At 36.3% G+C, this 72,089-nt stretch overlaps 5 protein-coding genes and 1 non-coding gene across 9 annotated transcripts; 2 read left to right on the top strand and 4 right to left on the bottom strand.

Moving 5' to 3' along the window:
- Nucleotides 1-4,210: 4,210 nt before the first annotated feature.
- Nucleotides 4,211-5,512, bottom strand: LOC141699636 (uncharacterized). The gene is made up of 2 exons (XM_074503506.1): nt 4,531-5,512; nt 4,211-4,422 (listed from the first exon to the last, which is right to left on the bottom strand). Exons 1-2 carry the CDS (start codon nt 5,510-5,512, stop codon nt 4,211-4,213), a joined length of 1,194 nt encoding a protein of 397 aa, XP_074359607.1.
- Nucleotides 5,513-18,326: 12,814 nt separating this feature from the next.
- Nucleotides 18,327-22,725, top strand: LOC141708321 (uncharacterized). The gene is made up of 12 exons (XM_074511886.1): nt 18,327-18,618; nt 19,010-19,226; nt 19,314-19,375; nt 20,252-20,516; nt 20,708-20,769; nt 20,853-20,906; nt 21,222-21,327; nt 21,625-21,671; nt 21,795-21,821; nt 21,913-21,988; nt 22,094-22,224; nt 22,316-22,725. The coding sequence occupies exons 1-12, from the start codon at nt 18,568-18,570 to the stop codon at nt 22,412-22,414; spliced, it is 1,197 nt and encodes a 398-aa protein (XP_074367987.1). The 5' UTR covers nt 18,327-18,567; the 3' UTR covers nt 22,415-22,725.
- A 402-nt stretch (nt 22,726-23,127) lies between these two features.
- LOC141708320 (uncharacterized) lies at nt 23,128-38,157 on the bottom strand. 3 transcript variants are annotated; one of them, XM_074511883.1, is made up of 22 exons: nt 38,006-38,157; nt 34,126-34,636; nt 33,899-34,024; nt 32,790-32,957; nt 32,619-32,702; nt 32,263-32,313; nt 31,594-31,650; nt 31,443-31,525; nt 31,166-31,289; nt 31,028-31,087; nt 30,671-30,901; nt 29,896-29,976; nt 29,645-29,792; nt 29,091-29,218; nt 27,573-27,620; nt 27,230-27,360; nt 27,048-27,130; nt 26,488-26,591; nt 26,035-26,105; nt 25,086-25,384; nt 24,560-24,753; nt 23,128-23,534 (listed from the first exon to the last, which is right to left on the bottom strand). In XM_074511883.1, the coding sequence occupies exons 2-21, from the start codon at nt 34,438-34,440 to the stop codon at nt 24,596-24,598; spliced, it is 2,550 nt and encodes an 849-aa protein (XP_074367984.1). In that variant the 5' UTR covers nt 34,441-34,636; nt 38,006-38,157; the 3' UTR covers nt 23,128-23,534; nt 24,560-24,595. The 3 variants fall into 3 exon arrangements, with proteins under 3 accessions (XP_074367984.1, XP_074367985.1, XP_074367986.1); XM_074511884.1 differs by having other exon boundaries at nt 23,128-23,521; XM_074511885.1 differs by lacking the exon at nt 29,896-29,976.
- Nucleotides 38,158-48,835: 10,678 nt separating this feature from the next.
- Nucleotides 48,836-48,942, bottom strand: LOC141710145 (small nucleolar RNA R71). The gene has a single exon (XR_012570679.1). It is a non-coding gene; the product is annotated as a small nucleolar RNA R71 (small nucleolar RNA).
- A 2,682-nt stretch (nt 48,943-51,624) lies between these two features.
- On the top strand, nt 51,625-53,542 carry LOC141708318 (UNC93-like protein 1). The gene is made up of 2 exons (XM_074511880.1): nt 51,625-52,955; nt 53,060-53,542. Exons 1-2 carry the CDS (start codon nt 51,790-51,792, stop codon nt 53,322-53,324), a joined length of 1,431 nt encoding a protein of 476 aa, XP_074367981.1. The 5' UTR covers nt 51,625-51,789; the 3' UTR covers nt 53,325-53,542.
- Nucleotides 53,543-54,656: 1,114 nt separating this feature from the next.
- On the bottom strand, nt 54,657-55,415 carry LOC141708319 (uncharacterized). 2 transcript variants are annotated; one of them, XM_074511881.1, is made up of 2 exons: nt 55,187-55,415; nt 54,657-55,035 (listed from the first exon to the last, which is right to left on the bottom strand). In XM_074511881.1, exons 1-2 carry the CDS (start codon nt 55,292-55,294, stop codon nt 54,790-54,792), a joined length of 354 nt encoding a protein of 117 aa, XP_074367982.1. In that variant the 5' UTR covers nt 55,295-55,415; the 3' UTR covers nt 54,657-54,789. The 2 variants fall into 2 exon arrangements, with proteins under 2 accessions (XP_074367982.1, XP_074367983.1); XM_074511882.1 differs by having other exon boundaries at nt 54,657-55,032; nt 55,187-55,414.
- Nucleotides 55,416-72,089: the final 16,674 nt, after the last annotated feature.

The raw sequence follows: 72,089 nt of genomic DNA, 5'->3' as shown, positions 1-72,089 counted from the left end.
TTGATATGTGGTTCGCTTGAATCCGATGTACGCTAAGACGGTCCATTCCTTAGGAGTCCAGTATTCGGTTGACAAGTAAATCCGACAGGTTCTCCTCTACATGTAGAAAATGGTGAAATTGCACTACTGCGACTGATCATCGTAAGTGGTCTTCCTGGCGCGGCAAACTCCCGTAATGAGTTCATCATCCAATTGGATATTTCTGCAACACTAACCGGAGCATTTCGATCGAAAGGCTACGAATGGGTGGTTGCCGAAGCATTGACAGGGTCAAACACTTATAATGATGTTTCCATCGAATGAAGAATCTCGTAACTTCATTTCCTTTAAAAAAAATATTTCAAAGATTGAATCTATTCAAGTCTTAACTTGTGGTCTCATCTATGGGACGAACTTTTGAAACTTATTATACTTTGAACAGTGGTAGTTCAAGTAGTTTTCTAAAAATGGTATAAGTATAATGAAGTAATTGGTAACTTCATCTTCCTTTAAGCTTATATCCAGTAAGTAATTACCTTACACTTGATAAAGGATTCTAGTAAGTTATCCACTTAGATACTTGCATTATTGTTTACACTATATATTATCTTGCGAGCTGTAATGCTCACTCTTGCTTCATTTATTCATCACACAACAACAGTTAGGAAAGATGGCCAGACTCAAGCAAACCCAGCGCAAGCGCGTGGGAAGCGTCCCGCGTCTTCCCGTTGATGTCGTAGCTACTATAGCTGCAGAGGTAGATCTATTTGTAGATCAGACATTCTACTTTTGGGAATCAATTATGTATAATAATAACTTGTGACAGATAATGGCAATTAACTGTAAACTTATCAAGTAATCATTTTGGGTTGTAATAACTTTTAAATTGTGGATTCAAGGAATTGTACTTATTTCAATTTCATCTCTGAGACTATAACGTGTTGTGGTGTGTGTTAGTGTGGGGTCACAGTATGAGGTTATTTATTATTAATTAAGTTAAGTGATATCGTGGAAAGAAAGACCGTGACGACTCGGATCCCCGACCCCGGATCTGGGGGTGTTACAAATTGGATTGGACGTAAGAGGCTAGTGGGACTAGTCCAGTCATTGTAAGAGGCTGGCGGGGCTAGTCCAGTTTAAGGCTGAAATTATGCCATTTGGTACCTTAAAGACCGGATGGAGGTCGATACGGGTTGATCACCCGTATTATAATGAAATGAAAGATAAAGTGGTCCAATCAAGGGTTCCATATTGATTATTTTAAAAAGGAATTGAAATTTCTTACTCAGTGATTGATTCTTTGAAAATGAAAATGGTTTATATTGCTTTGAAAAGAGTTGATTGTGACATTGTGAAGCTTATAACTCGTGAACCCTGATTTCTATTATTTAATCATTTAACTAATTCCTTATAATGAAAAGGTTGTCTCTTTCCACTTGAAAGATCATTTGTGATCCCGATAATGATTTGTGATGAATGTCGGCTTTCACCTTGCTTTGAGCCTTGTTTCTTGAAAGCCCCAAAACTTTCCCTTCATACCCTTTTTCTTAACCCGAAAGATAGAAATCTGCCACCTAGAACAGATAAAGTAGAATGCCCAGAGATTGATAAAGTATATTGTGGATTTTATATTGTAGAACTGCTCTATAGTTACTTGCTGAGTTATATACTCATATGTTTTGTTTTAATCTAACCATGACAGTTAAGCAAGAAGATGGCCAGGCTTAGGCGCACTGCTCGTAAGAGCATACCTGGTGGTCCCTATCGTGTTGAGGGCTTTCGGTTGCCAGAGCAGTTAGTGGTGTTTTTGAGTGAGCAAGCATTTAGCCAGAGAGTTGTAAAGATACAATGGGTTATTTGTCGGTTCCAAGCCGGAATCGATTATGTTTATTTAATATTATTTTGGGGTTGTAAGTTATATTTTATGATTGGTAGTTCTAATCTTGTCTCATACTTTATCCTGTTTGATCCTGTTAGTAGTTAATCGGGGTTTATGATTATTTAATTATTAGATTAAAGGTGTGTGGGCCTTCATTTCCTAACCTCGAGATTGAGGGCGTCACAATTAACCTTAATCGTATTTATCTGAGGGAGTTTTCAGTGCTCTTCGCCATCTGATGGTGTTATAAAACCAAGAGAATGATCGAACGATCTATCTTGAGCACTCTGCCATTGATTAAGGACAAGAATAGCTGAGCTGACCACTTCCGTTGCCTCCAAACTTTTCTGATTCCAGGCTATATTATTCCTGTTATTCCACAAAGACCAACACATTATACTTATAATCTTCACCTCTTCCATGTTGTACTCCTGAACCATCTCAGAGAACCATTCCATAAAATTCGAGTCTATGCAAACCTGTCTCCTGATGCCTGCTTTCTCCCAGTACAGTTTTGCAAATTCATAATTCACTAACACATGTGCAGCTGTTTCTGAGTATATGTTACATACTGGACATAAATTACACACATTGACGTGTCTATAGATAAGCATGTCTTTTGTAGGTAAAGTACCAGAATTTGCACGCCAAAAGAAATGCTTGATCTTCAATGGGATTTTTAAATTCCACAACTTACGCCAAAATCCTGGGTTGTCCCTTGCGTGCAAAGCTTTCTTTTGATCTCTGAGCATAGCATAAGCACTTTTTACGGAATAAGAACCCATCTTTTCACCTCTCCAATACCATGAATCATCCTGAGATCTTTGTATAGGAATTGACATGATAAAATTTGCATCTCTCCTTGTGAATTTATCATTGACCAAATCCTCATCCCACTGAGCAAAGTTCATGCTCATCATAGAATCAACTGTTTTATCAATCAATGCATTATGGGAGGTTTGAACATAAGGATTCTCTATTGATGGAAGCCACAGATCATTTAAAATTGATATTGTAGTCTCATGGCCTACTCGACAAGCCATACCAGATTTTAAAAGTGCCTGAGTTGCAAGTAAGCTTCGCCATACAAAACTTGGATTAGAACCTAGTTTTTCTGTTAAAAACGTATCTGCTGGATAATATCTAGCTTTATAAAACTTACTAACCAGGGTATTTGGTTGAGTGACCAACCTCCAACCTTGTCTGTCCAGTAGTGCTAGATTAAAATCGTGCAGGTCCCTAAACCTCAAGCCACCTTTCATTTTCTTCTTACACATGTTAGCCCAACACATCCAGTGCATTCCTTTCTCTTTTATGTCCGAAGATTTCCACTAGTATCGACACATAATTCTTTCCATTTTTTTGCAAATTTGGTTAGGCAAAAGGAAGATACCCATAGTATAATTGGGCATGCTTGTGCCACTGTTTTCAACATTATTTCTTTACCTCCTTTCGACAACTGTCTTTTGTCCCAACTCTCCACTTTATGATGCATTCAATCTTTCAAGTACCCAAGGGCTGATGTTTTATTTCTTCCAATCACATTAGGTAAGCCCAGGTACTGCGTACGTTCATCAGCCTCATTAAACTAAAAAATGGTACAAACTTCTTCCTTCACTGCTTGACTAACATTTTGACTGAAAAATATAGAAGACTTAGCATTGTTCACCTTCTGTTCTGAGGCCACTTCGTACACATTTAGAACACTTAAGATTTGACTTGCTGAATCCCTTGTTGCTGCAGAGTAGATGTAACTATCGTCAGCGAAGAACATATGGGATAAAATAGGTGCTCCTCTTGCCACTTGAACACCTCTAATCAACTTTTGTTGTTCCCGATGTTGAATTAGTGCTGACAATCCCTCCATGCATATTAAGAACAAATACGAAGACAGAGGATCCCCTTGACGGATACCCCTCTCCGGAATAATCGAACCAAATACCTTCCCTCCGTGACATATACTGTATTTGACCGAAGTGACACACTGCATAAATAAATTTACCAGCTTCAAATCAAAACCTAGTTTCAGTAACATGGCTTGCAAGAAACTCCACTCGACCCTATCATAGGCCTTGCTCATGTCCAATTTGAGAGCCATCCATCCCTTATTTCCCCTCATTTTCCTTCTCATAAAATGCATTATCTCATAAGATGTCAATATATTATCCGTAATCAAGTGCCCAGGAATAAAAGCACTCTGAGTTTCTGAGATAACGCAATTTATCACTTTCTTGAGTCTATTCGCCAATACCTTCGAGACAATCTTGTATGCTACGTTGCATAGGGATATTGGACGTAGTTCGGTCATTTGAGTAGGATTTCGTGTTTTAGGAACCAAAGCAATATTTGTATCTATAAGATACTAAGATGCTTATCAAATGTCCCATTTGCAAAGAACTTTTTAACTACATTCACGACATCTTCCCCCATGGTACTCCAGTACTTCTGATAAAACCCCGGGCTCATGCCATCCGACCCGGGGGATTTATCCGGGTGCATATGGAACAGTGCATCCTTCACCTCTTTAGTGTCAATATCATCCAATAAAACACTGTTCTGAACATCTGAAATTCGAGTAGGAACTGACGCAACAATCTCATTCTATTCTGTGTTAGTGGCTTTAAAAAGATTAGAGAAATATTCCAGACCATTATTCCATCCTACTAGCTGACCTGCATTATTAGCCAGAAATGTAATATGATTTATTTTACGCCGCATTTTTGTAGACGAATGAAAGAACTTACTATTCTGGTCCCCCTCTCTCAACCACAATTGCTTGGAACGTTGACGCCAAAAGATTTCTTGTTGGCTATAAATCTCTTTTAATTTCTTTGATTCCTCCTTATACAGCTTCCTTGAATTAGCATCTGTTCGACCCTTCACCATTTTCATGATCATTTTACACTGATTTATACAGTTTTTGAAACATCCTGTAATTTCCTTTCCCCATTTCTGCAAAACAACCGAGCATATAACTATTTTATCCTGCAATGTTTTCCCTTGGTTCATGTGCCATGTATCTTCCATGATTTTCTTACACATAGGCTCTTTTAGCCACGCGTTTTCGAATCGAAAATGTGCAACTGAGATAACGTTAGTCACAACCATTGGTTCAAGGAAGATTGGGTCGTGGTCCGAGGTGGAAATTTCCAGGTTTGTCAGCTTAGCTTCTGCAAATTGAGCCATTAAACTATCATTAATCAGAGCTCTATCAAGTTTGATCTCGATCCGTTCATCAGGGCCACAACTTCTCTCCCATGTAAACTGATACCCTTCCGAGGCCAAGTCGTGTAGATTACAATCATCCAAGATACTTTGGAAACCTTGTATTAGATGATTAGGGTACAGGCGGCCTCCTCTTTTATCTAACTGATTCAACACATTATTCATGTTGCCGATAATGCACCATGGTGACAATGGCTCTGTACTTAGTCTCCTCAACAGATTCCAAGTTTCATATCTCTTAGCTCGATTCGGCTCCCCATAGAAACCTGTGAGTCTAAACTTATGAAGACCATGAACCTCCACAGTCACGTCTATATGGTTGTTGCTGAGACTATTTAACGTAACCTTCTCTTTATTTTTCCATAACATAGCTAGTCCACCGCTGTGACCTCGAGCCTCCACTGCAATAGCTCCTTCAAAGCCTATCATATTTTTTTTCCAACTCTTTCTTTATTGCATAGAGTTTCACTTAAAAATACAACACCGGGTTTTTTTTGGACTACAGTTGTTAGGCACAAAACACGCGCTAATAATTCACGCAAGTATACGCGTTCGTAAGTAATATAGAATAAATTCTAGTTCGTTCCCATAGAGACTCAGACTAATTATGTTCAATTAACACTTACTCACCAATGTATGATTACTTCTCAATGTCAAGATAATAACACTTAGATTTGATTAACTAATTATTAACTATAATTAACTATGAGAATTAAACACTTAATTGACACTTGAATTAACAATATTAAACACACATGAGATCATAACTTCATTACTGCTTCCTTCAATAGTTATCGTTATTACCCTTAGCATGTAACAGTGATGATATTAATCGAACAACACGAAACTGATAAAAGCCAACTTTCGTTGTACTAATACCATTCTACCAAACATCCATAATTAAGATAGAAGTTGAATAGGCATCAATTATGTTGAGACCCTATATGTCTACAGAATTTGACAACATAACGATTTAAGCACAAGTCATTCCTTATGATTACACAGGGCAAGTAAAACGGTTAGAGTTACCCACTAATCATGCATACACATACATGAACCTATGCTAGCATGGCAAGTTCTAAACCTCGAGATCCCCCGTCACTTCACAGGAGATTAACAGACTATCTTATATGTTCGCGATGCACATAAGACGAATAAGCGCAACATATGCTAGATATCATACAATCATCACACACTAAGGTATTAAACAACCAACTAAAGAAATCCATAGTAAATCCGTTATGACCCCATGATCACGATTAGCCCATGATAAAACTCATCATCACCATGGGTTCATATGAAAACATGATAATAACACACAATATAAACTAATAAAAATACTTATTAAAACCAGAGTACGTCACAAGAGTAATAAGGTTCAAAGTAAAGAAAACTAGCATCCACAAATATAACGAATAAAAGAATCACAAGAAAATGTATGCTTACTCTTCTTTGTTGTGATGTGCTAAAACTGTCTTCTTCCTTCTCTCCTTGCGCCTTGCTTGATATCACCCTTCTGTGAAACGTCTCTGAGAACTACTTATATAGATCCCACAAGAACCAACCGTCTCAGAAGTCCATCAGAATAAGGATTATAAAATTCAGTATTAAAATTCTCGTCCCTAAGCGGCCGCCCCAGATTCCTGGGCGGGCGCCCAAGCTCCCAAGCGGCCGCCCAACATCCTGAGTGGGCGCCCAAGCACCTTCTGGAAAATTCTGAATTCTGCTCCTGATTTTGCTGCGTTCTGCCCCCAACTTTCCACAACCAATGCCAAGCACTTCCCTAGGCTTATTTCTGATGAATTCTTCCTACATACGCAAGTTATACCCTGAAATGCAAAAACACTAGAAAAACGCATCAAATACACAAAATACCTGATTTCAAGACATCAATTCAAGTCATTATAAGACATTCTAAGTGGTATAAAATGCCACTTATTACACCCCCAAACTTAAATCGACGTTTGTCCTCAAGCGTCACAGACTCAAAAACAAAACAAAAACATGCATGAATGCAATCTACATGAAATGCAGCGATCCCCCTCACAGTGACTAAACCAACCAACTCATGACATCTCAATAAATGCAATTAGGTGAATAAAGATCAATCAAATCATGCAAACTAATATACAACCAGAAATGTGGTGTGTGCAGATGATTAACAGATATGCTTCGAAACTAGATCAATTATCATAACTTGATTATCCTCAAGGCAATCACATGATTATACGAAGAATAAATTCTAGGCACAAAATGACTAATAACACTTCAAGATCACTGGAGTTTATACGGAATCATGCTTTTATTCAACACAACAACAAATGCTTATTTGACCGTGCAATGAGTGAGGTCCACAAAAGACTTATGCAATGGCATCCATTTAGCGAGCGTTAGGTTAGCGGATCCCAGACTATAAAAGCCTTAGGTCACTAGGCACAAAGTCCCCTAAGAACTTAATAACTCGAATACCAAAGAGCCCACTCGTGATCAATTATGCATTAACTCTTTATTTATTTTTTTCCCTTTTTTCTATTTTCTTTTTTTCAAATTTCTGAGCAAGTGCGTTTCGCTCCATCTTGCTCAATCCTAGCTATTCGCATAAAATACGAGCCGGCTACTAGCCATTTGACGCCTAGCCACAATTAGCAATGAATTCCAATTTTTACTCCAATTTTTTCTCTTTTCATGCCTTTTATCATTAAGAGTCTATCATAAATTCTAAGCATAATCAATAGATTAACCTCAAAAACCATCAAACCATGACAATAATCTAGTTCTTAAGCATACTCTAAGACTTAGTGAGATTACAAGTGTTTCTAGCATGCATGTCAACCTACAAGACTCAATCATCACTCTAACGCTATCACTACACTTGCATCAATATCACAAATCAATCGGTAAAGCAACGCAAAAAGGATCATGGTATATGCATGAGCTAAATGACATGATAAATAAAGCTATAAAATAAAATAAAAAAAACTATATATGGAAAAAATATGCAATTATATGAACTAAACTATCATGAATATGCAACTACATGACACACACACACAAAAATATTCCTTAACTACCACCTCCAAACTTAAAATCTTCACCATCCCCAGTGAAGGCAGTAGAAAGGAACACAGGTTATACCTACTCGGAGAAATCATCATCATCACCCTCAGAGGGTGGAGTGTCAGGAGGCGGATAAGCAGAGTCCTCACCAAAAATGGGCCACTGGATGTCAGCTCCAAGGCCTCTGAAAGCAGTCCCAAGTGCAAGGGTGAGCTCCTGAGTGAACCTACTTTGCGACTCATACATCGCATCCATCCTCCTCGACAGCCTCCTATACTGGGCATAAGCCATCCCGGCACCTTCCAGGGCTCTAGAAGAGCCTGTCTCATCACGAACCTGACTAGGCCTAGCCATGGTAGCACCTGCTGCTGGACGTCCTCCTGGAAGACAATATCCCAAACCATGCTCCCCAGGCTCTCCACCCGTCCACTCCTGCATCGCATTCAGAGTCGCTGAGTCAATAGGAGCGGCCGGCATCTGCAGCTGCTAGTGAGAAGGCTAATGAACTCCCATTGCTCTGCACAGCTTCATGACAGTAGATGCATAAGGGATGTTGTTGTGTTCGCCCCCCTCAAAAACTTCAAAATCCCTTGGTAGATGAACTCACCAAGGTCCACATAATACTCCTCATTCAAGATCCCCCATAACAACCTTGCTCTCTCGACTATAACCTCATGTACATGCGAAGTATGTAAAATATTAGCACAAATAAAGGCATTCCATTAACGGGCATACCTATTCATCACAACCGCCGAAAAAGAACGATACTCGTTAGATCCCGTCTTGAACTTCCACACCGTGCCCGGCTGACAGATGGTAGCCACAATCAAATCCAAATCAAAATCCTCGGGGGTCTTCTCATTCCAATTCTCCTCCGTGGGCTTCCGTTGTCGCTGCCCAATAACACGGCGAATCGCCTCCGGCTGATAATCCACAGTAAGCCCACAAATAATAGTAAACCCATTATTTTCAGCCTTGGTGTTCGCATAAAACTCGCGAACCACACTCATTGGAACCGCCTCCGGTGACTCACAAAAAGAAATCCACCATTTCTCCGCAATCATCGGTAACAACTCACCATCCCTCCCCGATGGTAAAAATCCCCTCTCCTTCAAAATTGGCTCAGTCAGAAGCCTAGTATACTCCTCCTCAGCCGCCTTTTTTATCAAACGAGGTCTCGCAGCAGTTCCCCTCGAAGAATCAGCAGTAGGAACGGTGTTGCTGCTATCAATAGTTCGGGATCTCTTAGGTGCCATTAAAACTGAGAAAAAGTGTTTAAGAGTTGTGTTTTGAGTGTAGGAGAGAGTTTTAAAATTGAAAGTATATGGGAGTGTATATGGAGGAGTTGTGTGTATATATAGGGTAGGAATTAGGGTTAAAATTAGAGTAAGAGTGGGGTTTGTGGGAAAGAAAATGTGGAATTGTGGGAGATAAATCGTGGGTTTTTAAGTTTTTTAGGTTTTTCTGATTTTTTTTGTGGTTTTTTGTAAGGCAAAAAAAATTCTGGCAGAAAATCCAGAGCGGCCGCCCAGGACTTCCAAGCGGGCGCCCCAGACTCCGAACGGCCGCCCTAGAATCCTGAGCGGGCGCCCAAGGGGTTTCTGGAAAACACTTTTTTTTTCTGCCCAATTTTTTTGATTTTTGGGTTTTTTGGATATGCTACTAACTTCTAAAGGTTCCTAAAGGTAGAAGTCTTGGGTGGCCTCCCAAGAAGCGCTTCTTTTATGTCATTAGCTTGACATAGAGTACTCCGATCAAGTTGACAATAAAACGGCACTAACCACTTCCCGGTTTGCCGTGTCCCCATAGTAATGCTTCAATCACTGACCATTAACCTTGAATGCTTGATCCAGATCATTCTCAAAAATCTCCACCGCTCCATGTGGAAACACAGTTTTGACGATAAAAGGTCCAGACCACCTTGATTTCAACTTTCCAGGAAAAAGTCAGAGACGAGAGTTGAATAAAAGAACTTGTTGCCCCGGCACGAATGACTTAGGAGATAGCTTCCTGTCGTGCCACCTTTTTACTTTTCCCTTGTATATTTTGTTGTTCTCGTACGCTTGAAGTCAAAATTTATCAAGTTCATTTAACTGAAGCATTCGCTTCTTCCCAACTGCATCTAGATCAAGGTTCAACTTCTTCAACGCCCAATAAGCCTTATGCTCAAGCTCTGCAGGTAAATGACATCCCTTACCATAAACAAGTTGAAATGGGGACATCCCAAGTGGAGTCTTGTATACTGTTCTATAAGCCCAAACAGCTTCATCGAGCTTTAAAGACCAATCCTTCCTTGACGGACAAACAACTTTCTCCAGAATGCGCTTGATCTCTCTATTAGATACTTCAGCTTGACCATTCATTTACGGATGATAGGCAGTAGCAACACGATGATTCACATTGTAGCGCTGCATCATAGAAGTGAACTTACGATTGCAGAAATGTGACCCCTCATCACTTATGATTACCCGTGGCGTTCCAAACCTTGTGAATATCTGCTTATGGAGAAAACTCAACACTACCTTTGCATCATTCGTCGGTAGAGCCTTGACTTCTACCCATTTCGAGACATAATCTACCGCCAACAAGATGTACTGATTATTGTAGGACGAGACAAATGGTCCCATGAAATCAATTCCCCAAACATCAAAGACCTCGACTTCAAGAATCACATTTAAAGGCATCTCATCCTTTCTTGAAAGATTCCCCACTCTTTGGCAGGATATATCTCCTGATGATCTGGTCAGCTCCCTGTCTAAACAAATATGGTTCATCCCACATGTACCACTTCACCTCATGCAGAAACTTTTTCTTTTGAGCTGCATTCATATAGGAGTCATTATATTGCTGACAAGATAGTTCACAATATCTGCGAACCATGGTTCTTCCTCCTGAACTGCGAACAACTGCTCATCCGAAAAAGATTCGCTAATCAATGTCTTATCATGTAAAGTCGAACCGGGATTCTCCAATCTAGAGAGATGGTCAACTACTTGATTATCAGTACCTTTTCGATCCTTGATCTCTAACTCAAATTCATGTAGCAAGAGCACCCAACGAATAAGTCTAGGCTTCGAATCCTTCTTTGAGACCAAATAGCGAATGGCAGCATGATCAGTGAATACTGTCACCTTTGTCCCAAGCAGATAAGATCGAAATTTTTCAAAACCAAAGACTATATCCAAGAGCTCCTTCTCAATAGTGGTGTAGTTCATTTGAGCTCCATTTAGAGTCTTACTAGCATAGTAGACCACATGAAAAAGATTATTATTGCGCTGCCCAAGAACTGCTCCCACTGCATAATCACTCGCATCACACATCATCTCAAAAGGTTCTGTCCAATCAGGTGCCGTAATAACTGGTGCAGTTATCAAACTCTTCTTGAGAGTCTCGAATGCCATCAAACATTCATCATCAAATTTGAAAGGCACATCTTTCTTGAGCAAGTTCCACAACGGCTTAGATATCTTCGAGAAGTCCTTGATGAAACGCCGATAAAAACCCGCATGACCAAGAAAACTACGGATTCCTTTCACAGAAATAGGTGGTGGAAGATTTTCAATGACTCCCACCTTAGCTTTGTCCACCTCAAGACCCTTGCTAGAGACTTTATGCCCAAGAATAATGCCTTCACGCACCATAAAGTGACATTTTTCCCAATTGAGCACCAAATTAGTTTACATACACCTTTTGAGCATCGAACGAAGATTATTCAAACATTCATCATACGAATGTCCAAAGACGGAGAAGTCGTCCATGAACACTTCGACATTGTTTCCAATCATATCAGAGAATATAGCCATCATACATCTCTGAAAAGTGGCAGGTGCACCACATAAGCCAAATGAAACTCTGCGAAAAGCAAACGTGCCAAATGGACAAGTGAAGGTAGTCTTTTCTTGATCTTCTGGTGCAATGCAAATCTGATTATACCCCGAATAGCCATCCAGAAGACAATAATACTCATGACCAGCCAACCTGTCAAGCATCTGATCAATAAATGGAAGAGGGAAGTGATTCTTTCTCGTGGCTTTGTTCAACTTTCTGTAATCCATGCATACCCTCCATCCTGTGACTGTTCGAGTGGGGATGAGCTCGTTCTTCTCATTAGCTACCACAGTTATACCTCCTTTCTTAGGTACACATTGCACGGGGCTCACCCAAGAACTGTCATAAATAGGATATATGATTCCTGCATCTAGCCACTTCAGAATTTCTTTCTTCACCACTTCTTTCATGATAGGATTAAGTCTCCGCTGTTGCTCAACAGTTGGCTTACTACCTTCCTCTAGCAGAATTTTATGCATACATTACGAAGGGCTGATCCCTTTTATATCTATTATAGTCCATCCGATGGCCGATTTGAATTCTCTCAAAATCCTCAAGAGCTTGTCCTCCTCACTACCTGAAAGGTCAGATGCAATAATAACATGTAAAATAGATGCATCACCTAAAAAAGCATACCTCAAGTGTTTAGGCAATGGTTTAAGCTCCAAAGTAGGTGCTTCCTCAATAGATGGTTTGAGATTTCCTTCAACATTCTTGAGATCAGTAGTACCAAGAGATTCCAATGGCATGTCTAGCTTTCGCCTTCAAGGAGAAGCATTTAGATATTGTAGTTGCTCATTGCCATCCTCATCGTCACTGTCAAATTCCCCCACTAAGGCTTTCTCTAAGGCATCAGACATTAGCATATGATCAAGTTTTGAAGTTACCGCAGAATCAATCAAATCCACCTTTAAGCACTCCTCGTCCTCTATAGGGAATTTCATTGCCTTGAATACATTGAATGTCACATCCTGATCCTGCACCCTCATAGTAAGTTCACCTTTCTGCACATCTATCAAGGTACGACCTGTAGCCAAGAAAGGTCTTCCCAAGATTATGGGAATCTTCTTATCTTCCTCGAAATCCAAAATGATAAAGTCTCCATGGAAGAAGAGCTTATCCAACTTTACTAACACGTCTTCCACGATGCCTCGTGGGTATGTAATAGAACGATCAACCAATTGTAGAGACATGTAGGTGGGCTTTGGATCGGGCAAATTCAACTTTTCGAAGATAGACAATGGTATCAGATTGATGCTTGCTCCCAAATCGCACAGGCACTTGTTGAACACCTCTAGAAATTTACCGAACTGCTTATCCAATTTTTATTGTTGCAATCTCTTAGGGAAATGTGGTGGAGGATAGAGTTGTTTCTCCCCTGTATTACCCTCAGGCAGAGTGTGTTTAACAGTAGTCTTCATTGGTTCCGCCGCTTTCTCCTTTTGCTTCTCTTCTTCATCAACAACTTCAGCTTCTCCATCTTTCGCTTTTTCAGCATCAACAACTTTTCCAGACCTTAAGGTGACAGCCTTTACTTGCTCCTTAGCTTCCTTCCTACCTGGAACTTTAGTATCGCTGGGAAGTGTGCCAGGTTGACGATTGAGCACAACATTGGCTAATTGACCGATTTGATCTTCCATGGTCTTGATAGAAACAGCCTGACTTTTGCACAATAGCTTGAGCTCCTCGAAATCAGCACTAGAAGGTGGAGCAGCACCTCCTTGTTGAGGATATGATTGCCTTTGAGCATAATGCTGTGGTTGCTGGAATCCGGGTGGATTAAACTACTTACTGATAGGCTGCTGATATGGTTGCTGAACAGCATTCTGATTATTACTCCAGCTGAAATTGGGATGATTTCTGTTGTTAGGATTATAAGTAGATGGCACAGGCTGCTGCGGTCGTTGATAATTATTCACATACTGAACATATTCATTAACAAGAGAACACTGATCCGTAGCATGAGAACCTGCACAAAGCTCATAGACCATAGCTATCTGATTGACTCCATAGTTGGCTAAAGAATCGACCTTCAAAGACAGCACTTGGAGCTGCGCTGCAATAGCTATAGCTGCATCGACTTCCAGAATACCTGCTACCTTCCCAGACATCATCCTTTGAGTTGGGTTTTGATGCTCATTTGCAGCCATAGTTTCAATAAAATTATAAGCCTCAGTATAGCTTTTGGCCCACAAGGCGCCTCCAGCTGCTGCATCGAGCATGGGTCGAGATTGGGCCCCCAAACCATTATAGAAACCAGTGATCACCATCCAGTCAGGCATACCATAATGTGGACACTTTGTCAACATCTCCTTGTAGAGCTCCCAAGCTTCGCACATAAATTCTATTGGTTGCTGCGCAAACTGAGTAAGAGCACTCCTCATAGCTGCAGTCTTCGCCATTGGATAGAACTTCACCGGAAACTTTTGTGCAAGATCTTGCCAAATAGTGATGGACCCAGCTGGCTAAGAATGTAACTAGTCCTTAGCTTTATCCCTCAGAGAGAATGGGAAAAGCCTCATCTTGATAGCCTCATCAGTCACACCATTATATTTGAAAGTACTACAGATCTCGACAAAATTCCTGATATACATGTTGGGATCTTCAGTCGCAGAACCTCCGAAAGAAACAGAATTCTGCACCATCTGAATAGTACCCGACTTGATTTCAAAAGTGTTAGCATGAATAGCCGGATGAAGGATGCTTGACTGAATGTCATCAATTTTAGGCCGAGAAAAGTCCATAAGAGCTGGATCTGCTGCTGGAACTATACGATCACCCATAATTGCTGGTTCTTTCTGCTCACTCTCTTTATCCGAATCTTCAAAATCTATCTTCTCCGGATTATCAAGAACTGAGTCTGTCTCCTCAGCCGTATCTAAAGTTCTCTTGCGAGTGCGGGAACATGTTTGCATAAACGTTCGCTAGAATACCTGAAACACAACCGGAAACAATAAGTAACACGTCTTAATCAATGAGTCCTAATGACCACTGATGGAAAGTACATAAACTAAACAAATACGACGAGTCCCCGGCAGCGGCGCCAAAAACTTGTTAGGCACAAAACACGCGCTAATAATTCACGCAAGTATACGCGTTCGCAAGTAATATGATTACTTCTCAATGTCAAGACAATAACACTTAGATTTGATTAACTAATTATTAACTATAATTAACTACGAGAATTAAACACTTAATTGACACTTGAATTAACAATATTAAACACACGTGAGATCATAACTTCATTACTACTTCCTTCAATAGTTATCGTTATTACCCTTAGCATGTAACGGTGATGATATTAATCGAACAACACGAAACTGATAAAAGCCAACTTTCGTTGTACTAATACCATTCTACCAAACATCCAAAATTAGGATAGAAGTTGAATAGACATCAATTATGTTGAGACCCTATATGTCTACAGAATTTGACAACATAACGATTTAAGCACAAGTTATTCCTTATGATTACACAGGGCAAGTAAAACGGTTAGAGTTACCCACTAATCATGCATACACATACATGAACCTATGCTAGCATGGCAAGTTCTAAACCTCGAGATCCACCGTCGCTTCACATGAGATTAACAGACTATCTTATATGTTCGCGACGCACATAAGACGAATAAGCGCAACCTATGCTAGATATCATACAATTATCACATACTAAGGTATTAAAAAACCAACTAAAGAAATCCATAGTAAATCCGTTATGATCCCATGATCACGATTAGCCCATGATAAAACTCATTGTCACCATGGGTTCATATGAAAACATGATAATAACACACAATATACTAATAAAAATACTTATTAAAACCAGAGTATGTCACAAGAGTAATAAGGTTCAAAGTAAAGAAAACTAGCATCCACTGATACAACGAATAAAAGAATCATAAGAAAACGTATGATTCCTCTTCTTCGTTGTGATGTGCTAAAACGGTCTTCTTCCTTCTCTCCTTGCTCCTTGCTTGATACCACCCTTCTGTGAAACGTCTCTGAGAACTACTTATATAGAAGCCCACAAGAACCAGCCATCTCAGAAGTCCATCAGAATAAGGATTATAAAATTCAGTATTAAAATTCTCGTCCCTGAGCGGCCGCCCCAGATTCCTGAGCGGGCGCTCAAGCTCCCAAGCGGCCGCCCAACATCCCGAGCGGGCGCTCAAGCACCTTCTGGAAAATTCTGAATTCTGCTCCTGATTTTACTGCGTTCTGCCCCCAACTTTTCACAACCAATGCCAAGCACTTCCCTAGGCTTATTTCTGATGAATTCTTCCTACATATGCAAGTTATACCCTGAAATGCAAAAACACTAGAAAAACGCATCAAATGCACAAAATACCTGATTTCAAGACATCAATTCAAGCCATTATAAGACGTTCTAAGTGGTATAAAATACCACTTATCAACAGTCTCTCTAAGGAGTTGTGAAGCCCATGGGGTCCCAAACCCATGGCAATTCCAACTTAACGTACTCATTATGATAGGCGAACTCCTTGTTCGGAGCCCGCCTTTAGTAAGTTTTTTGGATCGTTCAGGTTTTTTGAGAGTTGGTCTGTATCTTGATCCATATCTGTTATGTCCTCATGATCCAGGCCCGTTTTCAATTCAGTATTCGCACTTACACTATCAGTTGGATCAGGCCCATCTCCTGTTCTCCTCTTTTTATTTTCGATAATTGTAATCCCTGATTTGCAGGCATTTGAAAGGTTATGTTCCATAAATTTCTCCTTTTCATTTGAACATTTGTCTTTCCCTCCATCTTTACCGGAATTGAGTGCAATATCACCTAGATTTATGCCTGATATAACAGACTCCTGATTTCGTGCAGGAAAAGTCTCACCTACTTTCCCTTCTGCAGCCGCCGTATTCCGTTCACTAGCTCCATTTCCGTCACGCAGCCATCTTTCTCCAATAAAATTTGTCTGTCGTTTGAACGGGGCTCTCATCCATGAGCCATAGGGTCTGATAATTTCATTTTCTGGTGTATCAAAGATTTTGCTGCAGGACTTTTCAGAGTGGCCTATGATTCCGCAGATAAAACAAAAGGTTGGCACATTCTCATACTTAAAAATGATCCAGAACCATTCATTCCCTGCCTTTCGCACCTTTATTCTTCGCTTTAGAGGCTTTGATAAATCTACTGCTTCACGAACCCTCAAGTATTCTCTCCATACTCCTTTAAAATTATGCTGGCACGTTCGACATGATCCCTATATAGTTCCCCACCTCCTGAACAACCTTCTCAGTCATAAAACCAACACGTAGATCATGAATCTGAACCCAAAGCTCCAACTTATTCAGACTGACTCCCCTTGGAATATCTCTCTCTTTCATGCGAGCAATGATTAAAGCTTTACGATTATAAGACCAAGGGCTTCCACTGCATACCCTTTTGATATCAATCTCATGATAGAACTGAAACAGGTAGAGATTTGTATCAATTTCCTTAATGTATACACCTTTTGCTGGACGCCATAATGCTGTTAATGTCTGCCTCATTGCTGGAAAATCGACTACCCCCTCCGTTATGAATCTTCCAACCAGGCAAAGATTATCATCAAAATCTTGAAAACCCTATGTTTCTCCTCCACCCACTATTTCCTCCAAAGCTAATCCACCATCCTCCCCATCATCCAGCGTAATGATGTTCATTGCATTGATAATGCTACTCGATGAAGCCATAACCGGATTAACAAAATGACTAAATGAAAATAAAGATTCGAGAAAGATAATACGACTATCTTTGTTTGTTTTTTGGTGTTTGTTTGTTTCTTTTTTTACTTGATAAGTATTACAAATTTACAATCTTCATCTAGACCACTATACCATCTTACCTCTTATCATACCACATAAACTCCCTTATACCAATTATATATAGGATATAATGTTTGAACTTCAAATTTAAATAGAAAATTACTATTTAAGCTAGTTGAGTAAAAAGGAAATTTGCTTATATATATATATTTTAAATATGATTGACTTCTGAATATTTACAATCTTCCCTACTAATTCGAATAAACAAATTTTAAATAAGATTTAATTTGAAATATAATTAACTTCCCTATTAATTTGAATAAACAAATTCTAAGTAGAATTGACTTCTAAATATTTATTATCTTTCCTATTAATTTGAATGTCTAAAAAGAAATTTAATTTAATTTAATTTAATTTAATTTAATTTGAGGAGCTCTAGAAAAATAGATAAATAATTTGAAGACGATTCATATAAATATATTGATGATTGATTGGGAACTTTTTTTTGTAAAAATGAATGAAAATCAAATTGTTGGCGCACTCGTTGGTTTTTTTAAAACATTGTGTATATGTAAATTCGAAAATAGCAAGAAAATTGAAAGACCCGTTTAACCCCGGGCGCCGTCTTTGTGTTTGTAGAATTAACAGAGGAGGCTACTCTACTCTGCTCTGCTCTCAACATGTTGTTTCTGCACTCTACTTGTATCTGCCCTGTTGTGTCCTCTATGCATCTCATCAATTTAGCTTTTTAGGGTTTCTAATTCCTTTTTTTTTTTCAAATTTCTTTAATCTCATCTTTTTTTAATTTAATCGAAATTATTAATCTCCGTCTACGCCATGGGAAATAGCTCCGGTGATGATTCTCCAGATTGGCTTCGTTCCTTCCAGGTAACTTTATGCTCTCCTACTTACAATTGTGTATCCCGTATACATCCGGAACCTCAATAAATGAATATTTAAGGATACTGTATTTTTAGCCTTGATAAATGAATAATCTCCAAGTATTTTCCGATAACACAGGAATAGTGCATTTTTTAATCTCGATCATGAATTAAGTTCTTCGGTCCCAGGATATTTATTTATCGAGGTTTATATGTAATTTTTATTCCATAGCTCAGTTTCTGATGACCTAATACCTTGATTTTGTTCCTAATTATTTATTTCCCTGGTAAACGCTTAGATTTGAATTAGACCAAGTCTAACCTCGCTTTATATTTTTTATTTATTTATTAAGTGCTACTGCCATTGTAACTGCTAAACTTGTGATTTGTTTTTGTAGACACCGACTAAATCAGGCTTCACCTTGCCGTCCTCTTCTGAGTTGTCTTTGAGTGATAGCGATCAGGACAACGGCAAAGAAATTGATTTAGATGAAGCTGATGATGACGATGACGATTTACCCTTACAGGAAAGGTATGCGAGTGCGGAAAAAAAGCCACCAGTCAGGTCCACTCTTGATAAGAAGAGGAAACGGGAAAATAAGAGTCCTACAACTGGTACTTGCATTTCTCTAGTACCGTAATTTGAACACGGTTAAGTTGACCCCGTTATTCCTATCATACCTTTTGTTTTTGCTAATGCAGGGAAAAAAGGCGTTAGAAGAACTTCTAAGCAAAAAACATCTAAGAAGTCGACCAAAACTGATGTAAGACATTATTGTATGCACTTGTAGTTGTAATGTTTGATGGCTGAAAATGTATATACAGGTCTAGTCCTTGAAGAATACCACACAGAGTGCATTATTATACTTTCATGGTTCAACATGCATGTAGGCTGTAGCTAAAAGTGCATTAATTCACTCATTGTTCTTAATTTAGGGAACTAAATATCTTTTTATGTGCTTTGGTTTTTGATCAAAGCATCAAAACTTCATTATTACTACTATATGGATATGTAGTGAGTGTACAAATCAATGCCCTGTTTTGTATTAAGTACTTGTATTTTTTTAGTAGTTTATTTGGGGGTTAAATTCGATGTAGGTGTTTCTAAGATTCTATTGACAAGACTGGTGTCTGGTGGTACATGCTGGATATTGAAATTCAAAATGGGTGAAGTGGAAATGGTTAGAACTTGCAGAGATGTGAAAATTTGTTAAAATATTAGAAATAAAACAGAAGAGACTTCGTCTTTTAATCTATTAATATGCAAGAGCAAACATTCCAGGTTTGAAAGAAGGGTTTTGGTCCTATCAACGATGTCCTTATAGGTTTCTCATATTATATTTAAAACATTGTTGGACTTGCGAGAAACAATTTCTAAGTGAAAGCTGAAAGATGCATGATTAATGATTCCATAGAATGATGATTTCAAGTAGTCCTTATATGTGATACCTATGTTTATTGCCATGACATTATTCAACTTATCATCATTCAGTTTTCAGAGGTTATTAATCATATTAGCTCAGCCTCTATAACGTGTATAAATTAGTAGAGGTTAGTACTTCGCATTTTTTATAAATTGAATTCCTAGTAATTCTAAACTTCTGACAATAGCTGAGAATCAACAACTACATGTATTACAGGAACCTGGTAATTCAGTTTGGATGTTGTTATCAGATTCTGAATCTTGCCCTGAAGCCAGTCCTGTAAGGGAACATAATGACATCCATCTGAAAGAATTGTCAGGACAGGAAACTTCTCAGTATTCGGATAAAAAGGAGGGGAATGTCACAATCCTTGAAGAAACACTTAAAGAATCCTCCAAGCAGAAGTCTCCAATAAAGAAGAAAACAGAGGATCAGTTATCCACCAAGAAGAAACTAGATGATGATGACCATGTGAAAGGAGGTACCAAGGAGCCTGACATTTGTATTATGTAGATATGTGTGTGTGATTACCATGATGTTTTGAATTTTAAAATTAGTTAATAAACAAGTTGCTAGAATTCTTGTATATTTGTTAATTTATCGATTTGTGTTACTTGATAGTTTAAGGTGATACTGTTTTTCAAATTTTTAAGTTTCTTTGATGTGATGCAGAGAATTATGATGACATGGATGTTCCCGAAGAAGTAATCTCTGCTAAGCCTGCTGGACCTTATGTAAGGATTTCAGTATTTGTCCATGTATCAGTATTGCGTCGTGAACCTCTCTTACTCAATATACATGTGTATATTAATTGTAGGCCTCATCTTCAATTTTACCCCTGGTACTCCCTGAGAAAGTCCAGCGCTCAAAGGTAAGAGTAGAGTGGTGACATATAACTTTTCTAGATCACTATATATTTGTATTCCTGCAATTTATTAATGCGTAAAATAATATATTTCACAACTTATATGTGTTTATCTGCTCCCTCACCTACTAAATCTCTGGTAGATGGTATGAAGGACTTTTTTTGTAAAGGTTGAGCGTCGAGCCATTTTTTATGAACTTCTGTCTGACCTCCTTCAGTTTTTTTCCTATTCTTTCCCCCCCCCCCCTTTTCTATTAATAAATTCGCTACTGCTCAATGTAACATGTTACCATATTATCTATGGTTTTCTGTAATTTCCAGGCACTTGTAGAGTGTGAAGATGAATCCATTGATTTAAGTGGTGATGTAGGTGCTGTTGGTCGTGTGGTTATAACAGATAATCAGGACATGCTACTGGATTTGAAAGGCAAGCATTTCTTTCTGTGTGACTGTGCTGTATGGGTCTCATAGAGGCACAAATCAGTTTTTTAGATGGATAATACTAATCACCCATGCAACATATAGCACATATTATGAGTTCAAACCTACTAAGTGCCTTATGCTTAAGGTCCTAGTTGTCATTTTAACTCTTATTTTGGAAATTAAAGGATTTGGCAACAGACTGTTAAAATTTTCTAGTTCAAACCAAAAAATCAATTTGATGTATCATGTCTAGCTTTTTTTCTGGTGCTGTGTTAATTTCCGTCTGACTGATGTATTTCAGGAACCATATATAAGACCACCATAGTTCCTTCACGAACATTTTGTGTTGTACGTAATTCTTTTGTTGAGCCTACAACTTTTAATCTCTCTCCCTTTCTCTCTGTATATATGTATGTCTGTTATACAATTTCCATATTTAGTTATTGTTTCTCAAAGTTCTCATTTGTTCAGGTTAGCTTTGGTCAGTCAGAGGCTAAGGTTTGTTTCTTTACTTGTCTGCTGGTTACGAATTCAAGTTTCCTACTTCCTAACTTTGACACTAGTCACCCTTAGTTTATTTTGATAATAGATAGAGGCAATCATGAATGATTTTATTCAGCTGACACCACAGTCCAATGTTTACGAGGCTGAAACGATGGTTGAAGGTAAGGTTTACTTGAACTCTAGATGTGATAGACATATCAACATTTACGAAGTTTAGCTAGCTGTATAGACGTGTGTGTATTCTCATAATCAATTGTTATGGCTAGGTACATTGGAAGGTTTTTCATTTGGTTCAGAAGATGAGGCTGAAGATTTGCCCAAAGCCACTACCAATCAAAATGAAGGTACCAACGGACCGCAGAACGCAAAAGGCAACGGCAATGCTGAGAGAAAAACAGTATGTTTAAGTAACCTTAATATATCTAGGTCGTTACTGGTACTTACTATACATGTCTTTCATTGTTTCTCATTCTGAGCATTGGATTCAGGCACTAGTAAGCAAAAAGGGTAAATCTGTGGTAGGAAAGCCTCCGAAAAAACCAAAGAAGAAAGTACAAGCCACGAAGAAAACCAAGGGGAAGAAATGAGCAGCGCAGCTGTATTCAAGTTTCTCCACTTGTGTCTTTACACCATCACCATCTCCTATGTCTACAGCCTAATTGCAAATTAGCAAATAGGATCATCCCAATGAAAACCTTATGATTTTTTTCTTGAAAAGCTAGAGTTTAGTGTCGAGTTATTTTTTTTTTTGGAAAGCAAGGCAAAATTTGTGATTTGGCCTTGGAGTGCCTGCGATATGGATATAGCTCCGGATTTTTCCTTTGCATTAATGTATCTCTTGATTACTTTAGGAACCCTAGTTACAGTAGATATATACTGTTAACTGAGTTATGTTTCAGTTTGTCAATTTTGAGCAAGTAATCTGGGTCTCCTTTAGCAAAATCATTTTTTCGAATATTAGTTTCCTACACACAATTAGAACTACATTCCGTGTCAATAGAGTAAAACAGATTGCTTAGTGCACATCAATAGTGGAAATAGCAATTGACCTTGCATGTCAGAAAATTTCCTGGGCTTGTTCCTTGAATCTTAACATTTTCACGTTAAACAGTTTGCCGCATCTTATTCTCCTTTTGTGCATTATATTTCATAATTAACTATTAAGCTGTTTTATATCCCTTACAAATCGTATTTTCTGTGGTGTGGGACTGCAGGAGCATTACTACGATCCGACACATATTTTAGATTATTGGTGAATTCCCACATCAAAGAAAACTTTTCAAAATTTAAAGAGCAAAAATAAATCAAACATTATATACATTGCATAAGAAAACAAGTCAAAACATATACAAACAGTGTATTAACAGGTGAAGAGCCCTGGCGAATTCCTAAACACTACAAAAGCTAAAATGTAACTAAAAAGCACTTGAGCAGATTCTTGCTATCGTGTAGATTTGTTGACATCCCACAATTTGCTTCGGAAATTAGAACCAAAAGCTACTAAAGACAGAGCAACAGCAATCAGAAAGAAAGATTTTTGCACCTTCATAGAATCACTTTCTAGGTAAGGTCTTCAAGTGATCTGTCGGCATAGAGGATGACAAGCAACGATCAAAGTAAATCCAACACCAAAAAGATATGATGTATACTAGGTGATGAACTGTTTCTGCCTCGTGAGTAGTTTAGTACTTCATCTGAAAATTTAACCTGCGGAGAAGTTAGAAAAAACTTGCTTCTGAGAAGTTCCAAAAATACAATATTATTCTTCTTAAAGTCTCCTGAGAAGCATATGATCAGGCCCCGGCAACCGAAAGATAGCACATCAATTTTTAAAGAGATGGACCAGAGAGCCGGATTGCGAACAAGTAGAATAATATATACTAACGAACATAGAATCAAGAAAATGATCTAGCTAAATCCTGTGAAAGTATGACCAAACCATCTAAATAATCGAACCTCCATATATAAATAGTAAAATAGAAAATGAACAAATATAAAAAAAGATCTATACAAGTGTACTACTGTTGAAACAATTCACTGAAATTATGCTTCAACAGAATTGACAATACAAACAAGTGGATAGTTAGCAAAAAAAACATAAACAAGTGGATGAGCATGAGCCTAAACCTAACAAGTTACATAATATAAAGAGTAGCTTCAAATGTAATTCAGGCTTCACGATAGAAATTAATAATAAAAAAGATGTCAAACTTCTAAGCATAGGAAACCGGAGTGCTACAATACACACAATATTCATATTAAAGTTTTTCCCACACATTAGCAGCATGATCACATCTGCCTTCTAATAGCCCAAATTGAGTTTGGATAACATTTTTGCTCAAGAGATTAGAGATAATAAAGAAAAAGAAAAAACAAGAAAAGGAAAGAGGATAGGAATTTGTCGATCATAATGTCCAATTAATGTCTATCAACTCCAAATTTTACTGGATATTGGACCAACAGCAGGGACAGGTCAACTTCCGTTCCTTCCGACAGGATACAACATAAGAAATATAGCAAGTTACAGGACAATACAATGAGACTGACATATAAATTGTTGACATAGGTATGTCTACATTCTCGTCCCAAAACATAAGAATGTCTAATTCCCTTCCTGTTAACTAAGAGTTTTACATGACCCACATACATATTACAATATTATGAGGTAAAGCAGTACTTGTAGCATTAGTCAAACCATTGTAAATTTATTATACTTGAGACAGAAAACTTACCTATTACTTCATGCTCCATGCAGAAAACCCTATTCGCTATATCTCTATATTATCCAGTTTCAACTTCAGCTTCATCATACCAGATTGAACTACAAGTTCTCCTTTAGATGACTCTACTTTTAGAACTCTTGCTTTCTTTTTAAGAGAAGGAACATGCACCATGTCACCCACCTTCGGGAGCTCTTGTCTCTTTCCTGCAAATTCACATAAAGTTTGTGATTGATATTCGATAGACATAATAAATCGTGAGCATAAGAATTTCAAGAAGACCCCGAGGAAGTCAGATAATTCAGAGATGGAAGGGTGTTAAGCCTAATAAATTTGTGCATATAAATGAATTATAATAACGAATAAGTTAAGCTACATGAACTGGAACGAAGGTTATAGCAAGAATATAAAGGGTGTAGGAATGAATATGACCCACAAATTTCAACAGAGAGGCCTCAAAATTAATTTGATTTTGCCTATTAGCTTTTTTTTTCCAACAAAACAACGCATATATGAGATCACCTAAAAAGTAGGATACCTAACAGTGCTTGCTTTCCGTTATCAAATGAAACAGCAGTAGCTGTAGAAGTTCCAATCTCTGCTTTTACACCTTCACTGTTAAATGATAATTTAGTATTCTGGTTAACATCTGCGGTGGTAATCTTGGACGATTGGGCTGGAGTTGCCCGATATTGTCTCAGCTTCTTGTGAAGAGTAGAACGTGCTACTGCTGCTGCCTGGGAAATTTCTTGCATCTGTCTTCGTCTTTCGTTGATGCCATGTTCTATGACTTTCTGTCTTGTCACTAAAAGTTTTTCATGCAGATCTCTAGCGAGCCTGAAACCAAGTTTTTAGTTATGATCTGGTATGTACATCATAGTGTCACAGTTATCTAGGCAGACATTGAGAAAACAATAATTCTAACTTTTAGAGCTTTAACCAGGTAAATAAAAGAGTCTAACATAAGGGAAATCAATACATCAACCTTATATGCACATTTCTTTCATCTACATGACCAAATCACATTGCACATTAAGGTTTGACTTCTACTCATTTCTTCTCATAAACATGACCATATTACACTGCAGTTACAGGGTAGACATCAACCTAAAGTATCGTAGGTAACCAAACTAACCAAGTCTAGTCGAGTTTTGTAGTTAAAATTCCAGTTCAGCTTGTTATTACTAGCTTAAAATTTCAACTAAACAATAATTAGTTATTAATATATAATTATATTCAAGCTTTAGTTATAATTAAGCTGAGCTCAAAATTTGTTGGCTTAAGAGAAATCTGAGCTAAAACTTATCTCATTCATGAGCCCGTAGCTGGTGTTCGAGGCCACATACATATAAATAAGAGTGGTAAAAAAGAAACAATAAAACAAGAAAGCATATGAGAAGCAATGCTCTTGGGAAGAAATCATTACTTGCCCATAAAAATCCAAACATAAAATCATAGTTCATAACTATTAAATAGAAGATACCCACATCAGGTATTGTTGCGATTCATGAACCTGCTCATGAAAGTTCTGCTTAAATTTCTCCATATCTACTATTGCCTGCATTTGATGATACATATCATGAATTATCAGTGTAGTGATTTGGAAAAGTTCAAAACTGTCAAAGCAAACAACAATCTATTCTTTTTGTGCAAGGAGTATCATTATCTACAACGATTACATAAACTATATTATAAGAGCGAGTAAATTCGATATTTAATCCAGGACCCAAGATTTGCAAAATAAATTATATCTGCCTTTCTTTATTTATCCTAAACACTTAGAAAAGAAGTTTGATGTCTTGGTCATTCAAAGTAGAGGAATGGACATTCAACCACTTAAAAGTTATGTAACAATTACCTCTACATAGTCGTAATATTTGTTTCTACTTTATAGGACATTTTAATAAATATCTGCATACATGCACGGTTAAGCATGTTACCTCATTGATCTCGACACTAGCAGGCCCATAGCGTCCTCGAGCATCATCTAAAATTAAGTCAGGGAGTCCTAGCCTTTCAGCTATATTTATTGCATTTGAACGTCCTACATCAGAAGATATGTTATTTTGGTCATGCATACCGGTACTGAACAAAAGGCAAGTAGGATACTCTAACAGAAGGTAATATAATGTGACCATTATACAAAAAGACGATATGTTCAATAGAGCAGAAAAAATTGCTTTAAACTCTCTCCAGGGAACCTGGTACAATCTCATTAAGGTCTACTTCACGGACTAGATGGTAAATGAATTTACTTCAGACTATCCTGCCCTTTCTTTACTAATGGAACCTCAGCTAGACTAAAAAAATTTAGAGACGGTGAAAGGTCAAATTATGGAACTTTATAAGTAAAGTATATTTAGCAATGCCAGATCCACATGTAATGAATTAAAAAATAATACTAGTGTACAGATACTTCAGATTGGTCCAAATATGGTATGACAGAGTAAAATAAGGAAAAGATCGGAATAGAAGGTAGCAACAGATGTGTGAGGAAAACCTGGTACTCCCCAAAGAATCTTATAGGTCGGCTTCAGATTCACATCATCAAATTCCATGCATGCATTCTCAAAAGCATCATTGCTGTTTAATACAGTATCTCATAATAAACTAAAAATCTGCCCATGGCTTCAAAAGAAGAAATGCAGCTTCAGAGGAAGGAATGCACAGTTGACTCACTACCTGTATTTAAGGGTTTTAAGTTCCCCATGATGTGTTGTAGCTATGGTCAATAAAGAACCAGATGAAGCAAATGATTCAAGCAGTGACATTCCCAAGGCAGCTCCTTCCAAGGGGTTCGTTCCTGCACCAACCTAAAAGTTATACACAATTATTCAGTAGTGCACACTCCACATTGAAAATTTTAGTTTTAACATCTATTCGTTTTGTGTAAATTATCGTGCATATACATACATACATACATACATACATACATACATACATACATATATATGTGTGTGTGTGTGTAATTTTTTAGAACTGGTGTATCAGACAAAAAATTGATCATCGAAGCCTGCATACATACTTCATCCAAAAGCACTAATGACCTGTTTGTTGAATGCGATAGTATCTCCTGCAGAATGATGAAGAAGAAATCATTACTAAAAGTTAGATTGTCACAATTTGCCAAGGCAATCTTTTATTCTAGGTATGTGGAAGATACACTTAACAATGGAGGGTCGCTGAAACAGAACAGACTAACAAGCCTTGAAATATACTAGAAATATGGCATACTGTAATGACTACAATCAAATCTATCAACATCAGCACAAGGATTCGATCAATTTAAAAGAACCCCACAATAATAACTGATAAAACAAGACCTCCCTTACAAAATTCACACTCTACAATAAACTGATTCAATTGAAAAATGGATCAGGCTTTTGAGAAGCCTAGACTCTCCTAGTGATGCAAAATAGACTCGATAATAAACTTCCCTGATGTTTCCTCCTACTGCTGACAGCATAGAGGTGACTTGAGTGGGTCAATTACATATACGAGATAGCTTCTATACATTACCCTGCCCAATATGACAGGTTTTATTGTAAGGATCAAGGTTGTTAAGGCACTGCGCTGGAGGACCTTCACAACAATAGGGCGATGCGACGCCCGTCATGGCGTCTACATATGATTATAATATAATAATCTAAATAGTAGATACCAACTAACAATAAGGCATATCCATAAAAAAAACATCATTATTGAGAATTAAATAGGATACTAAAACGTTAGTATCTACTAAAGACAAATAATGAAAATCACATCACTTCCGTAAACAATTTTGTATAATTCCTAAGCTAAAGTATTGATTTTGTTGCATTTGTAAAGTCCCTGTTGCAATTATGTTATTCAAAAAACCAACTTTAAGATAATAGGACTAGATTTTTTTAACAATTACAAATGAGCTCAATAAATCTTTAATCTATACAGAGATCCTCATAAAGCGTCTGTGATGACCGCCTTAGCACAGGTACGTAAGGCGACGAGGACGCTTAACACCTCTGGCTTGCCATATGGATGCCGCGTGACATCATGACAACCTTGGTAATGAGGACACAACAGAATTCATGCAAATCCTTTCTATCCTCACAGGTTATACTTAGGAGTGCAAAACATATGCAAAGGACAATATCATCCAAAATTTCAGATCATGATTCTAACATTGAGAAGTATAATTCCGTAACTGCATTAAACCATAATCCAAGCACCGGAAATCAAGCAAAATGAATATTTATAGTATTTTCCATCTACCTTGAGGCTAATGCTGATATTTACCACTGTTTTAATTACATGCTGTATATAGGGCAAGAATGACAACTGCTACATTAACAATGAAGGAAGATTAAATATTAAAAAAAATCATAGAAAGCCCCATGATTTGACAGTTCTGTAGTAGGAGAGAACTTGAAGTAAAGATGTTATTTCCCAACATAGTATGATAAATTAGTTTTGGAAGCTAAGAGGGTCAACTCTATGATGTTGCAATTCATATGCTATACATACATATATATACACACACATTTGAAAATTTTAAGTGACATACACTAGTTTGCTTCAAATGTCCAGAAAAAGTAGACAAAGATTGGGATAAGGACTGTTCATCACCAATATCCGCAAATACAAAATCAAACCAAGGGATCTTTACTGGCTCGGATGATAATACGTAAAGTCCTGCAATGCAAATAACTAATATGAGTTTAAGAAGAACATAAAAAAAGTATCCCATGAGGAACTTATAACAGTAACCTGAATTTTATAACAGGACCTAACCATGTAAGTGGTTGTTAAACTGTGTATTATCAATTATGATACACTTTGTACAGGTATAGAACTCAATGATGCCAAATCATTTTTGCAATCACAGCATTGATTATTTTCCTTTCAATAAGTGGTGTTTTACCAAGCAACTCGCTTTTTACTCCTACTTAATTATATTTATTCCTTAATATAATCTTGAGTAGATGTCCTTTGACCAATGACAGAAAAGATGGCTAAGAAAACAGAACTGTATATCTTTCCTGCGAACTTTTTCTACCACTTCACATGATTATAAAGAGTTTTTAACATGTGAGTAGAATAGATAAGACAGTAACCAACCTGATTTTGCCATAATTGCAGCCAACCCAACTGTTTTTAAGCAAATGGTTTTACCCCCAGTATTGGGACCAGTAATTACCACGACTCTAGTTGTTCTGGAAACAAATACATCAACAGGGACTGGTGCATTTTGTTCCACCATTTTTACCTAAGAAAGGGATTACAAAAGATTACCGATTAGAGAATAGTTAAAATATCATGTATGCTGAACATTCTATTACCAGGTTAAACATACTACTTCAAATGGTTACATGTGACTGCAAGGACGAAAGACTTGTATCTGCTTCTTTTTGGTAAACATTTCCTGCTTGCTGTTTCCTCCTCCTAATTTCCTGAATAAATATGCTGAAGATAAAGGGGAATCTATAAACAGCAAAGGCATTGAGGATGATGCAACATGAAATGCTTACAAAAGGAACATGATTTTATTTTATCAACTACTGCAATAAAGATACCACTTGTGCATAGATTTTCTATACTAATTTCTGCTATATGCTTGCCTAATGACAATTGGAATTCAAATAAATGCAAGAAAATTTTAAACTATTTCTAACAATTAAATGGGGTAGAAAGTCATGGTAGTCGGATACTGATATTTTTTCCACAATATAACAATATAAAACAAGGAAAAGTAGCAAGCATCTCCGCCTACAACTTCTAGTCTACTCTTGCCTAGATGGCAATGGTACTCACAAAAATGCAATAAAATTGTAAACTATTACTAACACTTCAATGGGGTAAAGAAAGTCACGGTGGTGGGAAACTGACATAGTTTGCCATGATATAACAAATTTAAAACAATGAAAAGTAGCAAGAATCCCCACCACTATCCCCCCCCCCCACTCATTATAAAAAATTAGCAAGAAACAAAAGAGATAGGTTGATCCAAGATGCTGAACCATCTTTTTTTGAATATTTTGCAAGATTGTAGACTATGTGACAGTAAAAGGAATACATCTATTTAGCAAAAAAGTAAAAAAAAAGAGCATCTTTTATGCCCATCCAGCATCCGGGTGTGCAACTTACAGCTTTAGCATTATTGACCTCTTTTGTGGCTTTTTGCAAATTCTGCCGATGCTTTTGAAGAAGTAAAGGATGAAAAGCTTTTGGAAGATACAAATTCCATTTCATTTGAGTGGGGTGTGATGCTTGTGCAATTCCATCTCCTGATAAGTCTTTCACACTTTTGTCATTGGGATAAAATAGATCCGGACATGTGCCTCTGAATGAAAGACTATAAGTTGCCCGAGCATTTATCTAATGTCCACAAAATTAATTAAAGGTAAAAAACAATGACAGTGACTTGTTTAGATAAAATGCAATTCAAGGACAACAAAATGAAGACATATCGATGTAAAAGTTTGTCCCACTAGTGGTACCTACCACATCTAGTTGAATGATTTCCTTGAATAGATTTTCAATATCATCAAGATCCACTTGAATCTGAGCAAGTCAAATGAGAAGTCATGGAAAAGTGTATCACACCTATAAGAAATTAAAATAACTAAAAAATAGGAAAACCTTCTCGGTTATCCTTAGCAGCACTTCTGCCTCAGCCTTCAATACAGACTCTTTTGCTTGTTGCAATTCATCATTTAATGGCACAGCAGAGAGAGGCTCCATGATGCTTTCTGCACCTGAACCACTACACCCACATACCACTCCTTATTAAATGTTTCGCTCAGAGTAAGGATTCATCATAAAATATCAATACAAGATGTACTTTAAGACCCTTGACTGAAAAATAACATATTTATCTATAAAAATATATAGGCAAAACATGTGGACTTTAAATCACCTTGAAAGCAACAGACCCTCGAAATTTCTGTGCAGGTCAGTTTCTGATTTTATACACCACCTCCCGTCAACACTCCTTACTTCCTGAAGTCAGAAATAAATGAGTGACAGAAAAATGTAAACCAAAAGAATACGCGAGATGGAAAATTTACCAGGGAGGATTTTTCAATCGTTTCAGTCCTAATTAAAGCCTCCATAAGCTGGTATAACTGAATGAAGAAGAAAATGGTGCAAAGGATATCAGATTGAATTATGAAACAAATAGTAATACAAGCAATAGAGTTCTTGACTTCACATGTCCTGGAACCATCATAGAACTCAAGTGTAATAAACCATAGAAGTAGTGGATCAGATTAATCTATAAGGAATAAGATGATTTTAAATACTTGACCTATGTCGTGGTTATTTTTAAAGATAAGTGAAACACTTCATCTTTCCTCTCTTCCTTGTTTATGAAGTCCGTGCGGCTTGGATGTTGAACAATTGATTTGAGTTCTACAGGACGTGACTAAAACTCAGAATGTCTGATTTCCAACTATCTAATATCACCTAAAAATATATATTTAAAAAAAAAATCCGCTAGCTCAATCAAATGAACCCAAATGTAAATAGATGCCTTGACTGATTTCTATGATATAGTAAAATCATCATGCTCAGAGTCTTAAACTTCAAAATAATATATTTTTTCCTACAACTTTGCATTTCGAAGGGCTATTGAATACTATGTGTAGTGTCTATAAACGTCTTATTATAATTTTCAAACTTCACTAAGCAATCATGTAGACATTTAATTAAATGAAAGAAAAGAAGATGCATATTACCTTTCTTTCAAGCGACCGCACTTGTTCACGATAGCGCTTCAAGGTCGAACTCTGTGCAAAGCCCTCAAGAAGTCAATAATATAGAAACTTACTATGTTATTCATAGAACATTAAATAAACCATCTTCCAAATAATGTGGGCTTATATACAAACAGGAAGCACACATAAGACACACGGCACCGATAATCTGTTGTTTAATAGAAGTAAAAGAAAAGTCATATCGAAGAAAATCTGTTTTACCCAGTATCAAAACTATGTGCCTTGTGCATAGTAAAAAACTCTTTCATCTAAACAACTGAAATGGATATAAATAGATACAATGGCCGAATACTTTCAAGATGTAGTTATTGTCTTACAGATGAATCTTTTACTGCACCATCTTCATCTATAAGCTGCTGAATGAACTTTATCAAGGATCCGCTTGTAAACATGCCTAATATCTGCAAACATATTAGAAAAAGAACAAAATACAATTAATATGACAATCTGAAACATATTTTTTGAATAAAATATCCTTGAATACATACCATTTCCGAAATAGGCATGAAATGTTGTAACCAATCTGCATCATCCTTGATGGCAGCTTTCACATTCAACTGCAAAGTTTCTGCGAACTGAAGTAGAACTACAATGGCTAATGCTTCATTTCCACCAACATGTAAACCCCTTCTTGCGTGTTGCATAGCAGATTTAACCTTTGAAATGATCAATCCAGAGAGCAAACTACTTTACCCATGCATAATTACACATTGCACTTTCTAACTATAATAGTTTGACAATGCCAAGAGAGACGACAATGATGTATTAAGAAGTGAAGACTGTGCAAACATTTTTATTTTAGACTCTTTCTTATAAAATAACAAAAAGAGGGAAGATGAAGAAATGATAAAAACAACTTAATCTACTGCTAACATGTTAGCAACATCTTATCACAATATTATAGTCACAAATCTTAGTCTTGATGCAATGAGATCGCTTAAAAAATCAACCAAGCTTGATTTGAGATCTCGATAATAAAGAATCCTTTTCAGGAAAAAAATGCCTAGCCTATACTATATCAAAGCATACAATAAATAATTATTTTTAATAATCACTTTCCTAGCAAGAGTCATGGGTTTGAATGTGAATTAACCTCTCTTGTGTTGGTAGTGCATTATATGTCTCATTTCTGGTTGTATTACGAGAAAATTAAAACATAAGATGTTTGCACATAATTCTAAGATGTGTTATCAGTTGCAGAGAATATTAAAGTCCTCTATTCATCAATCGAAAGCTACCAACAACTTCTAGCATACAACAAGAAATTAATCAATTATTACAATACCCGACAATGTCTACTGATGTAGCTAGACATGCCTACAATTAAAATAATCTAAATTAATGTTCTACTACCACTTCTGCATAACAAGTCATATTGTTGATAAAATGGAACCCCACACTTGAAACTGATATGAGTGGGGTATAATCAATTTTGTAAATTTTTTTAATTTGATTTCTCACAATTGTAACGATAATTATACGACGGCTTAAACATTAATCTAGCAAATTAGATGGACTTCTTTGTGGAATTAAGATATAAACAGATAGTATGGATAAATAATAACAAGAATATCAAGGAAAAAAGTAGCAGACTAACCAAATGGACTTGGATGGCAGTAAAATCCATGGAGCAACCATTATTGTGCATTTTGACAGCTGCAGTAGTTTCTTGTAAGAGTTTCAAACTCTCCTCGTATGACTTATTTAACGACCGCAACTGTGCCTGCACCACAAAAAAACCAATTAAGTAACTCCACTCAAATTGAGATTTTAATATCTGGTTTGTATTAAAAATTACATATAGTAATTAAAGTTTAGAGAGACCTCAGTAGCTTGTTTGCCTAAAGAGGTACCGGCAAAGGATGCCACGGAGTGGGACACTTTGTCCCATTGCAAAAGCCGGAGACTGTTATGTACCACGTCCGGTTGATCGGAAAAACTGACAGAATTTTCAACTGGCGGTAAGGCAGATGAAGAAGATTTATTCAGAAAGGCCGAAGGAGTAAAGAAATTTAACTGAACAACGAAATTTGATTTTCTTCTTAAACTTCCACGGAACGTAACGCTACTCCAGAATGGTAAAGTTGAGGATATTGAAGATGAAGGAGAATTGGATAACACCGGATGAATAAAAAGCATTGTTTAAATTTAGAATTTGTTGGCAAATAATATACTAATTGATGAAAGAAAAAAATGGTAGGGAAACAATGAGTAATCTTTTCTGTTGTTGGCAATGTGAGTCATAAAGTGATTTCAACACCAAAAACATATCTAATGGCATAAAGAGGGTGGAGAACTCCTTTTATTTCACAAGTGCTCAGCCGGAATACTTTTCCTACAAAAAAAATGATATAGAAGAGAAGTTAGAAAAGGTTAGAAAAGATCCTTCCTCAATAACACATTCATGATATTTGAATCAGTTGACATTAATATCAATGCAATAACTTAGGAAAGTTTCCTAAGAAGCATATGCTTAAGCCCCTCAAAATAACACATTCAGGATCTATATGAATCATAGAAGCCCGATAGAGAACAAGTAATATAAAAAATATTAACAACTGATAGAAAATATAGGGATAAGGAAGGATAACAAAAATGGATGAAAGCAATTTTATACCTGTACAAGGAATCGGACATCAAAAGAGTTAAAATCAAATATGGTTAGCTTATACTTCATGTAATTTATCATGTCCACACATTTAAGCTAGCTAAGTCTTTTGAAAGGACAGGAAGATGACGTATGTCTTTTAATAGCCCAATTTAAGTTTTAAATAATTGTCTCACTGAAAGAAAATAGAAAAAGAAAAAAGAAACAGGAAAAAGAGGATAGGACAGGAGTCTGTCAAATATAATGTCTATGATCAAAGATAGATTAGGAGGAAAAAGGGATAAATAACCTATCCGTAGAGAGTCAGCAAAACACACAATAAATCCTCATATATAATTAATACAATTTATATCTATTTCGATAATGAAAGATTACACGAGCTTAAATAGATTAATCATTAATGGGAAGCCAAGAAATTTCTTAAAACTAATATATGTCCTACCATAATTAATTAAAGGAAACATATCCTTATATTATTTTTCTAGAATGTTTCTAATAACTTACTTATTATAACTAAAATACCAAATAAATTATAATTAAATATATTCATAACTTATATTATTAAATATATATAGTTACGCTATTAATTCCTTGTTCCGCATCAGTCTCGCTTATGACCATGCCAAATTTACTTTATCTTGAATTAGCTTTCCACAAACAAACTCGCCATCCTTCATTTGTTATTCAGTTTCAACATTCATCATGCTCCATATGTGGCCCACGATGCTCCATTTCTTCAACATTCTTCACGACTTCCATAGGCTTTGAATTAAGTCCAAATTTGTGTTTTTCGCTACTTCCTTAAAAACAATAGAATCACAAGTTTGCTACTTTTTTTCCAATCTAGCACTCATGTCTTCGAAAACGTCAACATGTGCTCTAGTGACTAGTTAGTAATGATCTTTCATTCTCATACGCAATTAAATCATCATAGTCTTGCCACTTTTCATATAATACTCCCTCCATCCTTTCCATTTGTTATCGTTCCTGAGAGGATGTCGGGCACGCATTTTAAGATGAATAGAAAGTACAGTTCTATAATTTTCTTAGGATCATTTAATTGTGTTCGAGTCTTGCCAACAATAAACATTTACATTATTATTTATAAAGATAAAAATTAGTTCTCAGAGGTTCAAACTCCACCAACAACAAGCATTGATATTATTATCTATAAAGATACAAATAAGGTTAATGGTTTAAATCTCATCTATCATATACTAGTTCATACTATTTGATCTTAACTTGAAATTACACATTAAAATCAAAATTAAAATTATACATATATTAATCTTAGTATTTAATTATTTACATAAGAATTTCATTAAAATTATATTATATCTATATATATAAATAAACGGGAGCCCGTGCACAACACGGGGCGTAAGCTAGTATTCTAGTAACTTAATATAACTAAAAAACCCAATCAATTGTAATAAAATTTGTTCCTAAATAATAATATCAAATTTATACAAATCAATCAGTTAATTCCTTGTTCAATCTAGCATGTCCATGCCATATCCAAGTTGACTAAAGATTGGACCAACAACAGAGAAAGATCTCTTGAATGGAGGGGATGGAACAGTGTAATTTACTAATTTGTCTACACTTAAATGTGCAACTATCAGATGGGAAACTCTCAGCATTAAGCTTTCTGCACACACCTTTCACAGCCTGTTACCCAGCCGGTGTTAGTGGTAAAATGTGCTTACAAAATTCTTTGGTTACAGGTATTGTCACAGTTGTGATTATTCCTGTTGGTCTGCAGCAATGCATATTTTCACACTCACAGACATGTTCATTTTCGCATTTGCAATTACATATCAGTTACCCTTTAGGCCATCAACCAAGCAAACACTTTCCTGTCGTCCATCGGTTATCTTAGATCTACCCCGCTACTTCATAGATGCTTTTCAGATAGTTTCATATCAATAATATGATAGATTATCATTGGAGCTGATAGATTATCATTGGAGCTTAGAATACACTCAAAAGCAAGTCTTTTCCATGAACTACGACACCATGATACAAATAGGCCAATAGAGCACAATAGCTAACAATGCTAGAGATAGTAAAATTATCAGCTTTCATATTCTCTGATAGCATCTGACCAACCTATATTAAAGCATCTTCCTCCATATTATTTTGAACTTAACCAACAATCATTAATGTCCAGGAGACCTTATCTTTCTCTTTAATCTCCACAGAAAGTTACCCTGCTTCTTCTGTATTATCAATTCGCAACAAAGCTCCTAGAATATTAGAAACTGTAACCTGGTCAGGCTTTAATACAGATACCTTCATATCACCCAACAGACCAATACACTCATCAGCGGTGTTTCATTTAACCTAAAATTATCAAACTCCAAGAAACCACATTCTTATTCACCATTCCATCAACAACCACCGAGCCTGATCAATCTGACTACACTTAGCATACATATCCAACAAAGCATTCCAAACAAACACTTTCCTCCAAAACCACAATCTCCCCATGTATTTTTTTCCCACACCTCAATCCCATCACCCTCGAACATGCATTCAACACCCTCACAAGCGTATAATCCGTAAAATCAAACCCTTCTTTCTGCATTCTAACAAAAACCTTCAATGCCTCCTTGCAGCAATCACTCGAAGCTAACCCCAAAATTACCATATTATAAGAAACCGAATGACGACAAGCCATTCCATAAAAAAAGACACTTGTCAGTCATCAACAGAACCTAACTAACAATACCCAGAAAGTATAGGATTGTAAGTGAAAATATTTATGTACGCCAATAAATCAAACAGGTAGAGTGATACCCTACCCAGGATGATGGCTTCACGAGGTCTTGTGCTTATAATTAATCAAATATAACACAGTAAACCAGAACACGCAACTTCTTCGACTCTAAAGTCTATTATATCATAACATCATTCAACTATAACATACAGGTAAGAACATAAGAACATAGCTACTAGTCACACAAACATAAATTTTAAACATGAGACATGAAATGCAAACAATACATCATGTATATATTTAAAAAGTGCAAGACATATACATATATGATTTAAATTAAAGGAAAAAAAGAAGAAGAAAGGTTTACAAAATACCAGGTAAGAAATAAGGAGGGAAGATATATCGCGCAGGGGCGAGCACGTATACACACTCTTTCTACTCTCTAAAACTTGAGACAAATAGTGAGTTTACAGGGAAAGATAAGGTGTCAAATGTCTGTTTGTTAAAATTCTGATGAAATTAAATACATAGACCAAAGTAGTATCTTCGTTGGCCCAATCCACTTTCATCTCATTCTTACTTATCAAGTTGTGTCTTATTTTCGGTTGGGTTCTTAAAAATATCAAACACCAAGTCATAGTCCAGTGGCCCAATTTGATATGGCCAACATGCTCTCTCTCTCTCTCCCTTTTTGCCAATATCTTGTTTTCTTTAACCCTCTTTTCAGATGATAAAGTGAAGGTTTTATACGCCCTCCGAAATTATACATGTGAGCTCGTTTATCGTTCTTGGTTGCATTTGGCCATTATATTTTGATTTATTTTAGATTTAGAATCGAAACTTATACCTGATTTTTAAAAGTCTCGAGATTGAGCTCAGATTATCATATATGATATCAGAATCGATTCAAAAATTTGATGCTTCAGATTGTGAGGAATGGGGATTGATGGTATTATTCACAATGGAAAGAGATTTGAAGTTGAGACCGCAAGTTGGTTATTTTTAGGTATGTAGGCTTTAACTTATTTTGCATTCGTAATTGGCTCTTAACTTGATTTTTATAAAATACTCGAAATGGGACCCATGTTGTCACCCTGCCGAAAGTGCGAAGACATTACCTTACCCGAGTTCCGTATGCGTGTGAACTCAACAAGGATGTCGAGCTTATAAGAAAGGATGTTTTCTCATTTCAATCAAAATATAAGTACTTTGAGATTTTTATAGATAAAAGTCAATAATTATGTATATTAATCATTAACTATTTCAAATTGACATGTGATGGGTTATTAGATCCGATACGCATTTGGTTATGTGGTTGGATGTATGAATATTTCAATGGCAAAGATGTTGAAATAATAATTTTATGTAGGGTTGAGCATTCGGTCGATTCGGTCCAAAACTGGACCGAACCGAATAGACCGAAAAACCGAATAGTCATTTTTTTTGGACCGAATCGGACCGAAGTTATATTATGGACCGGACCGAACCAAACCGAAATAATTCGGTTCGGTTCGGTTTTACACCGAACAGACCCAATTGTGTTTCAAAAAGAAAATTACATTAAAAAATTAAATCATAAATTATAAAATTTAAAATATAATTAAAATAATGTGATATGTAGAGTTCTAATAGTCTATAAATACAATTAAAAATTAAAAATTATGATTATAATTTTTAAGATATATATAATGTATATAATATGAAATTATAGTATTTATGATTTGGTCTATTCGGTCTATTTGGTCCGGACCGAAATATTTCTTAAAAGAACCGAACCGAACCGAATTTTATGCTTTTCAATTCTAAAGTTAAACCTCGGTATTTTTCCTTTTTACGAGTAATAGAGTAATATAAAATTTGAATTTTATTAATAAGCATGAATATGTTAATTATTAAAATGAAATTATGGATATAATTCAAATTTGAATTATTGTTGAGATGTCGAAATCCATTTTCAAGGATAGGAATTAGGGATGATAACGGGTGGGGTTGAGATCGTATATTGTTAAATTCTCTGAATTTAAATATTTTTGGATTTTATATTGAATATCCGTCAAATCAAATTAATTTACCATCTCTATAAGAAATAAGTGTGACTTTGCAAATATTGAACACAAATGTTTTGACAGTAAAAATGGTCCAAACCACACCTTGGGTGTGATTTCACTCTTCACGGGAAGGTCGTATCCGAATTCTGATTATACATCCTTTCTAAATTTGTCAGTTTATTGACAATTTACGTCTAACTAACTCTGTCTTTTAGAGGATATATAGGCAATTAGGCATGCATATAGCAAACATTTGACTTCTGTAAGGAGACAGTTTCAAATGCAAACTTTTGACCAACCATATTTTTTGAGTAATTGAATTATAGTTCACTATTTACTGGGATTTTATTTTGGAATGACTTAGAAGATATATTTAACAATTGCAAAAATGATGCGTAATAGAGCTCCGTTTCTCCGGAGAAAATGATACGTACTTGCATTCCTCCCTGGTGGTAAAAATTGGAAATTTGTTTGACTCAATTTTATTTCAGAAGAAATGAGTACGAATTCATAGAATACTTAGATAAATTATTGGATATAATTTTTATTAATTTTTCTCTCATATAAAGTTATATACTAATAAAAAAATAAAACTATATAATAGTATTAATAAATTAATAATAAGCTCGAAATAATAAAGTTCAAATATGAATTACTTGTATGATAATTTTGTAATTTTTGACAAAATTATCAAAGATAAGTTTTGATAATAAACCAAATATCATTTTTAATTAATGTCAATACTTTATGAAATAACTAAAATATATATAATTTCATGTTTAACCTTTTTTCAAAATATTGAGAAAGTCAAATTCACGTCTAGAGTATTGGGAATTAAATTGAGTCTTCATCAATTCTTGATAGAATTATTTTTGAAACGAAAACACGAAACTCAACTAGATATAATTAATAATGAGTGCTCAATACCGACCACATTAGAGATTTTTAGAATATTAATCAAACCCAAAATAGAACCATGCAATGCAATTCAAAGTAAAAGAATTCAAACTCAACAGTCACGGGGGAGTGTCAGCACTGGACAAATATTTCTTACTCGAGGAAAGGATAGAAAATTAACATGTCATGGCAGTGGATGCTTTGTCAAACATAATTTCGAAATATTATATTTAACTTGGTACATTTTTTTATTAGATACTTAAACGGTTTTTTAAATACGAACTCCACTGACTACACATGCACATAGTTGTAGAAACGTAGCCAATTATTTTCGTACTTGTAGGCAGCAGAACAGATTCAGAATTTTCAATACTAATTTAAAAATTATTACGAGCCACATGCTGCGGTCGTTATTAAAGAATTCCACCATGCGAGCAGGAATAAAGAAGTATGCACCAAGACCAAGAGATTAGAAGACGGTATAAATAAATAAATAAATAAATAAAAAGAGATGATGACTGAGCAACAGTGGAGAGTGGTGCAGACTGGCCAGTTGCCACGGCCGGCTGATTCTCTGGGCATAATACATCCAACGGGAAAGGGAAACAAGTGAACAGACAGAACAATGTCCTCTGTTTACCTTAATATCTTCATATCCTGGTCTCTGCACGCACTGCAGACCAGATGGTTAACTGTCATTTTCTATTCTATTTTTTGCCTTTTACTTTGGCTCGGTAGAATTGTGGATTGTGGAGGGACGGAAGTTTAATTTTTAAGACCATGACAAATTTAATGTACTTATGCTTGGTTTGAGAGTGTTGTTGAAAATTGCTGTGTGTGAGAAAAATACTGATGGAAAAAGTGTTGTCAAGAAAATTAGATGATTTTTTGGTAATTTTTTTTTAATTTATACATATTTTGAGATATAATATATAAAAATAATATTTTTGAGAAAGTTTGATGGTGAAACTGATAGTTATTACCTGCAAAAGCTGAAAACAATTTTTTTAAAAGCATGAGGGACATGGTTTTGCTAATGCCAGCTTTTAAAATTTACCAAATACCTTTCTGATAGTTTTTCAGCAAAAAACAGTTGTAGCTGTCTGCAACAACAATACCAAACAGAGCCTTAATTAGCAGATATCCACTAAGCACCGACACTCCAAAAAGGCCGCCGCATGTATGTCGGACAAGGCGACTCGGTACACAGCTGAGTATGTGTCCAATACGTCATACCTTTTTGATCGACAGAAAAAAGGCGACTGACACTGTTCGACAAGTGACCGACACTGCCCACCGACTAGATCCATATAAAAAAAGCCCAAAATCATAAAAAAAAAAAAAAAACCTAAACCATCTTATATTAACCTAATTTCAAGTCACTCTGTCTTTTATACATTTCTCTTCATTTTTCATCCGATAAAATAACCCTGTGCAAATCTGTTCCTTGATGAACCGGAAATATAAGCTATTCTTTTTATACAAGATAATTGTTATGCCCGCTTTCGGTCATGGGCCCTAAACAGGTCCCCATGGGTGCATTGAATAGCTGAACTCCCATATGTGGGCTAGAATAATGGATTAATATGATTTGGGCCAGCATATGCGGGCTGGGCTCGTAACATGCGAGCTGGGCTCATGGCATTCGAGCTGGGCTCATGATATGCGAGTTGGGCTCACACTTGCCATCTGGTATCTACGCGCGAGGTGGGCTCAGGCGACTTCACGCGAGATGGGCTCAGGTGACAGTACTCGAGCTGGGCTTGGTTGCCCACACGCGGGCTGGGCTCGTGATAAGTGGATTTTATATCCACTTGGAACGCTTTATTACAAGCTTAAATTGGTGTTTGGACTCAAGTTGTTTGTATTTTGATGTGTTTTTGTGTTATTACATTTCAGGTATCAGTTAAATGAAGAAAAGATCTTTTAAAGGAAATATGATGAAAAGTGATCAGAGTTGGAAGCCAAGGCCATTGTCAAGTTGTAGAGAATCTCGTTAGCTTCGCGTGGGCAGTTGAATCGCCTAATTCTGACGAGTAGAACTCAAGTTATGGCTAAAACAAGATTCATTAGAATTTTTTCCGGACAGGCTCCGGGCGCCCGCCTGGGAGCTGGGGGGCGCCCGCCTGGGAGCTGAGGCGGCCGCCTGAGGCGCGGCTGGTCGCTGATTTCGCTGAAAAAGCCTTTTTTGAGTGGAATTTGACGATTTTAAGGGTCCATGTCCACTAGGGGCATATATACTTAAAAAAAGGGTTTTCATCATCCGGGAAGATTGGAATACCAAGGAGAAGACCTAGAATCACTGAACAACTCCGAAAAAGAAGGTCTGGTTTTCAACTTGTGGTTCTTTAAATTAGTTGTAACTTTGGATGCTCGACTTAACAGCCTGACAAATGGAATCATCCTAACTTCCACTTAACAGCCTGACAAATGGAATCATCCTAACTTCAGCTGGAAGAGCAATCAGAATGCGACGCAACATCCGTTCCAGCAGTTTGGAAATAAGCTATTCAACCCTCCTGGTTTTCAACAACAAATTGCACCAAGACAACAACTCCAAATTTAACAACAAACTCATGATGCAGGTCTATCTTCGAATGAAAAATCTGAATTGGAGGAGTTGAGGCTTATGTGCAAAAACCAGGCTCTTATATGCCAAAGCCAGGCTATTTCTATCAAGACTCTGGAGAACCAAATAGGGCAAATTGCTAATGCCTTATTGAATCGACCACCAGGAATGCTTCTTAGTGATACAGAAACAAATTCAGGCAAGAGGGAAGTTGAAGAATAGGTGAACGCCATCACCTTAAGGTCTGGAAAGGTCGCAAGCCCCCAAATTCAGCATGACGAAGAGCCTGAAAAATCTCAAGTTTCAGAAAATGCAGTTGTGGCTGAAGAAGAAGTGTAGAAGGAAGCAGAGGTGGAACCAAGGAAGACTACTGTGGAACACACTCCTCCAGAGGGTAATACAGGGGAGAAACAGATCTATGCTCCACATCATTTTCCTAAGAGGCTGCAAAAGAAAAAGCTGGATAAGCAGTTTGAGAAGTTTTTGGAGGTGTTCAAGAAACTTCATATCAACATACCTTTCGCTGAAACTCTTGAACAGATGCCTATCTATGCGAGGTTTATGAAATGTATTCTCTCTCGGAAAGTGAAACTCGATGACTTAGAGACCGTTGCTCTAACGGAGGAATGCAGTGTTGTGCTGCAACAGAAGTCGCCTCCGAAGCTTAAAGATCCTGGAAGCTTCAATATTCCTTGCACCATCAGAAACTTGTCGTTCGACAAGTGTTTATGTGATTTAGGAGCTAGCATCAATCCGATGCCCTTATCTATCTTCAAGAAGCTTGGTCTGCCTGATCTGAAACTAACATACATGTCATTGCAACTAGCTAACTGTTCCATCGCTTATCCACGAGGTATAATGGAGGATGTCTTGGTCAAGGTGGATAAACTCATCTTTCCTGCTGACTTTGTAATTCTTGATTTCGAGGAAGATAAGAAGATTCCCATTATTTTGGGAAGACCATTCTTGGCTACAGGCCGAACTATGATCGATGTGCAAAAAGAAGAGCTTTCGATGAAGGTTGACGATCAAAAGGTCACTTTTAATGTGTTCAAGAAAATAAAGTTACCCACATCTAAAGATGAGTGCTTTAAAGTAGAGCAAATGCAGGTTTTCAATGCACCTCCGTGGAAGAGGAAGTTGGATTTGCCATTCGATTCTCTTGGGTTAGCAGAGCTGAAAATTTCTCAGGAGCGTTTTGAACCATTTATTCAAGAAGCTCCCACAATTGAGCTCAACCGAAAGCCAGATCACTTGAGTTATTCATTCTTAGGTGCACCCCATGATAAGGGGTTGGGATATATTTTTGATGATGTAGAGAGTGGCTGGACGGATCTTTCAGTGCCTACAGAGGGTTATTTTCATGCGCCACAGATAGTTGATAGGTTTGGTCTTGGTGATGAACAACATAGAAGATTGACTAGGCATATGGAGGCCATGCATGTCATCCACCGATATTTTGCTGAAAATTTGACACACACTTTCGATACTGTTGTCCGAGACACTGGTGGCGAGGTTAATTGGCCACCTGATCCTCCACCCGAGGAGGGTGATCTTTCCGTTAACTAGGTATGCCTAAAATCCTTATTATTACCTTCAATGAGGACATTGAAAATTTTAAGTTTGGGGGTCATAATGTAAGGATTAGTAGTGTGTGTGTCCATATAGATTCATATAGATTCATGTTGCATGTTTAGTTGTAGTTCATTCATATTTTTGCATGATTTGTTCATTTAGGACATATTTGTTTGTTTTTATGTGATTTCATATAGTTGCATTTGCATGCATATTTAGCATGATCCCTTAAGATGAACTATGATATTTGATAAGTTGATGTTGATTTGAGTGTGGTGATGATTAGAGGTGGCCAAATGTGCGGGTTTGAACCGCACATTCGGGACCGGTTCGTACGGAAACCCGTAATTATTCGACCCGAAACGGGCCGGTTCAAACCCGCACAATTCGTTAAATTACCCGAGCCGATTACGAATCCACTATTCACAAACCGGACCCGGACCGCACAACACTGACCCGGCACGGCTGCAACCCGCGCGAGCTGCACAAGTTGTACAACCCGTACAGCCCACAGCCCGCACAGCCCGCACAGCCCGATAAGTAAATCACTATAGTATAGGTTTGGTTATTTACTGGGGAAACCACATAACCTTGTTTTCATGGATATTAAAATACTTAGTTGTCTTGAAATTAATCTTATAAATTTCTTTCTAATACTTTATTCAATTACAAATTTTAACTTTCTTAATTATTTGTTAAAATTTTATTACGTGACAAAATGGAAAATTAAAGAAAAACATCAAAAATAACATTATAAAATAAAAAATGTAAAAATTTCGGGGACAACGAGATGACAATTAATCGAATATGGAATTTGAGAATTAATCGAATATGCAGTATTATGAATTAAGATATATAAGCTGTTAGTCTTGAATTATTTAATCATTCTGTACTATTCAAATAATCAAATTCTGCTTCTATACTATTCAAACAATATTCAACCCGTATGAACCGTCAAATTCGGCCCGCACGACTCGCACGAGCACGCGAGCTCGCGAATCTCAGTGCCGATTACGAGTCTTATTTTTTTATTCGAGACCGGCCCGACCCGGTTCGTGAATCCTATGTATCGGTTCAGTGTTCATGTTTCACGAGTTCAACCCGCATGCAACCCGGCCCGGCCCGCACGGACCGCCCAAGTGGCCAGCACTAGTGATGACGAATAGAGGGATGTTTAAGTCCTAATGAATTGATTTGCATGCCAGAAACAAATATTTTCACAAAGTCTTGTAGGGTTGCTTTTGATCTAGATCATGATCATACTTGTTTGTTGTTGAGATTTAATCACTTGGTTATATTTAGAATTTGTGATATTCTCGTAATGACGTAAAAACACTGATTTTTTTTATCTGGAGAAAAAACTTGGATTTCATTGCTAGTTGTTGTAAGGCTAGGCGTTAAATGGCTAGTAACCGGCTCATATTTTTATGAGTAGTCTAGGGTTGAATGAGATGGAGCGAAACACACTCATTCAGAAATTATTGAAAAAAAAGAAAAAAAAGAAAAAAAAGTACGTGTTTATGCATAATTGATCAAGAGTGAGCTCTTTAATACTCGAGTTATTAAGTTCTAGGGGACTTTGTGCCTAGTGACCTAAGGCTTTTATAGTCTAGGATCCGCTAACCTAACGCTCGCTACATGGGTATTATTGCATAAGTCTTTTGGGACCTCATTCATTGCACGGTCAAATAAGCATCTTTGTTATGTGTTCAATAATAGTGTGAATCCTTGTATAACTCTAGTAGAAAGGAGGTGTTGTGAGTCATAATGTGTTTATTGTCTATTCTGTTTATAAACTTTTGATTGTTTCGATGATAGATAAGTTATGGTTATTGATCTAGTATCGAGAGATATCTGTTAAGCATTCCACACACACACGTTTCTGGTTTGTGAGTTGGTTTATGGGATTTATTCGAGCTTTGTTTAAAGTCATTGCATTCTTAGAGGCATTGGCTTATTCATTTGGTTATGGTTATTCTGTGGGGATCGATTGCATTATCATTTAGTTGCATTCACGTAGTTATATTCATGCATTATGTTTGTTTTGTAGTTTTGAGTCTGTTTATGCTTGAGGACAAGCATCGATTCAAGTTTGGGGGTGTGATAAGTGGATTTTATATCCACTTGGAACGCTTTATTACAAGCTTAAATTGGTGTTTTGGACTCAAGTTGTTGGTATTTTGATGTGTTTTTTTGTTATTGCATTTCAGGTATCAGTTAAATGAAGAAAAAATATTTTAAAAGAAATATGATGAAAAGTGATTAGAATTGGAAGCCAAGGCCATTGTCAAGTTATAGAGAATCTCGTTAGCTTCGCGTGGGCAATTGAATCGCCTAATTCTGACGAGTAGAACTCAAGTTATGGCCAAAATAAGATTCATTATAATTTTTTCAACACAGGCTCCAGGCGCCCGCCTGGGAGCTGGGGCGGCCGCTTGGGAGCTGAGGCGCCCGCTCGGAGAGCTGAGGCGGCCGCCTGGGGCGCGACTGGTCGCTGATTTCGCTGAAAAAGCCTTTTTTGAGTGGAATTTGACGATTTTAAGGGTTCAAGTCCACTAGGGCGTATATATACTTAAAAAAAGGGTTTTCATCATCCGGGAAGATTGGGATACCAAGGAGAAGACCTAGAAGTACTAAACAACTCCGAAAAAGAAGATCTTATTTTCAATTTGTGATTCTTTGAATTAGTTGTAACTTTGGATGCTCGTTTTCTTTCTTGTTGAACCTAGATCTCATTTATTTGTACTTTGATTATTATTCAGTTTATTAAGACCTTGTTTTATACAATGCTTTCATTGGAACCCATGGTGATGATGAGTTTGATTATGAACTAATCATTATCGTGGGATTCTAGCGGATTTACTTATGGATTTCAATAGTTAATTATTTTGATATCTTGGTGTGTGGTGATTGATTGATATCCTAGTATTGGTTGTGCTTATTCGTCTTATGTGCGTAGCTAACATATAAGATTGCGTGTTAATCTCTATTGAAGCGACATTGAATATAAAGGTTTAGAACTTGTCATGTTAGCATAGGTTCATGTATTATATGCATGATTAGTGGGTAACTCTAACCGTTTTACTTGCCCTATGTAATCATTATGGATAACTTGAGCTTAAACCGTTATGTTGTCAAATTCTATAGACATATAGAGTCTCAATATAATTGGTGCCTATTCAGCTTCTATCTCTTTTGTGGATGTCTGGTAGAATGGTACTCGTGCAACGAAAGTTGACGTTTATCAGTTTCGTGTTATCTGATTAGTGTTATCACCATCACATGATAAGATTAAGAACGAAAAGGCTATTGAATGAAGTAGTAATGAAGTTAGAATCCCATGTTTGTCATATATAATAATTCAACCTCAATTCTCTTAGTTAATGTTATTTAGTATAATCTCTTAGTTTAATCAAAACCCAATTTGTTATTTGTCTTAGCATTGAGCGATAACCATACATTGTTGCATAGGTGCATAAATTGAACTTAACCTAAACCTGTCTCTGTGGGAACGAATCTGATTTATATCTTATACTACTTGCGAACGCGTATACTTGCGTAAATATTAGCGCGTGTTTTCGCCCTAACAAGTTTTTGGCGCCGCTGCCGGGGACTCGGTGTTAATTTTTAGTTTATGTGCTTGTCATCAGTGGTCGTTAAAGTTCATTGACTTGGATTCTTTTACTTTCACGGTTTATTTATTTGTCTTTCAGGTACTCATTATAATGGGAGATCCAACAGCATGAACGAGAGCCTTGATGGATTTTTCTCAACCCAAGATCAATGACATTCAATCTAGCATTGTCCGGCCAGCTATCACAGCTAATACCTTTGAGATCAAGCCTGACGTAATTCAATGGGTGCAGAATTCAATCCAGTTTGGAGGTTCTCCAACGGAAGATCCCAATATGCACATTAGGGATTTTATTGAGATCTGCGACACCTTCAAGTTCAATGGTGTTTCTGAAGATACTATTAAAATGAGACTTTTCCCATTCTCTCTGAGGGACAAGGCTAAGAGTTGGTTACACTCTCTACCAGCTGGTTCGATTGCTACTTGGGAAGATCTTGCTCAAAAGTTTCTCACTAAATTCTTCCCTATGGCAAAGATAGTTGCACTCAGGAATGTTATTACTCAATTTGCGCAGCAAACGGGAGAATCGCTATGTGAAGCTTGGGAGCGCTATAAGGAGATGCTTAGGAAATGTCCTCATCATGGAATGTCTGATTGGATGATCATCACTTGTTTTTACAGTGGGTTGGGAGCACAGTCCAGACCCATGCTCGATGCAGCATCAGGCGGAACATTATGGGCAAAGAGCTATGAGGAAGCTTATGATCTAATTGAACTAATGGCTGCTAATGAATATCAGTATCCAACCCAGAGATGTCCACAAGGCAAGGTAGTAGGAGTTCTTGAAGTGGATACAGTTACGGCTATCACTGCTTGCCGGGAGAGGTGTATGAAGATCCTGATTAATCTGTGCCGGGAGAATATCGCCGCCGGTAGACGGTTCTTGTGGAGATGATGATCTTCGCCGTGGTAGATCCTTGAGCAAAGTGAGCAGCAATTCGACAAATATTCTTGGAAATGTGAGAAATGAAATGAAATCTCACATATTTATAGGGGATAGGAGAGAGAATGGGAGAAGGCCACATGTCATCATCTCAGAGGAGGACACAAATCCCCACACAAGCTGTCCAACAGGTGTCATGCGTTCAAAATGCATGATAGATGAAAGGCATGCGAGGCGAGGCACGTGAGGCGGCTTGGTGCTGTCTGGTAGGCTCACACCTGCGAGGCCATAAAGGACTAGAAAATTCCTAGCCTCAAGATGCGACCAGGAATTTTGGCGGGTAGTTGTTATGCCCGCTTTCGGTCATGGACCCTAAACAGGTCCCTATGGGTGCATTGAATAGCTGAACTCCCATATGTGGGCTAAAATCATGGATTAATATGATTTGGGCCAACATATGCGGGCTGGGCTCGTAACATGCGAGCTGGGCCCATGCCATTCGAGCTGGGCTCATGATATGCGAGTTGGGCTCACACTTGCCATCTGGTGTCTACGCGCGAGGTGGGCTCAGGCGACTTCCCGCGAGATGGGCTCAGGTGACAGTACTCGAGCCGGGCTTGGTTGCCTACACGCGGGTTGGGCTCGTGAGCCCACATCTTATGAAATCAAAAGTAACATTGTATTTATTGATTGAAAAGGAAGGCGGTGCGGGCCGAGGCCGCCAGGCCGGCCCGCATTAGAGGACTTTGTGTTCGACATGGAAAGTAACTCATAGATGATTGAGTTGCTCGTAGATTTCGGGGCCGACACGGGTTGTTCCTACAATCACGGGAAGGATTGCGGAGATGCCGCGTGATTGTGGAAAGCGTGTGAAGCCGGTTGAGATTTACGTGACTAATTGGCTGAAGGCCAGACTCTATCATGGGTTTGGGCTGCACGGGCTGAAGAGTCGTAACCCTAGCCTATGTGACTTGTTCCCCAAGAACTACGTGAGGCTTGATCCCTATAATTATGGTACGTAGGCACTTGTACGAGACATGAGTCGACATTTGATAGAGAATAACAAACCCTATTCTTTCTTAAGGAGTCAACATACAAGCTCAGCCACCACCAAACAACCTTCCTCCGCCCTCAAACAACATCCTTGATCCTTGTTCCGCCCATTAACCTCCACAACACTGTTATACGAAATTCTCCCTATAACAATAATCATTTGAATGAAAATGTAGAATAAATTTTACAGTAGTTTATCACTTATTATTAAAGAAACTCTATTATTATTATTATTATTATGAACGAAATTCAATATTTGACATATACAAATCTTATATTTTTTATATTTTTGTTACTTTTTTGTCGGGTCACGTATCCTTTTTTGTCTTGTCCCGTATTCATGACACTTTAATTAGTGACGAATTCTCGTGTCCCGTGTCACCGTATCAGGGTCGTGCTTCCTAGGCAAATATAAATTACTAATAAATATGATGGACTTGAAATGACAGCCATCTTCTAATTCTTTTTTTTACCAGAGTAATTATGTTTTAAAATCCTGCTTCCCAATCTTTGATTACCCCGACTAATTTTGAAAATAGTTAAATATGTTATTAATTTTTATAAATTCTACTAATATACTTTTTTAATATTTTTTCAGTTACAAAACATTTATAAACTTTAGTTAAAATTTAACAAATAACTTTCCGAAAATAATTGGGACGAGGAGCTATAAATTTAAAAAATAAATTATTTGTCACATTTTAATTTATATATTTGTATATATATTTGAGCAAATCTCATCATTATGAGGTAGTTATGCAATCGGTAAATGCCAACAATTTTGTAACTCTGACATTTCTTTTTATAATGTTAGATCGAATATCCAATTAACGATCAATCAATGATTAAATCGATTAATTTTAATTTTCGAAATATAATGTTTCGATACACTAGTTAACAGCTGTGAAAGATATAATTGTAGATAAAGAGTCATATGACATACGGGTTTTCTAATGTGTGCCAAATGACACAATAAGTAATAACTTCCATGAGTTTGGTGTATTTTAATTAGTCCTGTAATCATAAATATTGATGAACCCCTGCATTTACAACAACTCCACCAATAAAACTTATAAAATTTAGTATTTATTGTATGGTCCGGACACACATTAAAAATAACATATGACATCTATGAAAAACAGATTCTTTCAATGGCCAAATCAGTAAAACTGAAACCAATGCAATTGAATCAAAGAGTGGATAAAACTTTAAAGTTAACACAAAAGTATATTCACCGAAAATGATTACTCCTTGCCGTCTCCGATATTCCAAAACAGATTTGGTGGAATCTTATTCAACTGTTTAGATCATTAAGTGGAAAAGTCTTACAGGTCTTTGTCCTATATGTTTAGTTTCCCACAGCATTATCCACATGTCAGAATTTTAAAGGCCTGACACTCTCTATACATACCACTTGTACGTTCATTTATCTCCATCCCCCAACTGTTTCATCACTTGTTAGTACAATTCTTGTTCTCACTTCTTGCAAATCTAGTATCATGGGTCATACAGTTGATCAAGAAACTGCAAACCCTGATAAAATGAATTCAAAATCTTCGTATTTTCGATATAATTCTCCATTAGTCCAGGTAGGCCTGATTGGTTTAGTATGTTTCTGTTGTCCTGGAATGTTCAATGCTTTATCTGGCATGGGTGGTGGAGGCCAGGTTGATCCTACTGCTGCCAACAATGCCAACACTGCCTTGTACACTACTTTTGCTGTTTTCGGAATCTTGGGTGGTGGGATTTATAATATTTTAGGCCCTCGTCTCACCCTTTTCGCTGGTTGTTCTACTTACATTCTTTATGCAGGTTCTTTCTTGTATTACAATCATCACAAGCACCAGGCCTTTGCTATTGTTGCCGGGGCATTGCTCGGTGTCGGTGCGGGCCTTTTGTGGGCTGGTGAAGGTGCTATTATGACTTCATATCCACCTCCTGATAGGAAAGGAACTTATATTTCTATGTTTTGGAGTATTTTTAATATGGGTGGTGTTATAGGGGGTTTGATTCCATTTATATTGAATTATAATAGAAGTGAGGCTAGTTCGGTAAATGATGGAACTTATATTGGTTTCATGGTTTTTATGACAATTGGAACAGTTCTTGCTCTTGCAGTCTTGCATCCTAGTAAGGTTATTCGAGACGATGGTTCGGTTTGTAGTAATATGAAGTATTCTGATGTAAGGACTGAGTTGTGGGCAATCTTGAAATTGTTTACGGATTGGAAAATGTTGTTGATGTTTCCGGCTGCCTGGGCTAGTAACTTCTTTTATAGTTACCAGTTTAATAATGTGAATGGGATTTTGTTTAATTTGAGGACTAGAGGATTGAATAATGTGTTTTATTGGGGAGCTCAGATGATAGGTTCTGTTTTGGTTGGTTACATCATGGATTTTAGTTTTAAGAGTAGGAGGATGAGGGGATTGGCTGGTATCACAGTTGTTGGAATTCTTGGGACAGCTATTTGGGGCGGAGGGCTTGCGCATCAGCTTGGTTATTCTCGGGGTGATAAGCCTGAGAAACTTGATTTTAAGGATTCAGGTTCTGCCTTTGCTGGACCATTTGTGTTGTATTTCAGTTATGGACTGTTAGATGCTATGTTTCAGAGCATGGTTTATTGGGTTATTGGGGCTTTGGCTGATGATTCTGCTATACTCAGCAGGTAATTTATTAAACTTTAGCAAAGTTGCATAAATTAAATGATACTATACTAGAGCAAATCAAAAACTATATATTGTTTGATTATAAATTTGGCGTTTCTTGCAGATATACTGGATTCTACAAGGGCGTGCAGAGTGCTGGGGCAGCAGTTGCTTGGCAAGTTGATACACGTAAAGTGTCATTTCTTTCTCAATTAGCTGTGAATTGGTCCCTATGCACTATTAGTTATCCGTTGTTGGCTATCTTAGTAATTTTAGCCGTGAAAGATGAAAGCAAAGTTGAAGAGGGAACTAGCAATGTGGTTGCACATTCAGACACTATCCCAGATTCCTTGGACCATACATATGGTGGGCTTACCAAGTCAACTTAATCTGGCATATCATTTTTTTCCCATACAATCTAGTGTTATTATCTGCTCTCTAGAGGATTTCATTTTGAAAACTTGTAATTCCAATTAAGTTGTAAATGTAGTGTTTCAAAAGTGTGAAGCATCAGTATACATGATTGAAACCCTTGTGTGGTGTAAAGTTTGGTCAGATATTTAGACTGACTTGTTCATTTGTTCTGCATAACAATAGGTTTCTATTACTACCATCGCCCTTTCATGTGTTTTGAGGTTTCACGCAGTTCTGAACATTGCCAACATTCAGTATTAATGAAATATATTATATACTACCACACTAATAAGTTAACAAATATATCAACTGAGAAGTAGTTCTTTTACCTCATAAGACCTGGCCCATTAATGTTTCCACCTGATCTTTAAAGAAAGCTGAGAGATCTGGAACTGGAAGCACACTTGCTTATGTTTAGACACTTTAGAATGAGAAGTCAATCTGCTCGTCATCAGAATTTACAAGAACTTGATTGATCTAGTGCATTTAGTGACTACAAGATCATTGTTTTTGCTTAATTGGCCTTTTGAAATATTTCTTGTTCCTTTTAATGTTGATGGTGATGGTCTGGTTCATCTACTTACGGAGGTTGTGAATTGTAAAGGGGGTTTTTAGTCTTGGATTTGGAAAATAATTTTAAGGATTTACTGTTTAGGCAACTCACACACTGAGTTTCAGAATCTCACTCAAGCATCCCTTCTGCTGCCTGCAGAACAAGTAAATAGGAACCTGTCCTCTAGTACACAATTTTTTCGATCAGAGTAGTATTTAGATTTGTAGTTTCCTCGTAAAGTGCATGTGTACCATAAAAATTTTCTTTCTAGTTGTTCCTAGTGCTTGTGTGCTAATAAGAAGGTAACACATCACATCCCCTTGAAGACTTGTACAATTAAAATTGAACTGACTACCTAATCCAGTCTAGGGTCCATAGAAACTTCATGATCTGATTAGAAGATACTGCCTCTGCTCTGGTACATTCCTAATATGTATACAAGCGCACACGTTGAAATGAATTTGTAGTATCAGGAATGGTAGATATTTGTGAGGCATCTGATAACATAACTGATACTAGGCATGTAAAGAAATGTCTCCTCTGCATATGCATATGGCTGCAAACAGCTACTCTTTGAGTTAGAAGCTATTTATGAAACTTTTATTTAAATAAATGCTTGTTAATGTTTCCATTTTGTTTACTGTCCCGTGGCTGCTTTGCAGCTGTGAATATCAAGATGGCAAGCGAGAAAAGTCCTTTTTCAGTTGCGGATGTTATGAAGCTGGAAAAATTGTAACAGTGTACTATCGTACGATACCCATCAAAGCATGAATTTATTCAAACAGAGCTGAGCATTTTATTCTTATTATGGCAGGAAATTGTTTCATGAGTCTCAATTAATTAGATAGAAACTCCCGTCTAATTCATGTAGTTAAATATAAGAATGCTCAGACTACTGGGGTAGGGACAGCCTCAGTTTTTACATGGGATTTTCGTGCAACTTCCTCAGCTGCTGGTGCCTTGGCAGGTTCCCCAACTTTCTCCACAGCTGCTTCCTCCTTTGGCTTAGTTACCTCGGATGTAGTTTCTGGCTCAGCAGTTTTCGCGTCCTCGGCCTTGGCAGCCTCATCAACTGGAGCACAAACATCTACCAGAGGTTCCTCTTTCTTTTCCTCGCCGCTATTGCTCTCCTGCTTTATATATGCGGAAATGAAATCAACTGATCGGTATTGCAAAGAATTAAGGTATATTTAAATACGACGCGTCTCTGTTTTATTAGTTATATCATATAAAAATATAATGCATATATAAAATCTTAGCTAAAGGATTAACTTAATTAATTACCTGGGGAACAGTCTCGGTCACGGGCTCTTGGACGGTCTTTGCAGGATCCTCAGCTGGGACCTGAGCTTCGAGGGCCAAATCTTTAGGTTTGCTCGCACAACCTCCCATGATTGTTAAATTGTGCGAGCTCGAGACTGATCAAAGGAGACAACTGTTGATATAATGCAGAAGAAGCTTAACCAAAATCCTTGGGAAGAGGTTCAAAAGAGGTCTGTAACCAGGAGCAGAGCTAAAACATGTGTTATATAGAGGTCGTTTACGTACAATATTCATTGCTGCCTAAGATCAAGGAGGCAACAAACATGAATTTTCGTTGGAATGTGTGGATAACACCATCCGCCATAGAAATAGGACTTGCAGGAAACTGTACCTTTATTTTTTGGGGTTGTATAAATTTAGCACTAGTACCTTATATTTCTATTTATAAATTACTAGTTGATCGGGTCCCCCGAAATTAAAAATAATAGTATTATATTATTATTTGCATAAAACTAAAATCCGTTCAAAATACAGATCTAAATATAATATATAAAATGCTTTTAAATTATGTAGTTAAAAAAATCGAAGTTAAGTGTAACTCTAAAATTTCACCTTATAGTTCTAGTCATGCATGCACCAAATTATTTACTTATATATATACATGTTAACTTACTAATACGATGATTTTAAAGTAAACCGACGCTTGGATGTGCAGTAACAAATAAAAATTTACGAAAAATAAAATTTACAGAGAGTAAAAGTTAATTTTTGTCGGTTAAGATTTTATTACATAAAATTTTAAAAATAGTTGTATAATTTTTTAGTGAGTACCAAGATTTGGGACCTAAACATGGTATTTGCAAAAAAATAGTTATGTAATTAAAAAGAATCGAATCAGTTATGAAATTTTTCACTATAATTCTAGTTTTGCATTGTTTTACTTGATATAAAAAAAGCTAACATATTAATTTTATTTTTGTGAAACGAATTATATTTCTATCTTATGAACCAAATATCTGTTCTTCAAACAATTTAATATTAATTAATATAATTTGATAATTATCTTATAATTAGCCTTTTCAATATAGTTTATTTAATATTACTTAATTATCGATAAAAATTAATTTACAAATTAAAAGTAAATAAATGTTATTAAACTTAATTTAATAATATTAAATATAATCTAAATACAGGCCATAAATTTGTTACTGTTAAAATATGTTTTTTTTAATTTAAAGTATATAACCGTTGTGATGGACAATAACAAATACGATAGTTAAATCAATAATTTTCAGTTTATAAGTTAATAAATGTTACTAAAGTAATTTGCTATTACTTAATTATTTTGTGCAGAAAGTAAAGTTTACAGAGAATAAAAGTCAATTCGTATTAATAGTTTACTTTGTAGTTAGTAGTTTTTCAAAATGAAAGTAAATATATGTTATTTTACTTAATTTAACGTAACTTAATAAATTTTTAATATAATTTATTAATAAATAAAGTTTACAGATAATATAAGTCAATTCGCATTAGTAGTTTATAGTTTTTCTAAAATTAAATATAAATATAAGTTATTTTACAAAGAATAGGAGTCGAGTTGTGTTAAAAATAAAGTTGATAGAGAATAGAAGTCAACTTATGTCAGATAAGTATCGAAATTTGGTACTTTTGGTACTTTGATACTTTTAGCACCAAATTATACATTATTTCGCTTATTAATAAAGAGCATAGATAAGTCTACCAGCTTAAATCCCGGGCGTCGGGCGATGCATGGGTTCCCGTTAATATTTAAAAAGTTTATTTATCCCGTCATATTCTAATTTTTAAAATATTTTTGTAAATATAAAATAATTATAAATTTATAATAAATAATAGGATAACTTTAGTAAAATAAGTAGACTCCGTCTAGTGGTTTAATAATTTATTAGTTTAGTGGATATATAACACTATTTATTTATTTATTTATTTTTAATAATTTTGTGATCGTAATAATAGGGAGTTGCTCAAATGAGAACCCCTATATTATAATGAGATATGAGATTTAATCATGACCGCACATATTTTTAAGTACTTTTAATCTGCGCCGTTCATTTAAATCATGTAATCTTCCATTACTATACTAGACCCATTTCATTTCCCCTCCCTTCTCTCACTGCAACAACCCCCACCAGCAGCTCTACCACTGTCACTAAAGATATCATTGATCATGTCATAGTCCCATTTGAAGGGTTTTTAGCACATAAACGCAACGAAAACGTAAATTTAAATCTTAAAATTCGAAAACCTCCGCAGGATCCATGCGAAAAATAATATTTAATTCGTAGTTTAGTATGTTTACCTTAAGAAGTTTTACGTTAATGAAAAGATGGAGGTTTTGAATGATCACCACGTAGCCTTTCGCTGGAACGATCTACGCCTTGAAGGTATCCACACGAATGATCGCCCGGAGGATGGGTGTGTACTAGCACGTTCTTGAGGCCGCCTTCTTGCTCTCTCTATCTCTCTTCAAGCTGCTAGGGTTTATGTTTTATCAAATAAAACGTGTAACCCTAATTCTATTAGAAAAAGATATTATATAGGCAAGAGCTATTGGGCCTCCAACCCTAAACTTAATTTTAGAGTTATTATTATTATTAAATTCGAAATTCTAATTATTGTATTATTAAGTCTCACTTAATCATCCAATAACTTAATTTCGGATTTAATATTAAATTCGAATTTCCTATTTATTTAATTAATTAAGTCACACTTAATTAATAACAAATAATTCGAATTACTTACATTTAATTTAAATCCGAATTTAAATTAAATAATCCTCCAATCATTCTTTGTGCGACCCTTTAGGTTATTATTACGTTGGTAACAATTTTAAATCTAATTTAAAATCATAAACAATGAGCGGCATCTAGTAATATATCATTGTTACCCAAGTAATAATAATTAAATCGGTGATCGATTAAACCTTTTGTGTATAATGTACAATGTACTATAATCCTTTTAACCTTATATTATAGATTAAACTCGAGCCATGTTATGTGTCATCCTCTTCATAATTTAATCCAGGTTTCCTTGATCGATGAGTAGACTATAACATCAAATCAACATTTGATAATGGCCATGCATTTCATAGTCTAACTCAAACAAGAGGCCAATAATATCACTCCTAAAATAGGAGGGTTAAATCCTTTCTAGATCATTCATATTTCTCATATGATTTATAATGTACCCAATATACACTTTTATCATCACCCGGTCAAAGGTAACTTTTAATGCAACCAAAGTATATTAATTCTCATATAAAAATATAATGATTTCAAGTCTAAGGACCAATACATCATTATCACTGTGAGAATTACTTATAACACAACAGACATGTAGAATCTCACATTGGGTCTTCCAGCACCATGTATATAATACATGTGCCTGTGTTTTGACTTTAGTATCACTATACCTATGATCAATGAGATGTGATCATCAGTCAACAATCACACTAGTCTTAATGCATTATTATTGTCCCTTAATAATAATACTCGACTAGGGATCTTTAGGAATATCGATACTATTCTCATAATCTCATTTCTAAGTCACGTACTTAGAGATATAAATTACATATCATATTCCAAGGATATTTATTAATCTAACATCTTATCGCAGAAAATAAAGATGTAATAAATTACTAAAGAATAATCCATATAATCAGAATTAATAATCCAAATGTTTCATAATATAAACATAATAGTGTTGTCTTTAGGGCACAAACACTAACAATCTCTCACTTGCACTAGAGCCAATCACCCATATATCTAATATCCATGGAACTAGTATGACCTTCGTGCTTTTGAAAACCTTAGTCAGTGGGTCTGCAACATTATCATCAGTATGCACATTACATATATGTATATCTCCTCTTTCATTAATCTCTCGAAGGAGGTGATATCTCCTAAGTATATGCTTTGCCCGGGAATGGGACCTTGGACTGAGATACTGAATCGTCTCTGTCTGTCTGAAAGCTGGCGTCAGTGTAACTCTTTACAACCAGCTTATCATCTCCTCCATACACCAAGAATGAATCTTTGGTCCTTTTCAAGTACTTAAGAATATTCTTGACTGCTGTCTAGTGACCCTCGCCAGGATTAGACTGGTTCTGCTCGCCAGGATTAGACTGGTTCTGCTCGTCATGCTCAAGGCATATGAAACATCAGGTCGAGTACATATCATCGCATACATTATAGAACCAATTGCCGAAGCATATGGAACTTTGCTCATACGGCCCTTATCATCTAATGATTTAGGGCAGTTATCTTTTGAGATCAATATCCCATGAGATATTGGGACATATCCTCTTTTTGCCTCTTGCATCCCGAAACGATGCAATACTTTGTCAATATATGTACTCTGACTTAGGCCGATTAATTTCCTTGATCTATCTCTATAGATCTTGATCCCTAATATATAGGTAGCATCACCTAAGTCCTTCATCGAGAAACTATTTCCCAACCAAGTCTTAACAGCCTGTAGAGAAGGTATGTCATTCCCTGTTAGTAATATGTCATCTACATATAGTACTAGGAATGCCACGTAGCTCCCACTAACCTTCTTGTAAATACATGGTTCATCTTCATTTTGAATAAAGCCAAATTCTGTGACTGTTTCATCAAAATGACGATTCCATCTCCTTGAGGCTTGCTTCAATCCATAAATAGATCGAAGCAACTTACAAACCATCTTAGCAAACTTGGGATCGACAAAACCCTCAGGTTGTATCATGTATACATCCTCTTCAAGGCTCCCATTTAAGAAAGCAGTTTTGACATCCATTTGCCAAATCTCATAGTCGTAGTAAGCAGCTATTGCTAGCAAAATCCTGATGGACTTGACCATAGCAACTGGTGAAAAGGTCCCATCATAGTCTATACCATGAACTTGTTTGAAACCTTTTGCCACCAGTCGCGCTTTATAGGTCTGTACTTTACCATCCATGTCAGTTTTCTTCTTGAAAACCCACTTTCACCCTATAGGTTTTACCCCTTCAGGTGGATCAACTAAAGTCCATACTTTATTTTGATACATGGATTCCATTTCGGATTTCATGGCCTCTAGCCATCTCTCGGAGTCTGGACTGTTCATAGCATCTTGGTAGGTAAGAGGCTCATCATTATCTATGAGCATTACATCATCATCTTGAGTCAAGAGAAATCCATAATATCTCTCTGGCTCATGACGATCCCTAGTAGATCTACGAAGAACCTGTGTTTCTGGAGCAGGAACATCTTGATGTACTTCCTGCCTATTTTCCAACTCTGGTTCAATATTATTTTGTACAACTCAATCTTTATCGAGATCTATAGTCCTCCCACTAATTTTCTTTGAAAGTAACTCTCTTTCAAGAAATACAGCGGTTCGAGCAACAAACACTTTGTTCTCGGTAGGATTATAGAAACTATACCCTTTAGTTTCTTCAGGATATTCCACAAAATAACATTTATCCGATTTTGGTCCCAGCTTGTCAGACACCAAGCGTTTCACAAACGCTTCGCATCCCCATACTTTCATAAAAGACATGCTGTGACGTTTCTCAGTCCATATCTCATATGGAGTCTTTTGAACCGATTTAGTTGGAACTCGGTTTAGTGTATATGCAGCCGTTTCTAGAGCATAACCCCAGAAACTTATTGGAAGATCTGCTAGACTCATCATCGATCGCGCCATGTCCAACAAGGTACGATTTCTCCTCTCAGAAACTCCATTCCATTGAGATGTTCCAGGAGGAGTAAGTTGTGATACGATACCACACTCCTTCAAGAAACCTTTAAACTCGAGGCTTAAGTATTCTCCTCCACGATCTGATCGTAGAACTTTTATACTTTCCCCTGTTTGCTTTTCCACTTCAGCCTTGTATTCTTTGAAATTTTCAAAAGAATCGGATTTGTTCTTCAAAAGATACACATATCCATATCTACTGAAATCATCAGTAAAAGTAATGAAGTAGTAAAAGCCACCTCTTGCCATCGTACGCATTGGACCACATACATCACTATGTATAAGTCCTAATCGTTCGGTGGCCCTTTCACCTTGTCCGGTAAAAGGAGCTTTAGCCATTTTGCCAATGAGACGAGATTTGCATTCTTCGTATGATTCAAAATCAAACTTATCCAAGTAACCATCTTTATGTAATTTGGAAATGTGTTTCTCATTTATGTGACCTAAACGACAATGCCAAAGGTATGTTTGATTTGAGTCTTTCATCTTAATACATTTATTATCATTATTTATGTTATATACATGAGTATCTATATCAAGAACATATAAACCATTAAACAAAGGTGCAATCCCGTAGGTAACATTATTGAATGAAAAGGAACAACTATTGTTCTGAATCAAAAACGAAAAACCTTTCTTATCCAAACAAGAAACCGAAATAATGTTTCTGCAAATCGCAGGCACGCAAAAACAGTTATCTAGTTCTAAAACAAGCCCAGTGGGCAACGATAAACGATAAGTCCCTACATTTAAAGCAACAACCTTTGCTCCATTGCCAACTCGTAGGTCGACTTCTCCCTTCGCCAATGTCCTACTTTCCTGCAGTTCCTGCACATTTATACAAATGTGAGAACCACATCCAGTATCTAATACCCAAGATGTAGAAGTAGACAAATTGATTTCAATAACATAAATACCTGAATCAGAAGCAGTAACAACAACCTTCTTCTTCTTCAGATCCTCCAAATAAGCATTACAGTTCCTCTTCCAATGACCTGGTTTCTTGCAATAGTGACAATCACCAACTTTTGGAACACCACCTTTAGGCTTCAAAGCCTTGGTCAGATCAAGTTTCGGAATGGCATTCGATTTAGATCCCATCTTCCTCTTGCCTTTCCATTTACCCTTTCCTTTGCCCTGCCCCTTATTCACCATCAACTTGGGAGCAGGGGATGTCTTCTGAACATTGGTCTCAGCAGTTTTCAACATAGCCAACAGTTCGGTGGGGTTCTTATCTATCTCATTCATATTGTAATTCATCACAAATTGAGAATAACTGATGTTTAAAGATTGAAAAATTAGGTCAATCTGGTCTCCACAACAATCGGGGCACCCAACTTGGCAAGGTACTCAATATACCCAATCATCCTTAGAACATACGGTCCAATCAGATCACGTTCTCCCTGCTTACATGCATGCAACGATTTGAAAGTATCAAACCTCTCCTGACGAGCCTGTCCTTCAAACATACGTTTAAGGTGCTCAATCATATCATAAGAATCCATATTCTCATGTTGTTTCTGAAGTTCAGCACTCATGGTCGCTAACATGAGACATTAAACATCCGTGTCATCATCGATATATTTCTGATAAACATTATGTTGAGCACGGGATGCTCCTTCAGTGAGAGGTGCAGGGCGAGGGATATCTATGACATAGAGCTTGCGCCCTTGTTTGAGGACAATCCTTAAGTTCCTCTGCCAGTCAAGGAAGTTTGTTCCTGTCGGCTTGTCCTTCTCAAGGACTGATCGCACAGAGAAGTTGTTTGAATTGATTGCCATTTGATATCTACAATGTTTAAAATGCATAAGATAAATTAGTTTACATAGGATTATTAAATTATGTTCAAGTGATTATTCATATATATTCAAAATATATATCTCCCACTATTTTATCAAATTAATAGCCCTAACTATTAATTCGGAAAGAGTATCTTCTTTATACTTTCTAGTGAACCAAGATCCAAATTTTCACAACGTTTTAGTTCAGCTTTGGCTTTACTCCTAAAACATGATTCAATAAGGTAGACAACATTTGTCAATTATATCAACTATATAGCTCTTGGATAGTTTAGTGGAATAACATTTATTCTTATTTATCCAATAAATCTCACCAAACTCTATGCCTCTAAGTTCACAATCCTGTAACTTAGTTAAGTTAAAACCCAAAGGTCTAAAAGTATCATATACTTCAACACGCCATTCCACGATAGATGGGAGTACTTCGCTCTGGCGAACCCACTCCTTATCGATCTAGGGGTTAACGCGTTGGACATATTGGAAGGCATCTAAATAACTTAATATAAAAATTAGGGTTTTGTTAGTATTATAACGATCATGATCCCATCATAAAGAGATTCCCAATTTTTCCTTGAATAAAATACTTCAAATCAATACTCGTCAATGGTTTGATTTCCAGGTAGTGGAGGAGTCACATCGGTCTCGCTTAAAACCCACAGCCTTACAAGTTCTATGAACCCGTTGTTGACAAAATCGCCCCACGTCGGAAATAAAGAAGATTCGTATTTCATTCCGTGTTTCATAAACACGAGAATCTCATAATCGTTTGTAAATTTTAAAATCTCGAGTCTTACAGATTTTATCTTGTTTAGGCATGGTATGGGTGACGTATCTAATACATACATTCATGCATGATTAATCTAATTAAAGCATGCATCATTAACTATTCTATACATACATTCATACATCAATATGTAAAGTGCAATAAAGTAAATGTGTTTGTTTATGGCCCCATCCTATGTGATCTTTATCAAGCTCATGATAAAGATCAAGGTCAATCTAATATAGTGATGGAAATAAATACTACTACTTATTACATAAGTCTTCTTCTTTGTTTAGTCTTCTTCTTTGAATCACCTCCGTTGGATAGCCTTCTTGAGTCTTCAATTACATTACATGATTGAAAGTAAAATTAATCTAATGAACTTACAAGAATAACTCGAGTTACATTCGAGATTTATGATTACAAAGATTGACGACATGCAAGTCGTATTTAAAACCAAAACCAAAACCATTACACTAAGGTCGAAAGACCATAACCATCCACCATGCTCATACAACACATAAAAGCATGTTAAAACATATAATCGGATCTTAGCATATCATATTATCCATGATCTAATCATAAAAAAATATATGACAAAATCAGAAAAATCAGAATCAAATCAGAAAAACAAGAATCACTGTTTACGGGAAATAAACGACATCACACGCCTTACAAACGAGTCGTTGATAGCTTTAGCTATCAGTTTTGTTCAGACGCTCGTTTACCTATCGAATAGGGTATTCGTTTGCGTAAATCGGACGCTAGACCCAGATTTTAGCAAATCTGCAGCAGCCAATTCAGAATCTGTATCTAATATGATTCTTATAATTAGAACAAACATAAATCATGTATATATCAGTATATATACAGATTACATAATCATCTTATGATTATACAACTCACATGAATATCATATATTCAAAACCATACATATACAAGCATATTATATCAACATCAAATCATGGCGAATCACGTACAAGCTCATATATCGAAAATGGTTAAACACATAAACGAATTAAAAACTTTTCACAAGTAGCTCTGATGCCATTGAAGGGTTTTTAGCACATAAACGCAACGAAAACATAAATTTAAATCTTAAAATTCGAAACCCTCCGCAGGATCCATGCGAAAAATAATATTTAATTCGTAGTTTAGTATGTTTACCTTAAGAAGCTTTACGTTAATGGAAAGATGGAGGTCTTGAATGATCACCACGTAGCCCGTCGCTGAAACGATCTACGCCTTGAAGGTATCCACACGAATGATCGCCCGGAGGATGGGTGTGTACTAGCACGTTCTTGAGGCCGCCTTCTTGCTCTCTCTATCTCTCTTCAAGCTGCTAGGGTTTATGTTTTATCAAATAAAACGTGTAACCCTAATTCTATTAGAAAAAGATATTATATAGGCAAGAGCTATTGGGCTTCCAACCCTAAACTTAATTTTAGAGTTATTATTATTATTAAATTCGAAATTCTAATTATTGTATTATTAAGTCTCACTTAATCATCCAATAACTTAAAATATTAAATTCAAAATTTATTTAATTAATTAAGTCACACTTAATTAATAACAAATAATTCGAATTACTTACATTTAATTTAAATTAAATAATTCTCCAATCATTCTTTGTGCAACCCTTTAGGTTATTATTACGTTGACAACAATTTTAAATCTAATTTAAAATCATAAACAATGAGCGGCATCTAGTAATACATCATTGTTACCCAAGTAATAATAATTAAATCGGTGATCGATTAAACCTTTTGTGTATAATGTACAATGTACTATAATCCTTTTAACCATATATTATAGATTAAACTTGAGGCATGTTATGTGTCATCCTCTTCATAATTTAATCCAGGTTTCCTTGATCGATGAGTAGACTATAACATCAAATCAACATTTGAGCATGGCCATGCATTTCATAGTCTAACTCAAACAAGAGGCCAATAATATCACTCATAAAATGGGAGGGTTAAATCCTTTCTAGATCATTCATATTTCTTATATGATTCATAATGTACCCAATATACACTTTTATCATCACCCGGTCAAAGGTAACTTTTAATGCAACCAAAGTATATTAATTCTCATATAGAAATATAATGATTTCAAGTCTAAGGACCAATACATCATTATCACTGTGAGAATTACTTATGACACAACAGACATGTAGAATCTCATATTGGGTCTTCCAGCACCATGTATATAATACATGTGCCTGTGTTTTGACTTTAGTATCACTATACCTATGATCAATGAGATGTGATCATCAGTCAACATTCACACTAGTCTTAATGCATTATTATTGTCCCTTAATAATAATACTTGACTAGGGATCTTTAGGAATATCGATACTATTCTCATAATCTCATTTCTAAGTCACGTACGTAGAGATATAAAATTACATATCATATTCCAAGGATATTTATTAATCTAACATCTTATCGTAGAAAATAAAGATATAATAAATTACTAAAGAATAATCCATATAATCAGAATTAATAATCCAAATATTTCATAATATAAACATAATATTGTTGTCTCTAGGGCACAAAAACTAACACCATTCACGTGCACCAGTAACCATTAAAGATTTAATATTCATATTATTCAAAACTTCATCAGATGTCTGAATGTATGAGTCCTCCTTATTTGGCAACCATGGATCGTTCTCAATACTGATAGTCTCACCGGAGCCCACCCTACATACTGCTTCTTTCTTCAGCAAAACCTGAGCTTCTAAAATGCTTCTCCAAACATAGCTTGGGTTGTTGCCTAGAGTAGCAGTAAAAAATGAGCCATAAGGGAAATAACATACTTTTTACAATTTACTTACTAGAAAATTTGGGTTGGTAATGAAGCACCAAGCTTGTTTTCCAAGAAGAGCAATGTTAAACTCGTGAAGTTTACGAAACCCAAACCACCCCGTATTTTCCTCTTGCACATTCGATCCCAACTAAACCAAGAGATACAATTGTCTTTTTTTAGACGTTTTCCATCAAAATTTTGACATAATGCTCTCCATCTCTTTATATGCTTGTTTTGGAATGAGAAAAATACTCAAGGTATAATTTGGCAATGATTGGGCTGCTCTTTTGAGAAGAATCTCCTTGGCCCCGCCTGATAAGTATTTTTTGTCCCATCCCTGCACTTTGTCTTTTAGACGATCTTTTATATACCCAAAGAATGATGTTTTCTTTCTTCCAATCATGTTCAGAAGTCCCAGTAAAATGCATTGTCTCCTGATTCCTCTATTCTAAGAGTAATGTAGTTTTTATTTTTCTCACTTTGTTGTGTATTTTTGCTCAAAAAATACGGATGATTTATCCACATTGATCTTTTTCCCAAATACACACTCAAAAGTATGTAGCAATTCGACCACCTGAGAAGCTACCTCATGTTTGGCTTTACATAAAATATATGTATCATTTACAAAAAAATAGGTGGGTAAGAGATGCAGCACCCCTAGCTACTTGAAATCCTTTCAACAATTTTCTACTCTCATAATCACTGATTAATCTTGTAAATTATTACATACAAATAAAAAACAAACATGAGGATATAGGCTTTCTTTGGAGAATACTTCTAGAAGGAACAATCGTGCCAAATTCCTTACCAGCATGGCACATTTGGTATCTTACAGATCTCACACATTCCATAAACAACTTACCCATATGTTCTGTCAAACCCATTTTTATCGGCATAAATTTTAAGAATGTCCATGTTGTGCAAGGCATGCTTGTATATAACAAGACTACGTCACTTGGCAACCCCAAGAATTAGTTGCATGATAATATTATTATAGTTTGTATTTGAATTTTGTAAGTCTGTAAAAATGCTAAGTAGATTAGACAGGAGGATTTTTCTATGAACAACCATCAAGCTAAGGAATAAACTCTGAAAGAAGATCAATCCTGATCATGCCTCAGAGAGAAGTGTAGAAGCTTGGAATTGAATAATGTTGTTCTAGGAAAAATGTTCTAAATCAGATATTGACAAGTCACAGATCAAGGAATATAGAGATGTATGTTGAGAAGTCAAAAATGGCATGTAGAGAAGTCCTAAGAGATATCGACAAGCCAAAATGGCTTTTAGAGAAGTCCCAAGAGATATCGATAAATCAATCTGCATGTAGAGAACCAGAGATATCGATAAGTCAAAAAGGTCCATATAGAGAACTGGAGATATCGATAAGTCAAAGTCTATTTATAGAGAACTAGAGATATCGACAAGTCATTCTACTTGTAGAGAACTGGAGATATCGACAAGTCAAAAACTTATGTTGAGAACTGGAGATATCGACAAGTCAATTTTACTTGTAGAGAACTAGAAACCTCGACAAGTCATAATGCCTATCGAGAAATGGAGATATCAATAAGTCATTTTACTTATTGATATGTGACATCTCTACACAATAAAAGAGATCTCGACAAAAAACTTCAGAATTCAGAATACAGACAACTTGAAGATCCAAGATTATCAGTCAACAAACAGTTCTATCACTAAATTGGAAGCCTACAAATGCAGCTTGAAGAATACAAGATCAATGGCCAAGATGAACTGGACAAAGGAAGGTCACAGACCTAGTAGATTCTACACAGATATGATGCACTAGAAATAGAAACAAACAAATAAGCTTTATAAAATGTGTTAGTCTATTTTAGTGCAAGTTATGTGAACCGTGCATGTTGATCTATAAAACATGTCACAGGTCCTTGTTTTGATGTAACAAACATATCTAGAAAAATCTTGTATTCCCTCAAGAGAAGTAGTTGATTTCTTATTTTCAAGAACACATATTTGTAGCACAAATAAATTTAATTTAATACAAACCAAGTGAATTTTTGATAAATTACTTGTGGCTTTATATTTAGTCTTTTATCACTACATATTAATCTAGCTGTTAAGTTCCAAGAGCCACAAGCATTCAAAGGTAATCAAAAAAAAAGAAAACACATTCACCCCCATGTGTTGCACTTCAAACCTTATAAGTGGTATCAGAGCAAAATCTGAAAGTAAATAGATTAGATCTTGGAAGTATAAGTGCACGGAAACTTAGCAGTATCAAGATCTCCGTCTTTGACAAAGTGAACTACACCTTATGGAAGAAGAAGATGATGTTGTTCATCAGGATGGCCAATCTACTATATATTGAAATCCTCAAGCATGGACCGTTCATTCCTATGGTAAGGGTGCCTGAAGCAACAGATGATGATATGGTCATTCCCGGTCACTTTGCTCCTAAAGAATCATCTACATACACTGAACTAGAAAAGAAGAAAGTTTTACTTGATAGTAACTTGCAACTCATTCTTATTGAATATCTTGATAATGTTATGTATAAGAACATTATCAACTGTGAGTCAGCCAAGCAGATCTGGGAAAAGATAGAGATTATGTGTGAAGGTACTAAAGAAGTCAGGTGAAACCAAAGAAGGATTCTTGTCTCACAATATAAGGGTTTCATGGCTAAACCTAAAGAAGGTATCACTGAGGTCTTTAAAAGATTTAACAAGTTGATAAATGACTTGCAACTTCATGACAAATACTATGAAGCTGAGGAAATTAACCTAAAGTTCTTGCTCACTCTCCCTGATCATCTGGAACAAAATATCTCTGCAATAAGAGAAGGGAGAGATCTAGGGAGAATAACCTTGGAGGTTTTGTATGGCATTATCAAAACCTATGAGATGGAAATGATGCAGTAAAAGTCATTGAAGGTTAGTCAAGGGCATGTTGTGGATGTGTCAATTGCCTTGATAGAAAATGACAAGAAAATGAATGAAGATGACACTAAATCCCAGACTCAAATTATTCAAGTTGTTGACTATAAGAACAAGGAACCTAAAAAACAAGTCATTCTGGAGTTCGAAGAGGATGATTACTATACTCTTGATGAGTTGGATGAAATGGACCAGTCTATGGCTTATCTAGCAAGAAAATTTTCAAACATAAGAGTCAAGAAGTCTAGGTATTTCAAGGGTAAAGGTCAAACATCCTACAACAACAACTGGAAAAGAAAGACTCAGAAAAATGTAATTAGCAAAGGTGGCCACAAGTTAGAATCTATAGACAGATCAAAGATTAGATGTTACAACTGTGATGAACTTGGTCACTTTGCCACATAATGCAGGAAGCCAAAGAGGTGAAAAATAATAAGGTTTATTTGGAGCTTGAAGCTAAATATGAAGCACTTCTGAAGAAATAATAGGGAAAAGCTTATATTGCTGAAGGTAAAAGTTGGGATGACGCAGATGATGAAGATGATGTTGAATAATAGGGAAACTATGCTCTCATGGCTTTGGAGAAAGGAGAGTCATCTGCATCAAAATCAGAGGTACATATCCTTAACCATTATTGATTTAAAGGCTTTACAATGTAAGGAAACTGTTGAAAAGATGAGTGTAGAAATGTTTCACATTCACACAAGCATGGTGGCAGATATTGAGGAAAGGAGTAGGCTGTCAAAAGTGAATGAGAAATTTGAGATTGAGAAACAAGAACTAGAGTTGTAGCTTGTCAGTCTAGAAGTAGTTAGACAAGAAAATGAATACCTTAAAAATAAGTTGAAATGTGTAGAGGAAGTAGAAGCTGTGCTAAGAGAATAAATTGAGAAAAATTATCTTAAGCTCAAGTCATTTAAAAATGCATCTCAATTGGTTGGTCAATACCATGAGAAGAACAAGCCATATGCTAACATATCTATTGGTTAGGACTATGAGGCTGGTGCATCTCACAAGATAAGTGATGTTGACAAGGGAAATGAGAATGTGAACAAAGAAGTTCCTGTGGTGCTCAAAAAGGTGAATAAACCCTTTTTCAAAGGTGTGAGGTGAACTTTAGTGAAGAGGAGCTTATCATCAAGTAAGAAATTGCAGATGAAGATTAAAAAAGAAGAATTCCAAATCCACTCTTAATACTAAATTTGAGAAGAAGCCTAAAGCTAGTCTAGTTATCATGACACCAGCAAATGAGATCAAGAATGAAAGCACTGGAAAGAAAAAGAAGAACACAAATGGAAAGATACGTGTCAACAAAAGCAATGATTATGCATATATTACAGATGCTCCTGGAAAGTAGTGTCAACGATGTGGCTCAATAAATCATCTAACTTATCTTTGTAAAAAGATTGTTAGTGAGCCAAAGTATGGAGCCTGCAAGTACAAAGAGGCTCAAACAAATGACCCCTGCTCTTTCGGTGATAAGTTTGATTGCAGTCCATGCAATATAAAAGTTATGACAAGCTGTCATAAGTTGAGAAAGGATCTAAAAGAAGTTAACTTTAAATCTGTGATCAAAGAAGAAAATGTTAATCAAACTAAGAATGATGTTTCATTTGAATGTTCAAGTTCTACTTCTACTAACTCTGTTAAGAAGAATAAAGTGCCCAACACTGCTTGGGTATCTAAACACACTTTAGTGACCTTTAAAGCAAATGGTTGGCCCTTTGGTGACCTATGGAGATAACAACAAGGGAGTCACAATGAGATATGGAAGTTTGATTCATGGAAATGTTGTCATTTAAGATGTAGCACTGGTTGCAGCTCTTGAAGTGAATCTTCTAAGTGTTAGTCAATTTATAGACCACGATTTGAAGGTTATTTTTGACAAAGAAGATTGCTCAATCACAAGCAAGAAGACTGGTGAAGTTACTCTGAAATGAGTAATAAAGGGAATCATATTTGTTGCATACATGAACTTAGTGAACAAGGATATGATATGCTGCTTCTAAGCAAACTCTGGCACAAGAAGCTCTCTCACTTAAACTATAAGGCAATCAATACTCTGGTAAAAAGAGAATTGATGAGAAATATGCCAGCTTTGGAATTTGCTCAAAATAAAGTTTGTGAAGCTTGTCAAAAAGGCAAAATGAAAAGGTTTAGTCATAAAAAGCAAATTTGTGAACTCCATCAATGCTCCATTACAACTTATCCATATGGATTTGTTTAGCCCTCTAAATTTCATGTCCATATCTAGAAAGAAGTATGCATTGGTGATGGTGGATGACTACTCAAGGTATAACACCCTCCAAATCCGGGGTATAGATTTGGGGCATTATTAACAACAATTACCAACTATATCTGCACAAACGGAATATAAATATAATAATTACCCCGAACTATCACTACTCAGGATCTTTTAAGGTTTGAGTTTGGAAACAAGAATCATGCACTACACTTTATTACAACCCAACTAAATAAAACCTGTCTCAAGAACTCTCTTTATTACAAAACTTTATTCCATCTACAGTTTCACTACACAATCTTTTATTCAAACTACAAAAAACTTATATTCAACCCAACATTACTACTTATCCTGCTACACCTGATCTGGCACTTCAAAACTCTCTTCGGGAATAGGAAGGAACACTCTTGGTATAAGAGGGTCCCGCTGCTTGACTCGCTTCTTGACTATGCGGGTCCTGATGGGTTTCATTCTCTACCTTAACTGTAAAACAATAGGAGTGACAATAAAAGAAATGAGCCAAAATTGCTCAACAAGCCTGCAACAATATATATATATATTATAAAGAGAGAGAAATAAATGAACCAATAAGCTGCTGGTTTGAACAACCATCTGTATCTGTATATGATAA

This window comes from Apium graveolens, chromosome 2 (assembly GCF_009905375.1).
Source record: "Apium graveolens cultivar Ventura chromosome 2, ASM990537v1, whole genome shotgun sequence".
Classification (NCBI taxonomy): domain Eukaryota; kingdom Viridiplantae; phylum Streptophyta; class Magnoliopsida; order Apiales; family Apiaceae; genus Apium; species Apium graveolens.
This window is presented reverse-complemented; position numbering and strand designations above follow the sequence as displayed.

Coding starts and splice junctions, on each gene's coding strand:
- LOC141699636 (XM_074503506.1), bottom strand. CDS start 5,512: ATGATAGGCTTTGAAGGAGCTATTGCAGTGGAGGCTCGAGGTCACAGC. Junction 4,423..4,530: donor ATTTCTGGCTAATAATGCAG/GTCAGCTAGTAG, acceptor CTCGAATTTCAG/ATGTTCAGAACAGTGTTTTA.
- LOC141708321 (XM_074511886.1), top strand. CDS start 18,568: ATGGGAAATAGCTCCGGTGATGATTCTCCAGATTGGCTTCGTTCCTTC. Junction 20,907..21,221: donor AGAAAGTCCAGCGCTCAAAG/GTAAGAGTAGAG, acceptor TGTAATTTCCAG/GCACTTGTAGAGTGTGAAGA. Junction 21,328..21,624: donor CATGCTACTGGATTTGAAAG/GCAAGCATTTCT, acceptor GATGTATTTCAG/GAACCATATATAAGACCACC.
- LOC141708320 (XM_074511883.1), bottom strand. CDS start 34,440: ATGCTTTTTATTCATCCGGTGTTATCCAATTCTCCTTCATCTTCAATA. Junction 32,958..33,898: donor CTGCCATCCAAGTCCATTTG/GTTAGTCTGCTA, acceptor ATCATTTCAAAG/GTTAAATCTGCTATGCAACA. Junction 31,651..32,262: donor TGCGGTCGCTTGAAAGAAAG/GTAATATGCATC, acceptor TTCTTCATTCAG/TTATACCAGCTTATGGAGGC.
- LOC141708318 (XM_074511880.1), top strand. CDS start 51,790: ATGGGTCATACAGTTGATCAAGAAACTGCAAACCCTGATAAAATGAAT. Junction 52,956..53,059: donor GATTCTGCTATACTCAGCAG/GTAATTTATTAA, acceptor CGTTTCTTGCAG/ATATACTGGATTCTACAAGG.
- LOC141708319 (XM_074511881.1), bottom strand. CDS start 55,294: ATGGGAGGTTGTGCGAGCAAACCTAAAGATTTGGCCCTCGAAGCTCAG. Junction 55,036..55,186: donor TGACCGAGACTGTTCCCCAG/GTAATTAATTAA, acceptor GCATATATAAAG/CAGGAGAGCAATAGCGGCGA.